General features: G+C 46.3%; 1 long non-coding RNA gene across 1 annotated transcript; it reads right to left on the bottom strand.

The window, feature by feature from the left end:
- Window positions 1–28196: 28196 nt before the first annotated feature.
- LOC137307307 (uncharacterized) lies at window positions 28197–68209 on the bottom strand. The gene is made up of 3 exons (XR_010959103.1): window positions 68170–68209; window positions 67769–67855; window positions 28197–28211 (listed from the first exon to the last, which is right to left on the bottom strand). It is a non-coding gene; the product is annotated as an uncharacterized lncRNA (long non-coding RNA).
- Window positions 68210–72089: the final 3880 nt, after the last annotated feature.

Raw genomic sequence — 72089 nt, 5'->3', positions numbered from 1 at the left:
ATCCAGAGGGGCAATTTTTTCACTCAAAGGGTGGTGAGTGTCTGGAACGAGCTGCCAGAGGCAGTAGTAGAGGCGGGTACAATTTTGTCTTTTAAAAAGCATTTGGACAGTTACATGGGGAAGATGGGTATCGAGGGATATGGGCCAAGTGCAGGCAATTGGGACTAGCTTAGTGGTATAAACTGGGCGACATGGACATGTTGGGCCGAAGGGCCTGTTTCCATGTTGTAACTTCTATGATTCTATGATTCTATGAATGCATTTGGGGAGGGCAAACAAGGCAAGGGAGTACACAATAAATGGGAGGATACTGAGAGGTGTAGAGGCACAGAGGGACCTTGGAGTGCATGTCCACAGATCCCTGAAGGTAGCAGGACAGGTAGATAAGGTGGTTACGGCAGCATATGGAATACTTTCCTTTATTAGCTGAAGCATAGAATATAAGAGCAGGGAGGTTAAGCTAGAACTGTATAAAATATTGGTTAGGCCACAGCTTGAGTACTGCCTACAGTTCTGGCCGCCACATTACAGGAAAGATGTGATTGCACTAGAGAAAGTACATAGGAGATTTATGAGGATGTTGCTAGGGCTGGAGAATTTTAGTTATGAGGAAAGGTTAGATAGGCTGGGGTTGTTTTCTTTGGAACAGAGGAGGCTGAGAGGAGATTTAATTGAGGTGTATAAAATTATGATGGGAATAGATAAAGTGGATAGGGAGGACCTATTTCCCTTAGCAGAGGGGTCAGTGACCAGAGGGCATAGATTTAAAGTAATTGGTAGAAGGATTAGAGGGGAGCTGAGGAGAAATCTTTTCACCCAGAAGGAGGTGGGGGGTCTGGAACTCACTTCCTGAAAGGGTGGTAGAGGCAGAAACCTTAAACTCATTTAAAAAGTACTTGGATGTGCACTTGAAGTGCCGTAACCTACAGGGCTACAGACCAAGTGCCGGAAAGTAGGATTAAGCTGGATGGCTCTTTTTCGGCCAGCAGGGACACGATGGGCCGAATGGCCTCCTTCTGTTTTGTAACTTTCTATGATTCTATGATTCTATAACTTGTAGAAAGTGTCTCCTATAACAATTTGAGGAATAAAACTGAAATAGTGGGTGGTCTTTATACAAGAACTATGAGTTCGTAATAAAGAATTTACCCATAATTCTTAGAAGGAAATAGATGCCATGGGATCACTAATGGCCTGAATAAGCTATGCACAGCTTTGTCTAGCCAAGGAGAAACATTCACAATGGCTAAATGTGGAAAGCACTGAGTAATAGGAAGGAATGACTTCAACATTGTGGTATAGTTTCCCCTGAAACATAGCATCTCCTTGGAAACCATTATCTTAGTATTAGTATCAGTCTCTGATGAAACATTTTCATTTGTCTTGAAAGCTTTTCACATCTATCGACCCTCCGCAAATATCGTCAACCTTTGGACTCTAATTGTTTTCTTCCTACAACTGTGCCAAAGCACTGTGACCTCTCATCTTCAGTAGATGTGCATGTTGCGACTCACAAACAAATGGAGAAATAAGACAAAGGAGTACTAAAACTAAAAGGCTGAAAAGCTGTAAAGGAAGAAAGAAGTATTATGGTTTACAAGCACAATGATCTCTTGCAGAAAACGTTTTCCTTCTCCTGGAGTCAAAGGTCTAGATATCACTCCTACATCTAGCTGAAGTAAAACAATGCGGGTACGGATTGTGTCCCCAGAACGCAGTGAGGCGCCCCAAACCTCAAGAATCCCCTTGAACTGGCCGCGAAGTTGGCGGTGCGGCCTCCTCGCCCGTCCATTGCGAGGCCCGAAACAAATTCAGGTTCTGGCCTTGTTACCTTGCTGCCAGCGAGCTGCGGGCACCAAATGGGCATCGGGCTGCAGCTCCACCGGATCCGGGCAGCGCAGGAAGGCTGACCCGGCCGCAGGGGAAACATTCCCTGCCCGGCCCCACAAAAATAATTTTGCACTGATCTTTCTGGGGCCTCTTCCTCTTCAACGCTAATTAGTGTGTGCATGGCGCACACTCTGCCCAGTTTTTCAATCCGGATCCTACAACTGACGTAGGACCCCAATTTGCATATTTAAGCAGCCTTACACCTGTTTCAGGCTCACCTGAATATTGCATCTGGTGGGCCTTGGCCATGGTGGACCTCCCCCTACTCCAACCCCCACCACCCCGTGGTTTTTAACTGCTGGCCGCCCGTTTTTTCAGGTGCAAAAAATGGGCAGCCATGACTTAAATTTCGCCCCCCCATCTGTCTGGAAGAACGACTAGCACTGGTGAAGTTAGAAGGTGCCAATCTTATAGCCAAGCAGCCCAGCAAACGTGGGGTAAGAAATGGCCGAAAAGAAAATCCTGGAGACTGCAAGCCGTCTTCAGCAACTAATAAAACTATCAAGTCCCCATGTCTAGGTGGCACGTGTTCCAAGGTGCTGAAGGAAACTAGGGAGGAGATGTGTGGGGTATTGGTTATTGTCATGAAGGAATCATTGAATACTGGTGAAGCTTTGCAGGACCGGCACCAAGTAAATATAATGGTCCCAAAATCGCACGGGTCTTCCAGTACACTCATGTTGTAACTCTGCTGGGAGCGCAGTGGAAAGCCCAGAAATTACCCACGACCCTGGTATGCCAGGTCCTAGCCTTCGATGGGAGTTTTTTGAGAGTCTTTGTCTAAGGTGGTCCCCCGTGTGACAGGGGGTGGTGACAGGGCCAGAGCTTAGGCCAGGGTTGGGAAATCTCCACGCTGGGAGCTCCTGCTTACCCAGCCTCAGTCGGACACTGTGTAAGGTTGGAGGCAGGTGTGCCCTGTGAGATGAGGTGTGCCAGTCTCTAAAAGTAGTGCAAGTGGGTTCTACCAGGGTGGTGGGGGGGGCACAAGCCAGGTTGGCAGCCTGGAACCCCCGAAATTAAACATTTACATTTTATTATTGGCCGCATGCAAATGGGATGTCCACTTACTGACCCCGCACACTCTGGCGGTGTCAGCACAATTGCTTGTGCAATTTAAGGCCAATATTTAAATTTTAAAAGGGTGACCTAGGAAACTATAGGCCCATTCGCCTAATGTCACTAACAGGTAAAATAATGGAAACCATTCGAAGAAGAAATGGCTGTACAGCAGTAAATTAATAGTCCGGATGGATTTAGAAAATCATATCTAAGAAAGCACAGCAGTTCCTTTGTGAATCTAATAAATAAAGGAGACAGCATAACTCCCTGTATTATGGTTTATTTGGACTTTGAGGAACCTACTTATCAAGTTCCACGTGAAAGATTTCTAATTAAATTAAATTAAACTAAAAGCCATGAGAATCCAAGGTAGAACAATGAAATAGAAAAGAAGTTGTTTTGTAAAAAAAATAGACAACTCGATGCTCACGAGAGCTGTAGCGTCAGAGAGGTGATGAGTGGACTGTCATTAAGATTAGTGTTTGGAACCCTGATGTTTTGCTAATCTACATAGATGACCCAAATTCTGAAACCAATTGTAAACTTGTCAGATTTACAGACAACACTAAATAAGGGAGAACAGTAGGCACAGAGAATGCAGTTAAATATTTGCAGGAGGATTTAGATCAGTTATATAACTAGGCAGATGAGAGGCACGTGGAATTTAATAGTGACAAATATATAAGTATTGCACATTGGATCAAATAGTATGCACCAGAAGTATACAGTGGATGAAACAGAAATAGCACTGGGAGACACAAAAAGGGACATGGAAGTAATTGTAGACTTGTCACTTCCAATATAGCAGACCAAATTGAATGTTGGGCTATATTGTAGAACAGTAGAGTGCAGTCTGCGGACTCATGCAACTCTTTACAGTGCACTGCCCAACAACACCTAGCACTGTATTCAATCCTGGTCATCACGCTATAAGAAAGACATAAACCATTTGGAAAGTGTCGAGAGAAAAATCAACAAGAAAGGTCTCAAGCAGTAAAGGAATGAGCTATGAGGAAAATTTGGAGACACTCAATCAATGTGTACAGTCTAGAGAGAAGTTATGTAAAATATCAAACAATATAGATAAGGTAAACTTACATCCTACATTACAACAGTGACTACACTTCAGAAGTACTTCTATGTGTATAAAGCGCCTTGGGATCTCCTGAGGTTGTGAAAGGCGCTATATAAACACAAGTCTTTCTTTCTTTATTACTTTGAAATGAGTTACACTTGTAGGAGCAGAAGACACTGGCTGGAATTTCCTTGGAGCTGCTCCCGCTCTGCGTCCATAATTTCACCCTAAGTGTGGCGGAAACCCGGACGAAATGGCATTTCCACTGCACTTGTGACAAAGTTACAGCAGCACGGCAGGAGCAGCTTCGAGGAAATTCCCAGCCATTATTTTAATCAGTGAAACGTAAACTTAAAACATATAGTCGGAAACATTTCTTTGCTCAAAAATGTTAAATGTTTGGAATAAACTGCCAGGCTTGCTAGTTGAGTCAAAGACATTAGGGGTAATCAAAATGCAGTTAGCTGCTAGACTAGAAGAGTTAGGGTACTAAAAAGATGATGTTTGATGGGTCAAAAGGGCTTTCCTCGTCCTTAGGGGCAATCTTAATCCCGTCAGGTCGGCGGGAATGGCGTAGGTGGAGACTAAGATGGCAGGGGCGCATGCCACGTTCCCAATGCATTTCTGTCCTTCACCATCTTAACTCACCTCAGAACAGGCACGGGAGGGTCGCCCGCCCCAGGCCTGCTTTGCATCTAAGTCGCAATGCCATCTTAATTAAAACATTCGGGACACCGGCATGGTGACAGACCTGACCGTAGGACGCCGGCATGGTGCCAGACCTGACCGTAGGACGCCGGCATGGTGCCAGACCTGACCGTAGGACGCCGGCATGGTGCCAGACCTGACCGTAGGACGCCGGCATGGTGCCAGACCTGACCGTAGGACGCCGGCATGGTGCCAGACCTGACCGTAGGACGCCGGCATGGTGACAGACCTGACCGTAGGACGCCGGCATGGTGCCAGACCTGACCGTAGGACGCCGGCATGGTGCCAGACCTGACCGTGGGACGCCGGCATGGTGCCAGACCTGACCGTAGGACGCCGGCATGGTGCCAGACCTGACCGTGGGACGCCGGCATGGTGCCAGACCTGACCGTAGGACGCTGGAGGCAGTCAGCGAAGTGGCCAGAAGAGGTAAGTATTTTAATTTATTACCTTTTCTGCTGATTCTTTGTGAGGCAGGAGGAGCAGGAGTGCTGGAATCCTTGGGGCTTCCCAGCCTCGAACTGGCATCGCCTGTGAAAACCCCCTACCCCGGCACTAACTTCATATCAGGGACCGTTCCTCTGGGTCCCCGGCATTTTCAGGCTCCCACCCGCTGCCCCTTTCTTCACTCCACTGTTTCCGGGCCGGAGACAGTGCTGCAGTATTTAAACGAGGCCCGGGAGTTAAAATGGCCCTGGTCTCAGGCTGAAGTCTCTGCGGGGGTTTCTCTCCCACCCCGAGCTAAAATCAACCCTCTTGATTATTATCTTAAGACATCTAAGGGGATATTAGTTGAAATTATTAAAAGCAGAAAGGAGTTACTGAACCCATGCAAAGGAACATGAGCTCAATTGACGTCATTCAAATGAGATGCTAAACTGAGACCTTGTTTGCATGTTCAGGTGAACGTTAAAGATCCTGTGGCTCTATTTGAAGAACAGAGAGTTCTCCTGGTGTTCTGGCCAACATTCCTCCTTCAACCAACACCACCAATAAACAGATTAACTGTTCATTCATCTCGTTGCTGTTTGTGCGCTCTTGTTCTGTGCAAAGAGGCTGGTGTGTTCAACTTCAAAGCAACAGGGGCTGAAGCTGAAAGTAATTCATTGCATGTCAAGCACTTTGGGACATCATGAGCGATATGATAAGGTGCTAAATAAATGCATGTAATGTTGGTATCAATATAAGGCTGAAAATGGCAGCAAAAGAAGTAACATGAGACACTATTGGCCTGATTTTAGTCTCTGTTATGTCCCAGAAATGGGCACAGATAGGGTGTAACAGAATGTTAACAGTGGGTCCAGATTAGCCCTGACTGATCTTCGCCCATTTTATATGCTGTAATGGTTACAATGGAGCATGGGGTAAATGGAGGAAGATCCCCTCCAGAATAGGCGGGACTTTCAATTAAATATGTAAATGAGAACAAGATGGCCTTGCATGCAAATTTCCAGATTTTCGTACATGCAGGACATCGAGAGCGAGGGTAATTTTAGATATTGGACATCCAGGGTCGTTGGACGACCGAGGATACTGGTGGAAATTCATTTAAAGGCACAGTAAAATTAAAAGAATGATTTTTTAGCCATTTCTGAACCAGTTTTGATCTGCTTTTTCTGCTGGGTTTTCACAAGCTTTTGTGCCAATTGTTCTCAAAAATTTTATATTTTTTTGCTCCTAGGTGTTAGGACGGAGAGGAGGAAGAGCCACAGAGGAAGGCCAGGTAGTTCAGGTGAAGCTCTCTGTGCCCACTCACCAGCACTCAACCACCCCCCAACCACCCGCACCTGCAGTTAGAGGTGAACATAGCTCACTATGCACAGGTTCGCATTCCAAAAGGAAGCAGGGACAGTACAGGCATGATAGGTGAATGTTTAACTAACTGTAATGTTGGATGCTTCCTTGGAAGTACTCCAATCGCATTGTGACAAGCTTTCAGTGGCATTGCAAGAAGGGTGACTAACAACCAGCATACCCTGATTGACCAAACCTGCCACGATGCCAACAAGCACACCGCCCTGGCAATGATTGCGGGAAACTGGCGTCACAGGTTCTGAGCCAGCAGAGCACCGGATGCAAAGCTGTGTCATCTACCGTAGGGACACCTGCTGTTAACATGCACTGCAGGGCTGGCACAGTCAGTGATAGTGCAGGTCAGTGATCTTCACCTCCTTCCAGACATGGGAAATGAGGACGAATGATACTGTGGAGTGGCACAGAGGGCAGCCATCTCATGCAATGCCATCTCCACTTCAGCTGCCATCAAACAGGTGCCAGGCGCCTGGTCTGCACCATCACCTGCCTGCAGACTCATGCCTGTATATTGGCATTCCTTTCCCTTCATTTCTTTGCCCACTCTCCTTTCAGTCTTTACCTGCCTTTTGAGCTCTTTCAAAAGCTATAGGAATTTGATGTCCCACTGTTCTACTTTAATTGTCTTCAGCCCTTTAAAATTCACTTCTAATTTTCTGCTCCGACCACTAGTTGTGCTCCCTGCACCCGTCCAAATCTGCATCTAGAGCTATGAATAATTACACGAATGGATTGATCCTGAGAATTGAACGTCATTAACACATTACCATTCTGGTGAGATTTGCACCAGTTCTGAACCATTACACCAATGCTTTTTTGTGAAGCTATAGTTTACATCAAATTGAATCATTTTTTTTTTTGGCAGTCAAGCACCATTACCCACAAGGAACTTACATTATCCAATCTTGACCAGCTGTAGTCCACACATGACATTTACCTGGTCTCAGCAGCACCACCCTGTTCTTCAAGGAGAACGGAAAGCTGAGAGTGCAGAGTGCTCCTCCCCTCATATCATTCTTCAAATCGCTAGGTTTATCTTGGAGAGTATTTTTATTTTCATATAAAGTCACCATTTTCAATCTCCACCCTCCTCTTGAGTCACGTCAATGGCATAAGGAACAACTCTACTTCGCCTTCAGTGGGAGCTGGCACTTCAGTCTGGCCTGAGCGCTAATCAACAGCCCCCGAAGTCAGAAAAAAAGGAGACAATTTTAAAATACAGGTGGGGGGAGTACTTTGGACAGGAAGTACTTCCCTCTGCCTTTCCTTCTCTACTAACCAGATATTTATCCAGCTTTATTTAAAAAGACTCAATTGACAGAGTGTTACCTGCTAGAAGGAGACACTTCAGTCTGCTTGGTCCACCCTGAATAAAAGTAATATCCCTGAAAGAATGTTACTACACGTGAAATTTGATTTGAGAGAATGTTTTATCCATATATATTTTTAAATGGTAGGTGTTAGCTGTAGAATGGCAAATTAGTGTTTTCTTCCTTTAATGACATCTAGCTACTGAATTTAATATTAGCAAAATCTAACACTGTGCAAAAGAAAAATACTTTGTTGAAAGAAGTTACTAAGTTGTAACAAAGGCTTTGCAGATATACGGCTGCCTTTCCAAGCAGCACCATTTTTTTTGATTGACCTACATAAAGGCTATTAAAAAAATCTTTCCATCGGCATGGGCCATCCTTCAAACAAATTGTCACACATGATTTAAATATCATACAGTCCTTGCTTAAGAACCACAAGGGTTCAGGAAGAATGATTAAAGCAAATTTAATCAGCTTGTCATCTAACACAATTGTATTACTCATATAATAGTTGCACAATTATCGTCTCCCTGTGAGATTTCAGGAGTTTAATGTCCTATTTCTCAGACTTACGTGAAATCATTAAAAGCCATACAGCCCATTAAAAGTGGCATTTAAGTGCTACCTCAAAGGCGTCACAAGCTTAAACAGTGAACAGCTCAGACACACTAACCAGGAAGGCCCCATTTGTGAACCCGGATCTGGGCTGGGTTATCTGGGCTGGTGGTAGAGGTTGCCAGAATTAGCCTCAGCACTCCTGGGGATGATTAGCAATATCAAGCAACTGAGCAACTGAAAATGCCTGTATGTGAACATCAGGTGAAGAAGAACATAAGAACATAAGAAATAGGAGCAGGAGTAGGCCACACGGCCCCTCGAGCCTGCTCCGCCATTCAATCAGATCATGGCTGATCTTCGACCTCAACCCCACTTTCCCGCCCGATCCCCATACCCCTTGATTTCCCTAGAGTCCAAAAATAAGAACAGATTGGGCTTCACTGCAATGCCTCATGCAGTTGAATAATCTGTCACCATTCACTGTCAAGGCTCACACATGTATTAACAGCCACTTGTGTCAGATACCATTCGGCGTCCGGGGATATGGAACCTTACCCCAGCAAGGAGTCGACTCTTTCAGGACAGGACAAGAGTGTAGAAAAGTGGCAAAGTGAAGAATGAAGTGTCATTTAAACATTCCCAAGCTGTATTCAAGTGCACATCATTTCTTAAACAATCTTAAGGGGAAAAAACAGTTGTACTACCATATTTGAACTGAAATCAAAAGTACTTTAAGTGTTGATTATGCTAGTATATTCAATGGATTCTAATTTCATCTAATGCTGGATTTTTTTTTTCATAGGAACTGAAATCAAGGCCCAAATTGCATGACATAATCAAAGCAGAAAAGAATACATGAGGATTGAGTAATTAGATGGCACCAATATTTGGGTTTTAAAAAGCCTGAAGACCATAAGAGGAAGGAAGATCTGAGGGAGACCCCCAAGGGCATGATTTTAGCTCGGAGCTGGGCACCCTGCGAGTGGGTAGATGTTCGTGTGGGGAACCCAGAGCCAAATGAGTGCATCGCAATCCGCTATCGCAGCTCAGTTGAAGGTGAGTGTTTGCACTTCCGGGTTTCCCACGCGCCAGGCAGCCAGATTGACAGGCTGGCTACTCGTCGGAAGGGAAGGGAGCCGCGAATCGGAGAGGGGGGAGGGAGGGAGGGAGAGATCGTGGGCCATGGAAGAAATCAGAGGGGTGGGGGGAGGTGAGGGACGTGGACAACATCAGGTGAGCCGTGGAGAAGATTGGGGGGAGTCCAGCATCGGAGGGTGGGGCCCATAGGGAGGTCCACCATCAGAGGGGGGAGGAGTGGCGGCCGATTGCAGGGGTCCTGACATGCCAGGTGTTGGGCCTGGATGAAGCACTCCTGCTCCTCTGGGCCCACAAGCGGTGCAATAAAGGCACTCACCTCGTGGATCCGGCCCTTCTCACCTGCTTTTACCTGACGTGAATCAGAAGCGATGGCAAACCCGAATAGATATGATTAAATTTGTTTGACATTTCGAATACACATAAAATTAAGTGCCTCAACTATCGCAATGCCATTGCCCCTTTAAATATCGGCCTGCCGTCATTAAGTGGCGATGGAACTTCCAGGTTTCTTTTGTGCGCGCATCCTGACGTTCCTGGGTTAAACCAGGAAGTTGGAGCCAGGATGCGTTAAAATTACCCCCAAGGAATTTCGAGGTGCTGGGAGAGAATGAGTGAGAATAGAAGACAGTGTAGACAATGGAGTAGTAGGGAGGAGGGAGAATTTTTCAGACGGCATATCTGGAGCTATGAGGGAACAAGAGAGGAACTGCCATAAAAGCACTGAACGTAGTATTACCGATAAAATAAAGAGAAACAAGAAGAACTGCAATGGGAAAGAGAGATTGGAGGCAAGAGGTGAGAAAAGAATCAGAAATCGGACGACAGGGTTTTTACATAGAATTACATAGAACGTACAGCACAGAAACAGGCCATTCGGCCCAACAGGTCCATGCCAGTGTTTATGCTCCACATAAGCCTCCTCCCACCCCTCTTCATCTAACCCTATTAATACATCCTATTCCTTTCTCCCTCATTTGTTTATCTAACTTCCCCTCAAATGCATCTATGCTATTCGCCTCAGTGACTCCTTGTGGTAGCGAGTTCCACATTCTAACCACTCCCAGGGTAAAGAAGTTTCTCCTATTGTTGGCCAGGGGCTGTAGAAAGTAACCTGAGACGTCAGCTGCTGATACACACAGGCAGGAACAACTTTTGAACTGAAGTAACCTGAGTTCAGTCGCTGGCCTTAGCTGACTGGAACCAGTTTGAATTAGCTAAGTTTTGTGAAAGACAAAGGAAATGTCATAAGACACAAGTCCTTATTTAGAAAAGGAGTAATGAGGTAATGCTACCTAAGTCCTTGGGACAGAGCCAATGAGGAGAAGACACAGGGTAACCGAGAAAGCCTAAATCAATGAAAGAGAGAGACAGCACAGCTTGAAGAGATAAGATTCGGAATAAGAATGAAGGATCTGGGGCGTGGAGCCAGAGCGAAGACTCCGGAGACCAACCATCGCAGAAGTGTAAGAACCTACGGCAGGGACGTAGAGATGACGTCAAAAGAGAGAGAGAACAGAATGCCTGGCCAGCGTCAGCTCTCCTTTTCGGGTATTATCCTCTATATTCTGTGACCACTCAGGGAGTGTCAGAGAAACCTAGTGGGTGTGCGTTTAGATCTTAGTTTGGGTATAAAACTGTATAACCTGGTGTAAACTGCATGCCTATATCTAACCAGATGTATAAGCTATATGTATATGATCTAACGGTGTGAATAAAGTGAATTGAGAGTTAGGAGAGAATTGATCTTCTCCTCTTTGTACTAAGCCAGTAACCGTAACCGGTGACCTCCGGTCAACACTATCAAACCTTTTCATAATCTTAAAGACCTCTATCAAGTCACCCCTCAGCCTTTTCTTTTCTAGAGAAAAGAGCCCTAGCCTGTTCAATATTTCCTGATATGTATAACCTCTCAGTTCTGGTATAATCCTTGTATCTTGTATCTTAAAACTCTTGTATCTTATCTAGGAGTGTGAAGTTTGTGCTGGAAGAACAGATATGGGAGCAGAATTCATGTTGTATACAGACATGGGGTTTATAAAGCGTTAAAAGATGTTGAGAAGAAAATAAGCATTTTGCACAAAATAGGAAACTGAGCTTCTTAGATATACCTTTAGCAACGGAGGAGATGTGGGAATCTCATTTAAGGTCAGAGACAATAGTCAGACCAAGAATGTTAATAGGTTAAGGACCAAAGAGCCATAAAAGGTAAAAGATGGAATTTGTTGATTACAATTGTGAGCGACATGAAGAAACTGTGTCTTTGAAGAACTGAAAGAAACAAGATTTTGACTGCCTCCATTGATGAGCACGGAGCATGGAGGAAATTGAGGTAAGTTTGGCAAGATAATTGGCAAAAGAATCAGAGGGGAGATGAGGAGAAATTCTTTTACGCAGCGAGTTGTTGTGATCTGGAATGCACTGCCTGAAAGGGTGGTGGAAGCAGATTCAATAGTAACTTTCAAAGGGGAATTGGATAAATACTTGAAAAGGAAAAATTTACAGGGCTTTGAGGAGGGAGCAGGGCTTTGAGGAAGCCATGATGGGCCAAATGGCCTTTTGTGCTGTATGATTCTATAATACCATATTAGCCCCAATTTTAAGCTCAGCACGAGTGGCGAGCACGGGACTAGCGGGTCAAGTTTCAAGCTCGTCCTAGTTCACCGATGAGAGGCTGGGCCATTTTAACCCCCGGGCCTCATTTAAATACACCAGGCCCAAATCCTACCTGAACCCAGCCTCAAAGACATGTGGCCAGTGGGCGGGAGTCAGGCGAGCGGGAACGGCCCCTGGCAGTCAGGTAAGTGGATCGGTGAGAGGTGGGGGGAGGGAGCCGTAGGGGATCATGGTTGGGGGAGAGGGCAGGGAAGCCCTAGGTTTTCTTGTGGGGCCTGGAGGAGCAAAGAAACCTTTAAAAATAAATATCGCTAACCTTCTCGGCCCTCTTCTGGGTCTGTTGCTCCTCGGTGCCAGATTTCCCTGGTGAGGCTGGCGTTAGGCATCGACCCCGCGACCCAAAGTTAAAAGCCCGACTTTTGAAACTCGATCAGGCCCTCACCTGCCTAGGGCAAGGGCCTCACACGCTGGCTAAAACGCACCGGTTAATATGGCACGAGGTCGGGAGCGGAGGGTTAAAATCAGGCCTATTGCTTCAGCCACTGAACTGTGCGAAGACTTGCGTGCACCGAGGCTGTTTGATGTGAAAGAAGTTGATTAAAGTAAAGTGGAATTATAAGCAAAAAGAGTGGATATTAGTAAAAAAATGCATTCATTACTTCTTTGTTCACAATTTATTTCATGGATTTCTAAATGTACAAATGAGTTCAATTAAAATCCCAATGGAACCAAATTACTTCATAGCGAAATGGCAACATTACCATTGTGCATGATAATCTGCATGAGTGCAACAATAATTTACCATAATCTCACTTTCTGACTTTGTAATTTATGCTCAATTTTATTTGGCCTGTATATATAATCCATATGTTGTCAACGCCAATAGTTGAGGGTGGTGGTGCTCATGCTTGCAACTAGACTTTTGTATGCCTGTCATAACATAACGTGTATCAATGTCTAGGGGCAAAATAACATGGTCGGACCAGCACAGTAGGGCATTAATATGGTGCTAATTTTACATCCAATATTGGTGTGAATTCTGCATCAAATTTGCATTAAAAATAAATCCAAATCTTTGCAATTCAGATAAATCTGGCTTGTTCCATCTTTGTAAACGATTCTTCGTTTAATTCCAAGTGGGTCGCAAATGAGGTATCCTATGCACACAAAATTGCACAGCTGTGCCAAGGACGAGATAACTCATCTAGAAGCTCAACTCTCTCTGATGTGGGACAATTGCATCAAAGGTTGACCTAGTCATGTCAATATTATGATATGATCCTATCAATCTTGTCATTTGTAGGTCTCGAGTGGCTGGAAAAACAGCTTTGGAACTAATTTTCAATTAAAGATCAATTTTTGTAATGTTGTTTTCCATCTGCAAAATGGAGAACAGAAACCAAGGAGGCTTCGAAAGGTGAGCAAACTGTTGAAAGGGATCTTTTTTAAAGAATAAAAAAAAGTTAAACCAGTTTAAGTTACATTAGAAATAAAGAAAAATTGAAGTGACGTTAATAATAAAAAGAGAGAGAACGTGAAAAGGTGACATCAAGCTGAGCAGAGTTGGGGTTTGAAGTGGAGACATGTTGAAAAGAGGGTCTGAGATTGAGGAGAGGAGGGATTTTGAAGGAATGCAGTGAGAGGGGAGATCTTGGAAACATACAATAGGCACAGGGCATTCATGAATAGGATTGAACATGGAGACATGCAATAGACAGAGAAGCATCCCAGAGGCATAGAGTAGGAGAGAAAGAGTATCGTGGAGACAATAAATAGCCTGGAAAGGAGAGAGGGCACAGTCTGTCCCATGGAGTGCACTTTGTCTATAAAATTTTGAAAATTTGTGAGAAATTTCTTGAGAGTAGCAGATGACTTTTCTCAACTCTAACATTAGCATTAAGAGTGTAATATTCAGTGAGAAATAAGATTCAATATCTGCCATTTTCTGTGCTCTGTGGCCTGCACTTTCGCTCCTGGAATTGTGCTCCGCTGTTGCAATCAGGCAACCAGGAATGGAAAATGGCTGGAGGTTCCATTTCACTGCATCTCTTCCCCCTTTGCATCCAGGCATACTTTCCGGGGCGGAGGGAAGCCATGGCGCATGCATCATTGAAACATACATTTTGAGGCAAGGACATCCTGCACACTATTTCCCAACGCTCTGGCATGCAGGACGTCATATGTAAATCGTATCCATGTATCCATGTAAAGACTTCCAAGTTTGCTAGGCAATGGTAAGTCTGGTGCCAGCCTTGTCTCATTGGTAGCATTCTTGCCTCTGTGTCAGAAGGTCATGGGTTCAAGTCTCACTCCAGAATCATGAATACATCAACTAGACTGACAGGGGAATTCTCCTGCTCTCACGATCAATATTTATCCATCACCCAACACCACTGAAACAGATAACCTGGTGATTTATCTCATTGTTGTTTGTGGGACCTTGCTGTTTGAAAATTAGCTGCCGCATTTGCCCACATTACAACAAGTCTACACTTCGAAAGTACTTTATTGGCTTTGAAGCACTTTTGGAGGTTATACCCTCATCCAGGCCTTTGTTACCTTTAGGTCCGACTATTCCATTGCTCTCCTCGCTGGCTCCCCACCTTGTACCCTCTGTAAACTTGAGCTCATCTAAAACTCTGCTGCCCATATCCTAACTTGCACCAAGTCTTGTTCACCCATCACCCCTGAGCTCGCTGACCTACACTGGCTCCTGGTCCGGCATTACCTCAATTTTAAAATTCTCATCCTTGTTTTCAAATCCCTCCATGGTCTCGCCCCTCCCTATCTCTGCAACCTCCTCCAGTGCTACAACCCTCTGAGATCTCTGCGCTCCTCCAATTCTGGCCTCTTGTGCATCACCGATTTCCATCACTCCACCATTGGCGGCCGTGTCTTCAGCTGCCTAGGCCCTAACCTCTGGAATTCCCTCCCTAAACCTCTCCGCCTCGCTACCTTCCTCTCGTCCTTTAAGACGCTCCTTAAAACCTACCTCTTTGACCAAGCTTTTGGTCACCTGTCCTAATATCTCCTTATGTGGCTCAGTGTCAAATTTTGTTTGATAATCGCTCCTGTGAAGTGCCTTGGGACGTTTTACTACGTTAAAGGTGCTATATAAATGCAAGTTGTTGTTGTTGCGAAAAGTACTATATAAATGTAACTGCTTCCTTTAAGTTAATGGAAGTAATGGAAAGGAGACAGTATAGTTAAAGGGAGTGTATTTTAGCAATTGCTTAACTTTTATTTTATCCTGCTGCCAATTGTTGCAAATTATTATTTGTTTGTCCCCAAACACAATGTTCCCCATTGGGAATTTCCCTATCTGACATGTGTAAGAGTAAGAGGAAGACCAAGGAAGGGATGCCAGACAGATCAGGTTGCATAAGAGGTGGTCTGTGCCCGCCCATATCTACAGACAAAGGTGAACACTTTGGTAAATAATTAGTGCATGTAAAGCCTTATCTAACCAAAGGAAGCTGGGACAACAGACCCTATGGCACCACTAAGATCTGTGAATGGCTGACTAACTTTTAAAAAATTCATTCATGGGATGTGGGCGTCGCTGGCGAGGCCGGCATTTATTGCCCATCCCTAATTGCCCTTGAGAAGGTGGTGGTGAGCCGCCTTCTTGAACCGCTGCAGTCCGTGTGGTGACGGTTCTCCCACAGTGCTGTTAGGAAGGGAGTTCCAGGATTTTGACCCAGCGACGATGAAGGAACGGTGATAAATTTCCAAGTCGGGATGGTGTGTCACTTGGAGGGGAACGTGCAGGTGGTGTTGTTCCCATGTGCCTGCTGCCCTTGTCCTTCTAGGTGGTAGAGGTCGCGGGTTTGGGAGGTGCTGTCGAAGAAGCCTTGGCGAGTTGCTGCAGTGCATCTTGTAGATGGTACACACTGCAAGCACAGTGTGCCGGTGGTGGAGGGAGTGAATGTTTAAGATGGTGTTTGGGGTGCCAATCAATAACTGTATCTTTGGATGCTTCCTCAGAGTACCACATCATCAGTATGTTATGGTTTCAGTGGCACTGAATGAGAAGAAGCTTGCTAGAGAGATCAACAGTCAATGTATTCTGATTGGCTACACCCATTAAGATGCCACCTACCATATCAGCTCAACCGCCTAGCAATGACTGTGGCGATCTGCCTTCACGGGATTTGGTCAGATTCAGAGCTGTGCCATCCACTGCAAGGATACCTGCGGTGACAATGCTGCACGCAGCAGGCACATGGAGGGTCAGCATTGATCAGCTGTGGCCTGAAACTTGGCTCCACTTCCTTGTAGACATGTTAAAATCCTGACCTATGAGTGGTGATGTGGAGTGACACAGAGAGCCAAGTTCCTTACCGGCATGTCGTACAGTAAAAACTCCACTTCAGCAGCCATCAAACAGGATGCCAGCAGAATTGTGCCAGCACTTCATTTAACTTCATTTTTGGCAATGAACCACACTGTACACTACTCGGCTACATGGCTCCCTTTCTTAGCCAGGTAGAGTACTGGTCAAAACAACAGAAAATGCTGGAAATACTCAGCAAGTCAGGCAGCATCTGTGGAGAAAGAAACAGAGTTAACGTTGCAGGTTGACGACTTTTCATCAGAACTGGAAGTAAAGATTTAATCGTTTTTAAACAGGTAAGAGTCAGGGAAAGGTCGGGGGGGGGGGGGAGTGTAGGAAAGAACAAAAGGGAAGGTGTGTGATAAGATGAAAGGCAGGAGTGATTAAATGACAAAAGGGATGATATTGGAAGGCAGAGGGGGTGGTAATGGAACAAGTAAAGAAAGAAAAGATGGGTCTAGAGGAGCTGTAAATGGCAACATCAGAACCATTACCAGCAACATCTGTCCGAAAAAATGGGAGCAGTGGATATGGTCTAAAGTTACTGAAATCAGTGTTGAGTCCGGAAGGTTGTAAACATAGAAATATAGAAAATAGGAGCAGGAGTAGGCCATTCGGCCCTTCGGGCCTGCTCTGCCATTCAATATGATCATGGCTGATCCTCTATCTCTACCATATTCCCGCTCTCTCCCCATATCCCTTGATGCCTTTTGTGTCTAGAAACTGCTTAATTGGAAGATGAGGTGCTGTTCCTCGAGCTTCCATTGAGCTTCATTGGAACAGTGTAAGAGGCCGAGGACAGAGAGGTCAAAGTGGGAGTGGGGCGGAGAATTAAAATGACAAGTGACCGGCAGGTCAGGGTCACGCTTGCGGACAGAGCGGAGGTGTTCAGCAAAGCGATCACCCAATCTGCGTTTGGTCTCCCCAATGTAGAGGAAACCGCATCGTGAGCAACGCATGCACTTTACTAAATTGAAGGAAGGACAAGTAAATCGCTGTTTCACCTGGAAGAAATGTTTGGGGACCTGGACAGTGGGAAGGGAGGAGGTGAATCGGCAGGTGTTACATCTCCTGGTGATGGTGGATGAGGACTGGTTGGGCCTCCATTCAAAGAAGAAGCGGAGGGCCCGTAGGTCGTCCTGGTGGGGGATGGAGGTGTAGAGGGACTGGACGTCCATGGTGAAAAGGAGAGGGTTAGGGCCGGGGAACTGGAAACTGGTAAAGTGGCGGAGGGTGTCAGAAGAGTAGCGGATGTAGGTCGGGAGAGATTGGACAGGTGGAGAAAAAAATAGAGTCGAGATTGGAAAAAATAAGTTCCGTGGGGCAAGAAGCGGCTGAAATGTTGGGTCTCCCAGGGCAGCCCTGTTGGTGGATCTTGGGAAGGAGGTAGAAGCAGGCTGTGCGGGTTTGGGGGACTATGAGGTTGGAGGCCGTTGTGGGGAGGGGGAGGATCTCCAGAGGAGATGAGGTCAGTGACAGTCTGGGAAACTATGGCTTGATGTTCGGCGGTGGGGTCATGGTCCAGGGATAGGTAGGAGAAGGTGTTGGAGAGTTGGCATTCAGCCTCTGCAAGGTAGAGGTTTGCTCGCCAAATGACAACAGCACCGCCCCTGTCAGCAGATTTAATGACAATGTCAAGATTAGACCTGAGAAAACGGAGTGCTGCAAGTTCAGAGGGAGGTAGGTTAGAGAGAGTGAGGGGTGCAGAGAAATTAAGACGGCCGATGTCACGCTGGCAGTTCCCAATGAAAAGATCAAGGAGGGAAAGAGGCCAGAGGGAGGGGTCCAGGTCGAATGAGAATTCTGAAGACAGGAGAAAAGGTCCGCTGTGGGGGGGTAAGACCATACCGCCATCCCCCACCAGGACGGCCTGCGGGCCTTTACTTCTTCCTTGAATGGAGGCCCAACCAGTCCCCATCCACAACCACCCTCCTCCGCCTGGCTGAACTTGTTCTTCTTATGTTGAATAACTCCTCCTTTGACTTCACTCACTTCCTCCAAATAAAAGGTGTCGCTATGGGAACCTGTATGGGTCCCAGCTATGTCTGCCTTTTTGTGGGATATGTGGAACATTCCTTGTTCCAGTCCTACTCAGGTCCTCTCCCTCACCTCTTTTTCTGTTACATTGATGACTGTGTCGGTGCAGTTTCCTGCTCTCACCCCGAACGGGAAAATTTCATCAACTTTGCTTCCAATTTCATCCCTCCGTCACCATCACATGGTCCATCTCTGACTCCTCCCTTCCCTTCCTTGACTTCTCTATCTCCATTTCTGGGGATAGGCTGTCAACCAATATCCACTATAAACCCACTGACTCCCACAGCTACCTTGATTGCACTTCCTCCCACCCCGCTTCCTGTAAGGACTCTATTCCCTTCTCCCAGTTTCTCGGTCTCCGTCGCATCTGTTCTGACGACACCACCTTCCACACCAGTGCTTCTGATATGTCTTCCTTTTTCCTCAACCAAGGATAACCCTCCACTGTAGTTGACAGGGCCATTGACCGTGTCCGTCCCATTTCCTGCACTTCTGTCCTCATCCCTTCCCCTGCCTCACAGGACCATGATAGGGTCCCCCTTATCCTCACCTTCCACCCCATCAGCCTCCACATTCAATGGATCATCCTCCATCATTTCCTCCACCTCCAGCACAATGCCACCACCAAACACATCTTCCCCTCCCCTCCCACCATTCCAAAGGGACCGTTCCCTCCGCGATACTCTGGTCCACTCTTCCATCACCCCCAACACCCGCTCTCCTCCCCATTATACCTTCTCGGGCCAGCACAGGAGATGCAACACCTGCCCTTTCAACTCCTCCCTTCCCACCGTCCAGAGCCCCAAACACTCCTTCCAGGTGAAACTGTGATTTACTTGTACTTCTTTCATTTTGGTATACTGTATTTGATGCTCATGGATGCAGTCTCCTCTACATTGGGAAGACCAAACGCAGAGTGGGTGATCGCTTTGCTAAACACCTCCGTTCAGTCCGCAAGCTGCAGTCCGTGTGGTGAAGGTTCTCCCACAGTGCTGTTAGGAAGGGAGTTCCAGAATTTTGACCCAGCGACGATGAAGGAACGGCGATATATTTCCAAGTCGGGATGGTGTGTGACTTGGAGGGGAACGTGCAGGTGGTGTTGTTCCCATGTGCCTGCTGCTCTTGTCCTTCTAGGTGGTAGAGGTTGCGGGTTTGGGAGGTGCTGTCGAAGAAGCCTTGGCGAGTTGCTGCAGTGCATCCTGTGGATGGTACACACTGCAGCCACTGTGCGCCGGTGGTGAAGGGAGTGAATGTTTAGGCAGGTGGATGGGGTGCCAATCAAGCGGGCTGCTTTGTTCTGGATGGTGTCAAGCTTCTTGAGTGTTGTTGGAGCTGCACTCATCCTGGCAAGTCAATTTTATTCCATCACACTCCTGACTTGTGCCTTGTAGATGGTGGAAAGGCTGCTCTAAACCCATCTTTTGTTTCTTTACTTGTCCCATTACCACTCCCTTGGCATCGCACCTCATCTCTTTTGTCAATTAATCACACCTGCCCTCCACCCTATCACAGACCTTCCCTTTTGTTCTTTCCTCCTCTTCCCCTTTCCCTCACTCTGTACTTGCTTAAAAACTGTTAAATCTTTAACTTCTTCCACTTCTGACGAAAGATCGTCGACCTGAAACGTTAATTCTGCTTCTCTCCCCACAGATGCTGCCTGACCTGTTGAGTATTTCCAGCATTTTCTGTTTTTATTTCAGATTTCCAGCATCTGCAGTATTTTTCTTTTTACGGTACTGGTCATTGTTGGAGATAGGGAGGCAGAGAGTCATCAGGAAGATTTGCAGAAACTTGCAGATTGGGCGTGTAAACGGCAAATGAATTTCAATATAGATAAGTGTGAGGTGGATGCATTTTGGTAGGAGGAATAAGGAGGCCACCTACTCCTTGGAAAATAGGAGTCTAAATAAGAGTAAGGCAGACTTGCTGCAATTGTACAGGGCTTTGGTGAGACCACACCTGGAGTACTGTGTACAGTTTTGGTCTCCCTCCCTAAGGAAGGATATACTTGCCTTAGAGGCAGTGCAATGAAGGTTCACTAGATTAATTCCTGGGATGAGAGGGTTGTCCTATGAGGAGAGATTGAGTGGAATGGGCCTATTGTCTTTGGAGTTTAGAAGAATGAGAGGTGATCTCATTGAAACATATAAGATTCTAAGAGGGCTAAGAGGCTGTTTCCCCTGGCTGGAGAGACTAGAACTAGAGGATATAGTCTCAAGATAAGAGGTGGGACATTTAGAACTGAGATGAGGAGGAATTATTTCACTCAGAGGGTCATGAATATTTGGAATTCTCTACCCCAGAGGGCTGTGGATGCTGAGTCATTGAATATATTAAAGACTGAGATCGATAGATTTTTGGACACTAGGGGAATCAAGGGATATGGGGATGGGGCGGGAAAGTGGAGTTGAGGTTGAAGATCAGCCAAGATCTTAATGGATGGTGGAGCAGGCTCGAGGGGACATATGGCCTGCTCTTGCTCCTAATTCTTATGTTTCTTATGTTAAATGCTGTAGATGAGCAACTCAGGTTAACAAGGCCTTAAAAAATGCACAGAAAGCTTCGGGGTTCTATCTTGAAGGTTGGAATTGAAAAACAGAGAAGTTCTGTTGAACTTATATAGAATCTTGGTTAGACCACACTTAAAGCACTGTGAACAGTTCTGGTCTCCATATTACAAAAAATGTTTAAAGGCACTGCAGAAGGTGCAAAAAAGATTTACATGGATGATATCAGAACTGAGAGGTTCTAACTATCAGGTAAGACTGAACAGGCTAGGACTCTTTTCTCTAGAAAAAAGAAGGCTGAGGAGCGACCTAATGAGGTCTTTAAAATTATGAAGGGGTTTGACAAGGTAGACGTAGAAAAGGTGTTTCCAATTATGGGGGAGACCAAAACTAGGGGCCTTAAGTATAAGATGGTCATTAATAAATTCATAAAGGAATTTAGGAGAAACTTGTTTACCAGAGAATGGGTATAATGTGCAACTCGTTACCACATGGAGCAGTTGAGGCGAATAGCATAGATCCATTTAAGGGGAAGCTAGATAAGTACATGAGGGAAAAAGGAATAGAAGGTTATGCTGATAGGATTAGATGAAATAGAGTGGGAGGAGGCTCGTGTGGAGCATTAACACCACAAGACCAGTTGGGTCGAATGGGCAGTTTCTATGCTGTAAATTCAATGTAATTATCAAGGCTAATTTGCCTGGTCTCTGACTACAACAGAAGCTTTAGTGAGGTAAAGCAATTAATTGAAGTGTGGCTGCAATGATTGTTCCAATATCATTAAAATCAATAATTCACTGAAGTGTGATTAAGAATTTTAATCGAAATGAATAAAAATAATAATTGTAGTGCGAATAATAATATTAATAATTGCAGTAAAACTAAAATCAATAATTCTCTACGATGCGATTTATAGAGCATGTCAGATGAAAGCTTACCTCACAAAACTTTGGCTGCATTCAAAATCCAATTTAAACTCCCACCTAAGAGAGAAACAGGAGATAGCAGTGGCACTATTACATATATATAATACACTAGAAAAGGGAATAGTGCCAGAGGACTGGCGGACAGCTAATGTTATTCCTATATTTAAAAAGGGAGATAGAACAAGTCCAGGGAACCATAGACCAGTTAGCCTAAGGTTGGTGGCAGGAAAGATAATGGAATCTTTACTCAAAGATGTAATAGAAAGATATCTAGAGAACGAAAATTTAATAAAGAATAGTCAGCACGGATTTCAGAAGGGAAAGTCATGCTTGACCAACCTTATTGAATTCTTTGAAGAAGTTACAGAAAGATTAGACAAGAGTAATGCAATAGATGTAATATATTTGGATTTTCAAAAGGCCTTCGATAAGGTACCGCATTGTAGACTCATGACTAAAGTCAGAGCGTGTGGAGTCTGGGGACAGGTAGCAGAATGGATGGCAAGTTGGCTACAAAACAGAAAACAGAGAGCAGGGGTTAGGGGCAGCTACTCAGACTGGCAAAAGGTGGTGTTCCACAGGGATCGGTGCTGGGACCACTGTTGTTCACAATTTACAATAACGATTTGGACTCGGGAATCGGAAGTACAATTTCAAAATTTGCAGACGACACCAAATTGGGGGGTATAGTTAACACGAAGGAAGAATGCATTAAAATGCAAGAATACATTAATAAACTTGCAGAATGGGCGGCAAATGAATTTCAATATAGTTAAGTGTGAGGTGGTGCATTTTGGTAGGAAGATTAAGGAGGCCACATATTACTTGGATCATAAGGGCTCAACTTTGAAATGGTGGCGGGTTGGCAGTGGGGGGGGGGGGGGTGGCAAACCCGAAAGAAAAAACTTACCTTTTCCAACGCGATCGCGATATAATTGACGGTGATTAAAGCTGTTTCCGGGTTTCCTGCCCCGGCAGCCTCTGATTGACAGGCTGACTGGCGACAGGAGCTGCAACGCTGAGGGGCAGGGTGGGGGGGTGGGGGGAGAGAAAGAGAGAGAGTGAGACGTCATCCGGGACTGGAGCAGAGAGTGGAGGGTGCTGAAGATCGGGGGGTGCGGGGGGAGGATGAGGGGGAGATGGGGGGGGGATGAAGAGTGGAAAATCGGAGGGGAAGAGAGAGGGAGATCGGGGTGGGGGGGGGGACATGGGGGGGAGAGGTACATCAGAGAGATGTCCCTCTTTAAAGAATTCAATAAGGTTGGTCAAACATGACCTTCCCTTTTGGAATCCGTGCTGACTATTCTTTATTATATTTTCGGTTTCTAGATGTCACCTCTTTGAGTGAGGATTCCATTTTCTTTCCTAGCACTGACATTAAGCCAATTGGTCTAAAGTTCCCTGGACTGGTTCTGTCTCCCTTTTTAAATATAGAAATCACTTAATTTACAAGCCGGTGTCCCATTGCAGTGTAACAACTTGATTGCACATGTCCTGGGCTTATATCAGGGCTTGCTGATTTAGTTCATTTTTGGGCGGCGTTAGCTTTTCGAAAGTTGTTGGTCAACTTTTGTTAATTATCTAAATTAGCATGTCTGAGAGGAACAAAAATGAAGAAAGAAAAGCAGAAACACCATTTAAAGAGAAAGAGATAGAAAAATAATGAATTTATATGGCACCTTTCACAACCTCAGGACGTCCCAAAGCACTTTACAGCCAATGAAATATTTCGGAAGTGTAGTCACTGTTGTAATGTAGAAAACACAGCAGCCGATTTGTGCACAGCAAGGTCCCCCAAACAGCCACGTGACAATGACCAGATAATCTGTTCTTGTGATATTGGTTGATAGATAAATATTGGCCAGGCACCAGGGAGAACTCCCATGCACCTTCTTCGAAGTAGTGCGGGGGGCGTCCTTTACGTCCACCTTAACGTTTCATCCGAAAGACGGCACCTCCGACAGTGCAGCACTGGGACTCTGAACTCACAACCTTTTAACTCAGAGGCAAGTGTGCTACCCACTGAGCCACGGCTGACAAGTACAAATAGAAGTGAAAGAAAAGCGGGGGGGGGTGGGGGAAGAGAAACAGAATTGAAAGAAAAAGGTGTGAGAGGCTGTGAGAATGATTTGGTGCACCCAACCTAAAAAAAGTTTGAGAGCGACTGAAATAGCCAATGATTCCTGATCTGAGCTCGTGCAGAAGTTTGTCTCTGTTGTTTTAACTTTTTTTCAGATGATTGGGAGGAGGCAGAGCGAATGGTGCACTTGATTTAAAGAACCATGAATTTAGTTGAGCGAGAAAATAGACGGGCAGGCACAAGAGATGCTGAGAGGTTTTTCTATTTTGATTTTAATTTAATTATACTTGATTGACTGGGCCGGTGGGAGAGAGCTTGAGAGGCATGAAAGGTTAGAGACAGGTAGAAGCAGAGGGTATAAGGAGAGGCAGTGACTGAACACACAGGATGAAAAGGATTAGACAACGGCGAAAAAATCAAAACAGAAAGAGAAAGAAATATTACAGAAAATGTAGAAATAGAGGAAGAGGACGAGAGAAAATATAGAAAGCAGAAACAGAATACAGAAATCAGAGCAATAGTATTTCAAAAAGAGAGAGAAAATTCAATAGTCAAAGAGAGAAAGCCTGAAAATCATTTATTGTCATTGGACGTGAACAGCATTAAATACGGTTTGCACAATGCTGCCCAAAACTGCATACACTTATGTTGCATGCTCCATTTTGATTAATAAAATTAATACTTTGGGACTGTGTTTGATTAATTATTACAAACATCCTGAAAACCTGCCAATACTTATTTTAATACCACTGCAGACCGGGGAACAGAGAGAGGAAAGAGTAAGCAAGACAGGCAGGTGCTGTTGGAAGGGGAGGAAAAGGGAAGGAGGCCCTTTTGAGGGGGAGAATAAGACAGTTTTTCTTGCAGACATAGCAGAGGGGTAAAGAGAAAGAGTCAAAGAGAAGCACCCAATTGGGGTTGAGGGGGTAGAGAGACAGACAAAGAAGGAAAGAAAGAGAAAGAGAGAGATCTGTTAAGTAGGGGGAGGAGAAAAACTCTTGTGGGGAGGGGAGGTGAATGGAGGGTATCTCTAAGTCTGCTGGGGGTGGCAGTATCAGTAGCTGTAAGAAAATAGCAGACCAACAATGAGCAACACCACTGCAATAACATTTCTTCTGTCTGTCGTGTAGGTAGAATGTGACGTAAGTTGTGACTGTTGATTCTGTCTGGGGTGGGGTTAGGAGAGACTGAGAGAACCCCTAATTGGGGAAGGGAAATAAAGAGAGAGACAATCTGTTGGGAGGGTGGGGGCGTGGGTGCACCCTGTTCAGGAAGGACGGGAGAAAGGCCCTTTTAAGGAAGGGGAGAAAATAAGATTGAGAGTCCATTGAGCTCGCTGAGGTGTGGTCAAGAGTGGGAGAGAAATCCTTTTGCAGGGGAGAGGGATGAGGGGAGGATTCTCTGGCTCTCTTGGGAGCTGGAGGGATGGTTGCTGTTGGGAATGTTGGGGCTTAGCAAGCCCACATGATCCTCTGATTCACCATGCATAATACCACAGGAGGTCCACTAGCAATACCAATACAAAATTTATATGGTCTCCAATCCTGCAATGTTTTGTTTGTCTAGTTATTGTCTTACTTAAAAATATTGAACAAACAGCAATTTGGTTCTGAATATTAAAGCACTGTTGTAGCCCACAACAGTTCACATTCTTTCTTATCTGACAATCCTGAATTTGATTTTCTCTGGTGTCTGGGATGTTCTGAAAACAGTGCACTATTCTCAGTGCTCACTGAAACACCCGCAAACCAATTTCATGTGGGAGTAATTAGATTGAGTAATTAGTGTTCTTGTAAACATGTAATGAAAATTAATAATTGCTAATTAGTACAACGATTAACAGTAAAGAAATCAACTGAGAAAAATCTTAAAATGTCCGAACGAGTATTTATTAATTGAATTAATTTCAACTAATCAGCAATGTCAATTTCATGCTTGAGAACACTATTTTCCTTTGGGAGTACAATTTACATCAATTATAACAACCATGATGGAATAAAATAGAATATATACAGTTCTTCAGAAAACAAAGTGTGCAAGGAAGTTTTATTTTATTCATACATTTTTTTAAGTTATTAACTCTACATATACCATAGTGCCCAACTTACAAATCGTAGAAAATGTTCAAAGTATCCAGAATTCACACTCTTTTGGGAATCACCTGATTATTCCTGGCTTTTCAAATATATACTTTAAATTCCCTTAAATGGCTTGGGATGGTGCATTAGGTTCGAACCTAATCCTTTCCCCTCTGGGATGTTGTCATTCTCAACTGCTGCAAGGGTCAACACTGGTACCCCCCTCTACCTCCCAGAGGCTGTAGATTGTGAGCTTCAGAAGGCAGCACTGACTGAGTCCAATAGTACAGATGATGAGGAGGAAGTGGTGAGGGCAGCGGAAGAGCATGTGGACCTACTCGAGTGCAATGCTTAGCGATTCTGACCTCACAGGGAGTGCTGATAAAGAAAGATTGCTGTCTGAGCATAATCACGGGCAGGAGTTACTTCAGTCTGTCCAAAATATCCTGCAAGACCTGGCTGCAAGTGTGTTGGAGCCCACTATCTCAATCTATGCAGTTGTGCAGGAAGGTTTTTCTGGACTGCAGTCTACCTTGGAGCAAGTGGCAACTCTTGAGGTGTTTGCAGTGGAGCTCCCAGTAGCACAGGTCCCAAGCACGGTGGGAGTGTTTCTTGTGAGTGTTCACCTTTGTGCTTTAGAGGCCTTGGGCTCCGATCTGCAGGACATTTTCTTGGCAAGTTTCAACATCATATCGGATTGAAGAGATTTACAGATTTTATTGCAGTCCACAGGTTTCTCCCATGTAGATCAAGGACATGCTAAGGGAGTGCCCAACACTTAGATCCCAAGTAGCTCCCACAGAAACCCAGCAGCCCGGTAACACACTTACTCCTTCTACTGAGGAATCATTTAGCAGAAGTGACAGGTTGGGAGTTAGAAGCACCACACAATATGGCTACACTAAAGGAAAAGACTCCTTTGGGAAAAGACTTCACTGGCACATGACACAAAGTAGGTGAATAAATTAATTGCGCTGTATGTGAACTTTGTCTAGAGAAATTCTTTCTGATTGCATAGGATAAGGTAGCAGCACAGCAAAGGATGGGCACTGATGTTGGTTGTGGAGGAAGTATTTGGAGCCACTTTCTCAGTGTCTGATGGACATTAGGGTTCCTTAAGGGGGCAGGTTAGGAACTTTAGCTGAATGTCTCCTGGATGAGCTCCTGGTGCAACAGTATACCTGGCTGCACTGGAGCTTCTGCAGTGACATCCTCTTGGTCAATGTATGTGTCCTGTTCTGACTTAATTGAGGTTAGCCTTTTCCTGCTCCACAGCTAGGCCTCTCTGAATTGCAAAGTTTTGCAGTTTGCAGCAAAGAACAATGATCTTGAGGACCCTGATGGTGCTGTACTGTGAGACAGTTCCTGATAAATTGAGGAATCTGAAGCACTGCTTCAAGATGCCAACAGTATGCTTTATAATGAACCTTGTAGTTTCATGGGTCCTATGCATCTGTGCTTGCTTCTGTCCATGGTAATCACAAAAGTGCCATTAGCCATGGGCGTTGAGGGTAGCCTAGATCTATGAGGATACATCCTTGTAGACTTCCTTCACCTTCAGAGAAGGCTGGCACGGATGATTTTCTTAAATTGAAAGCATCGCTTGGAAAGCAAGGGTTAATCTTCATGATATGGTGTTGGAGGTTACATTGAGGGAGTAGAATTCCCTTCTGTTCACTTAGACATTTGGATTGTTCTTAAGGAGGATGGCCACATAGATTCTTTCAATGACCCCTTGTACTTTCGGAAATTGAGGTGCCCTATCGTGATGCTGTTGCTGTACAGTGGCAAAGGGGATGAAAGAACAGGAAATGGGTTGTTTCTGCAGGTGATAGTCTGGAAGTAGGCACCAGCGTTTAAGTTGAGAACTTGGTAACCTAGAGTGCCAATGACAGAGCATCCTTTATACTGGAGGCTGGCCACAGATCTCTTTACAACAGCTGGCACAGCTCTGTAACTGCTTCCCTGCTGAATGTGAGCTTGAAGAGGCAGTTCTTCTCCATCACCATTAGCTCCTGTGAGCGGTCCTGTAGACATGGTTGGTGGCATAATGGCATGTGCAGCTAATCCACCTCGGGCACCATCCCTGGTTTGTTCTTCTTTCTCCTCTTCCATGAAACCCTGTATGATTGGAGCATTGAAAGCAATTCCCATAGCTTGCAATTGAATAGCAACAAAAGTAAATGAACAGTGCAGAATCAAATGATGTCTTCCCTACAGATGAGAACCGGAATGATTTTCAGTGCTCATTTTGGATGGATTTTACCTTCTTCTAAAGGAAAAGAAGTCCATCCAGCATTTTTTGCTGATTTGTGCATCACCACAAAACTAAAAACTCTGCCAGTGGGAATAAATTTCATTGTGGAATTAAGAGATCCAAATAAGTCAATTATTCACATCTATTCTTTACCTACCAGAAATAAACCCTTTGATCTATACAAACATGTTTATTCCCATGAAAATCGAGCAAATCCCCATTTATCCAGCAGGCGTGGAATTTGCAGACACGCATTGCTTAGAAAAAGTCAGATACAAATGTTCAGAGTGCTGAAGGGATTCGCAAAATTTCACATGTTCCCCCCACCCCAAAGATTTATTGGAGTTATTAAAGAAACCCTGGTGTGACTGTTTTAAAAAATCCAAGGTCTCTCAAAATGGCTGCAGTCAGACACATGGCCGAGGACCGGCAGATTTGAAATTGCATTCTCAACAGCTTGGCAGGCTTCGTGTCTCAGACAGGTTTCTTTAAACAATGCAGTTGCATCCTAGCCCTGAGGCAAGCTATCAACATGGCCGGCCAACACATCAAAATTCGAGCAGGAAGTGATCGCAGGACAAAAGGTGAACCATCAAGGTACATTCGGAACAATGGTAAAGCAGTTAGCGAACAGATCGATACAGGAAACGGCCATAATGTAAATGGGCCAGAGATGGGGTCCTTTGTCTTACGTTTCGTGCTTAAATCAAACAATGAAGCAAGCTGATAAGGTATGAAAAAACCTGTTACCAAGAGGGTATAACTGGAGCTGCCCAGTATATCTCTGGCCTGCTCTTCTCTCTTCGCCTCTTGGCCCTGTCCTGTCTGTCTGCTAGCAACTAAGAAGGAAGCCATCCAGTAAACCTCGCAACCACATGTCGACGGCAACAGCAGGCACAGGGGCCAGGCCTTTTCATCTGTTTTCACCGGTGAGCATTAATTTTCTGGCTGCCACAAGACAACCTAGCATAAGTGTAAGGTTGGGGGTTAAGGGATATTGCTAAACTTGTGATTTTAGAATTTTCCCTCGATGTGTCCGTTTCTTTCAACCCGATAAGTGTAAGACTGTATTACATCCATAGCGATTTCTTTATCTTCTGTATTATACTGTTTACCTTGTAGTTTTAGTTTTCTTATTAATAAACATTGGTTTTCCTTGTACCAATCCACTGGTCTGTTTGTCTGTCTTTGTTACCACTCGATAAGTCCTCAGCTCAGAATCAGGAAGGGGTAAGCGATTCGCAACCGCACTGCGGGCAGAGCAGCTCAGGAAAAACATAACTGGCTGACCTATTATAAGCCCGAGAAACAGTAAAAAAAGAAACCCCTTACAGTGCCCTGACAATGAACTATGTAATCCCCTAAATCCCTACTAACTCAAAGATTGCAGAAAGTACTTTAATTTTAATGGCGATTTTACCACAAAATGTAGAATGGGAAAGTTTATCCTTATAGCAAAACCCAATAAAATAAAAATGTTACGAACTTTATTGGAAATTATTTAAGGATCCATTTAAGGCAACTATGTCCAACCTTTTGGACGCACGCCCACGCATAAGCACATGAACACGCACGTCAAGACCAGTGAGTGGGCTTCATGCTTTTTTCAGTAATTCTCAGGATGTGACATTTTTGACAGGGCTGGCATTTAATGCCCATCTTTAGCTGCTGTTGAGAATGTGGTGGTGAGCCGTTTTCTTGAACCGCTTTAGTCCATGTAGTGAAAGAGCTGTACTGGTTTAATACAACCGAGTGGCTTGCCAGGCCACTTCAGAGGGCAGTTAAGTGTCAACCACATTGGTGAGGGACTGTTTTAAACCCAGTGTGTAAATTTATTTGAGAAGGGAACAGCAGAATGGCTAGTGCAAAAAATTTTAAAAAGTTAAACCTGAAATTCTCTGTTGCTTTGAGTTCAGTGCATGCCCCAACATTTGATTTGTTGCCAGTAACAGAGTCCTCCCCTCCTCCCACTGCAGATCCTCAGCATGCGATGATTCCACCTGATTACCACCTACCGTCCTCCCTCAGCTGATGAATCAGTCCTCCTCCACGTTGAGCACCACTTGGAGGAAGCACTGAGGTTAGCAAGGGCACAGAATGTTCTCTGGGTGGGGGACTTCAATGTCCATCACCAAGAGTGGCTCAGTAGCACCACTACTGACTGAGCTGGCCGAGTCCTGAAGGACATAGCTGCCAGACTGGGCCTGCGGCAGGTGGTGAGCGAACCAACACAAGGGAATAACCTACTTGACCTCGTCCTCACCAATCTACCTGTCACAGATGCATCTGTCCATGACAGTATTGGTAGGAGTGACCACCGCACAGTCCTCGTGGAGACAAAGTCCCGTCTTCGCACTGAGGACACCATCCAACGTGTTGAGTGGCACTACCACCGTGCTAAATGGGATAGATTCAGAACAGATCTAGCAGCTCAAAACTGGGCATCCATGAGGCGCTGTGGGCCATCAGCAGCAGCAGAATTGTATTCCAGCACAATCTGTAACCTCATGGCCCGGCATATTCCTCACTCTACAATTACCAATAAGGCAGGAGATGAACCCTGGTTCAATGAGGAGTGTAGAAGAGCATGTAAGGAGCAGCACCAGTGAAGGGATTCGCAAAATTTCACATGTTCCCCCCACCCCGAAGATTTATTGGAGTTATTAAAGAAACCCTGGTGTGACTGTTTTAAAAAATCCAAGGTCTCTCAAAATGGCTGCAGTCAGACACATGGCCGAGGACCGGCAGATTTGAAATTGCATTCTCAACAACTCAGCAGGCTTCGTGTTTCAGACAGGTTTCTTTAAACAATGCAGCTGCATTCCAGCCCTGAGGCAAGCTATCAACATGGCCGGCCAACACATCAAAATTTGAGCAGGAAGTGATTGCAGGACAAAAGGTGAACCATCAAGGTACATTCGGAACAATGGTAAAGCAGTTAGCGAACAGATCGATACAGGAACTGGCCATTAATGTAAATGGGCCAGAAATTAGGTCCTTTGTCTTAAAGCAGTTATGGAACTCAGAAATACAGGAATTGGCCATTAATGTAAATGGGCCAGAGATGGGGTCCTTTGTCTTACGTTTCGTGCTTAAATCAAACAATGAAGCAAGCTGATGAGGTATGAAAAAAACCTGTTACCAAGAGGGTATAACTGGGGCTGCCCAGTATATCTCTCTCTTGCTCTTCTCTCTTCGCCTCTTGGCCCTATCCTGTCTGTCTGCTAGCACCTAAGAAGGAAGGCCATCCAGTAAACCTCGCAACCACATGTCGACGGCAACAGCAGGCACAGAGGCCAGGCCTTTTCATCTGTTTTCACCGGTGAGCATTAATTTTCTGGCTGCCACAAGACAACCTAGCATAAGTGTAAGGGTGGGGGTTAAAGGGGATATTGCTAAACTTGTGATTTTAGAATTTTCCCTCGATGTGTCCGTTTCTTCCAACCCGTTAAGCGTAAAACTGTATTACATCCATAGCGATTTCTTTTTATCTTCTGTATTATACTGTTTACTTTGTAGTTTTAGTTTTCTTATTAATAAACATTGGTTTTCCTTGTACCAATCCACTGGTCTGTTTGACTGTCTTTGTTACCACTCGATAAGTCCTCAGCTCAGAATCAGGAAGGGGTAAGCGATTCGCAACCGCACTGCGGGCAGGGCAGCTCAGGAAAACATAACTGGCTGACCTATTATAAGCCCGAGAAACAGTAAAAAAAAAGAAACCCCTTACAGAAATGGCGAGCCAGCCAGGAGCTGAGGCGAAAGTGTGTAACAAGGCAGACAGTGGTGCGGAGGAGGAATCAGCAATGGAGATAAGGTTGTCTGCCTATGTGTGCGGCAAGGTAAATATCGCGAAAAAGTGGGTGGCCGATATGTTAAAGGCCGAGCGTCCCATAGATGCAGCCATCCAGTGGACAGCAAGTAAACAGTATAAGAAAGGTATTGAGAAGGCGGTCTGGCTCTTGTGTTTTAAAAAGCAGGTCTTGGTACTAGACCGTGCTGTAGCAGCGCGAGCAGCCAAGATTAAACAGTTGACCCTAGAGCTGCAGGAAAAGACAGCAGCGGAAGAGAAAGGGGTAGCGGCGCTCCAGGCAATAAGCCAAGAAAGGGCGCAGATGGCAAGGGACCACCAGGCAAAGATAGAGCGCCTGGAATACCAGATCGCTGAGCTCAAAAGTAGCACTAGGGGTAGAATGGAACACCTGGAATACCAGGTCAGAGAGGCGAGAGGCAGTGAGGCTAGGTTAATGGATAAGATCCACAGCCTCACGCAAGAATTAAAAGAGCAGGAGGAGAAAGTAGGCGAGGTAAAGGCAGCATATAAGCTGGCCTGCGCCCAGAGGTTTGAAGAGGCAGATCATGGCCCCTGCAGGCAAGAAATAGAACGTTTGGGTATGGCCTTAGCGAGGGCGAAGGGCATGGTATGCCTCCTTAGCCCGAAGGCGGGCCAGTCGGATTTTACCGGCAACCCAAGCAGGGAAGTCCCACAGGCAGCTCCCAGAACGACACTGGTTAGGGAACCAGAGGCTTCACGGCCACCACCCATAGCCCCGAGTTTTCAGGAGGTCTGGCAGCAAGGGGGGGTGGAGGATGAAGCATTAGGGGAGACCCAGCAATTCCTGGTAGATAGACCAGGACTGGGACCAGTGTACCCCCTCCGACAACGGAGGTACGGCCCACCCGCCGATGGCGAGGACCTAGGGGCCATCCAGAACCAGTTTGTAGTGCCGCATGGCACCCCACAGCTCAGGGCCATGGTTAGCCATATCCCTAAGCTTACAGTGAGGGGAGACCCCTCTCTACACTTCCGTGAGATAGAGCAGGCAGCGTGCGTTAATGACTGCGATGAAGCAGAACAAGCAAAAATGCTGCTGTTTTCTCTGGGGGGTGACCTCCTCCAAACCTTATCAGATGAGTGCAAAAGGGGGCAGAAAGATTACGAGGAGTTAAGGGATGAGATATTGGAGGCCATGGGATTAAATGATGGGAGTCCGTTCGCCCGGGTGGGAAAAACGGTACAGCTCCCTGGGGAGTCCCCACAGGCTTTCGCAGACAGGCTGTGGCCAGTCTACCGGAGCGCATGCCCGGGAATGCCAGGGCGGACACTCCTGAACAGAGATTAATTAGCCCACTGGCTCCGCTGTCTCATGACAAACTGCCTGCCCCAAATTCGAACACGAGCTGCGGCCTGGTTTGACCCCCATAGCCCCCAGACCACCGAGGAAACCGTGATCCGCCAGCTCACGATAGCATTTAAAAATATCAGGGGTATCGAGACGCCCCAACCCAAGGGGAAAGTCCACGAGGTTAAACCAGGGACCCAGCATAAAAGGGAATGGCACCAGGAAGGGAATCGTCCCGCCCAGGCTTAGTTAAACTGCTTTGGGTGCGGGAAGAACGGCCACTGGCGGAAAGATTGTAAAAACCCCTGGAAGGATACTAAGGGAAAGAATCCCACCGCCCCAGCCCAAAAGGCAGCGACGGGGGAGGCAGAGACAGGAACTGCCCCCGCTGCCATGGAGTCATTTTTTGAGGCCATGCGATCTTTTATGGCCAGCCAGGGAAGAATAGCAGCCACTACCGGTGTGGTAGCTCCCTCAGCCCCCCCTGACGATGCCCCGCTATGACTAGAAAAGAAAGTGCAGATCGACCAGCAGGAGGTGAAATTCCTGGGCCTGACCGTCTGCGCAGGGGAAAGAGCCATAGACAAGGCTAGGAGGGAAGCGGTCCAAGAGCTACCAGTTCCCAGTACTGCGGAGGTGAAAAAGCAGGCAGCTGGGATCCAACCCGAGGTTAGAAATCCCCAGCTCCCAGCAGCTCCCAGCTCACAGGCAGCACCTGCAGGTGCAGTCAGGGGAGGAGTCACCCAGACCCCTGTCCAAACCACTCCCCCTCTCTTCTGGGACTCAGGTGGGGAGGAGGAGGAGCCCGAGGCAGGTAGCCCCGCCCCCTACCCAGGTTTTGAACCTGGAGAGGAAGACTCTCAGCCTCCGGCAGCCATGATGTGGAGATGCCGGTGATGGACTGGGGTTGACAATTGTAAACAATTTTACAACACCAAGTTATAGAGTCATAGAGTCATACAGCACGGATAGAGGCCCTTCGGCCCATCGTGTCTGCGCCGGCCATCAGCCCTGTCTACTCTAATCCCATATTCCAGCATTTGGTCCGTAGCCTTGTATGCTATGGCATTTCAAGTGCTCATCCAAATGCTTCTTGAATGTTGTGAGGGTTCCTGCCTCCACAACCCTTTCAGGCAGTGAGTTCCAGACTCCAACCACCCTCTGGGTGAAAAAGTTCTTTCTCAAATCCCCTCTAAACCTCCCGCCTTTTACCTTGAATCTATGTCCCCTTGTTATAGTACCCTCAACGAAGGGAAAAAGCTCCTTAGTATCCATCCTATCTGTGCCCCTCATAATTTTGTACACCTCAATCATGTCCCCCCTCAGCCTCCTCTGCTCCAAGGAAAACAAACCCAATCTTCCCAGTCTCTCTTCATAGCTGAAGCGCTCCAGCCCTGGTAACATCCTGGTGAATCTCCTCTGCACCCTCTCCAAAGCGATCACATCCTTCCTGTAGTGTGGCGACCAGAACTGCACACAGTACTCCAGCTGTGGCCTAACCAGTGTTTTATACAGCTCCATCATAACCTCCTTGCTCTTATATTCTATGCCTCGGCTAATAAAGGCAAGTATCCCATATGCCTTCTTTACCACCTTATCTACCTGTTCCGCCGCCTTCAGGGATCTGTGAACTTGCACACCAAGATCCCTCTGACCCTCTGTCTTGCCTAGGGTCCTCCCATTCATTGTGTATTCCCTTGCCTTGTTAGTCCCTCCAAAGTGCATCACCTCGCACTTTTCCGGGTTAAATTCCATTTGCCACTGTTCCGCCCATCTGACCAACCCATCTATATCGTCCTGCAGACTGAGGCTATCCTCCTCACTATTTGCCACCCTACCAATTTTTGTATCATCAGCGAACTTACTGATCATACCTTTTACATTCATATCCAAGTCATTAATGTAGACCACAAACAGCAAGGGACCCAGCACCGATCCCTGTGGTACCCCACTGGCCACAGGCTTCCAGTCACAAAAACAACCTTCGACCATCACCCTCTGCCTTCTGCCACTAAGCCAGTTTTGTATCCAAAGTGCCAAGGCACCCTGGATTCCATGGGCTCGTACCTCCTTGACCAGTCTCCTGTGGGGGACTTTATCGAAGGCCTTACTGAAATCCATGTATACCACATCCACTGCGTTACCCTCATCCACACGCCTAGTCACCCCCTCAAAAAATTCAATCAAATTAGTCAAACATGATCTTCCCTTGACAAAGCCATGTTGACTATTCCTGATTAATCCTTGCTTCTCCAAGTGGAGACTAATTTTGTCCTTCAGAATTTTTTCCAATAATTTTCCTACCACTGATGTTAGGCTCACTGGCCTGTAGTTCCCCGGTTTTTCCCTACTCCCCTTCTTGAATAATGGTATTACATTAGCGGTTCTCCAGTCCTCTGGCACACCCCCTGTGGCCAGAGAGGTTCTGAATATATGTGTCAGAGCCCCCGCAATCTCCTCCTTTGCCTCACACAGTAGCCTGGGATACATTTCGTCCGGGCCTGGGGATTTATCCATTTTTAGGCCTGCTAAAACCGCCAATACCTCCTCCCGCTCGATGTTAATATGTTCGAGTATATCACAGTCCCCCTGCCGTATTTCTATGTCTACATTGTCCTTCTCCATAGTGAAAACAGATGCAAAAAATAGTCCAGCAATTTTATTTTAAATTCACAATCTTTCGGAGGCTTCCTCCTTCCTCAGGTGAATGATGTAGGTGATGATACATCATTCACCTGAGGAAGGAGGAAGCCTCCGAAAGCTTGTGAATTTAAAATAAAATTGCTGGACTATAACTTGGTGTTGTAAAATTGTTCACAACAGGCAGCAGGCAGCAAGGGGTTGCCTGTCCCCAGCTCAGACTTGGGAAGGGAGGAGCCACAGGGGAAAAGTCCCCAGCCAGCGAGGGCTGCGACCCACAGCAAGGGTCCGCTCGCCAGGGTAGCCCCACCAACAGCACTTCCTAGGAGGTCCCCTCGGACACCCCAGCCTAGGAAGGCATGGTCGCCGGCTCCCCAGTTTAAAAGGGCTACCTCCCGCGTTAAAGTTAAGTCGAAAGACAAAGGTCCTCAGCCAGCAGTCGCGGGCTGTGAGGGACCGGAAGTAAAGGTCAGTACAGCCACGCCGCAGGGAGCAGCCTGCAGCAGTCCTGACAGAATTTGAGCTGGCCGCTCGGAGACGGGCGGCGGATGTATATAACTTTAGCAGTTAAGTTTGTAGTTTTAAGTTAAGATGTATAGGTTTATTATAAGGTGTGGAACCGTAATGTAATTTTAAGATGGAACCGTTCCAGTGTTGTCTACGTGAGCCGAGGTCGAGGGACCCGCTCACACTTCACCCGAGCCAGGCAGCCTGTATGGGGCCCGGCCAGATGTTAAATTTTATCAGTTTGATTTTTCAGATGGTTACGGAACCAGACTAAACACCCACGAGCTTTTGGACGGGATTGGGAGACAAAGAAGGGGTGTTTTTAACGATGTCTTAACTGGTTTTAACACGGGGTCTCCTGTCATCAACAGCTGAGATGACATCGAGCTGCAGACCCAGATTAATGGTTTAAAACCGCAATTTAAGCCGGTGTACAGGGTGGAGAACATTGGTGTCATTCAGGGGGGTGCACACTTTCGTTTCACAGCGGTCCCGCCCTACGTCATAAAGTGGGAGCATGGTATGACTGGTACTGACCTCTCGGGGTGCCAGAGCCGGGGATCACACATAATCCTGTGTCCCCAGCACTTGAACGCCTATTCAAAACCGCAGTGCGGGTTCAGAGCTGCTGACGCGAAGCCTATAAACTGCACCATGGAAGCCATGGCACAAGGCCATGTTCCCCCACAGGTGGCGTATATAGGAGGTGGGACATATTGTGTCACCACAGCAGCATCTCACTACCAGCATGGTCAGCACAGCTGGTGCACGGTGAGTGACAGCAGTTTCTGCTTTAAACCCGAGGCAGAAGTTCAAGTGGCACAGACACGAATTGTCCCCATCCCTGAACCATCCACTGTTCACCTCACTGTGAAAGAGAATGTCACCAACCTCCAAAAGTATGTAGCCCACTTTGGCTACCAGATCCCCCCTCTCCCAGAACACCTCGTTAAATTATTAAAAGCAGTAGGGGTTTCCCAAAAACACTTTTACACGCTGGAACAGAAGACTGTCCAGATAGGGGCCGATATTCTGAGTATTACGACCCCACCCTGGTGGGACATCTTTGAGAATATAGAGGTCCCCTCCTGGATTCGTCTGGCATCACACGTGCTAGTAATCTGTCAGCTCGGGATCGTCCTCTACCTGGTTTGCGTCCAGTGTAGGAATAGGGGTCTCGAGGTAGTAGTTAGAACACAAAGGGTATGGAAGGACCAGTATGCTCGGGTAGACGAAACACCCGCGTGAGTTCGGGGACGCATCCCTTGCGAGTGATGGCAGCCTGCTTCATTATTTTAATAAAGATGGTCCTTTCCGTTTGTTGTTTTCAATAAAGTAAGTTTACGTTTTGATGTTATTTTGAATAAAGATTGTTCATTGTTGTGTTGTATAGTATGCAAAATACTGTTTCATCCCAAGTGGTGCAGGGGTATTTGGACCCCTCCGTGCTGGGATTGTTGTAATTCAACCTTGTTTTCTATCCGAATGCCTGCCATACACTGGGGTTCTCTCCAAGTAAGGGAATGCATGTGTCGAGGGATTAGGGATAGGTAAATAAAGGGGAAGGTTGTTTGCGACGGTCAGAAATCTTTGCTCACCTTGCATGGACACTTCAAGCAAGTTTAAGTATCCACAGGGGGGAGTGAAGGGATTCGCAAAATTTCACATGTTCCCCCCACCCCGAAGATTTATTGGAGTTATTAAAGAAACCCTGGTGTGACTGTTTTAAAAAATCCAAGGTCTCTCAAAATGGCTGCAGTCAGACACATGGCCGAGGACCGGCAGATTTGAAATTGCATTCTCAACAACTCGGCAGGCTTCGTGTTTCAGACAGGTTTCTTTAAACAATGCAGCTGCATTCTAGCCCTGAGGCAAGCTATCAACATGGCCGGCCAACACATCAAAATTTGAGCAGGAAGTGATCGCAGGACAAAAGGTGAACCATCAAGGTACATTCGGAACAATGGTAAAACAGTTAGCGAACAGATCGATACAGGAACCGGCCATTAATGTAAATGGGCCAGAAATTAGGTCCTTTGTCTTAAAGCAGTTATGGAACTCAGAAATACAGGAATTGGCCATTAATGTAAATGGGCCAGAAATGAGGTCCTTTGTCTTACGTTTCGTGCTTAAATCAAACAATGAAGCAAGCTGATGAGGTATGAAAAAAACCTGTTACCAAGAGGGTATAACTGGGGCTGCCCAGTATCTCCCTCTCTCTGCTCTCTTCGCCTGGTGGCCGGGGTCCTGCTGCTCACTAGCTCAGACTTGAGAAGGAAGGCCATCCAGAAAAACCTCGCAAACGCAGCAGGAGGCCAGGCCTTTTCATCTGTTTAACCGGTGAGCATTAATTTTCTGGCCGCTAAACTTGTGATTTTAGAATTTTCCCTCGATGTGTCCATTTCTTTCAACCCGATAAGTGTAAGACTGTATTACATCCATAGCGATTTCTTTATCTTCTGTATTATACTGTTTACCTTGTAGTTTTAGTTTTCTTATTAATAAACATTGGTTTTCCTTGTAGCAATCCACTGGTCTGTTTGTCTGTCTTTGTTACCACTCGATAAGTCCTCAGCTCAGAATCAGGAAGGGGTAAGCGATTCGCAACCGCACTGCGGGCAGGGCAGCTCAGGAAAACATAACTGGCTGACCTATTATAAGCCCGAGAAACAGTAAAAAAAGAAACCCCTTACACCAGGCATGCCCAAAAATGAGGCGCCAACCCGGTGAAGCTACAACTTAGGACTACATGCATGCTAAACAGTGGAAGCAACATGCTATAGACAGAATTAAACGATTCCACAACCAACGGATCAGATCAAAGCTCTGCAGTCCTGCCACATCCAGTCTTGAATGGCGGTGGACAATTGTACAACTAACGGGAGGAGACGGCTCTGCAAACATCCCCATCTTCAATGATGCCAGAGTTCAACATATGAGTGCAAAAGACAAGGCTGAAGCGTTTACAACCATCTTCAGCTAGAAGTGCCGAGCGGATGATCCATCTCGGCCTCCTCCCGATATCCCCACCATCACAGAAACCAGTCTTCAGTCAATTCGATTCACTCCACATGATATCAAGAAACGGTTGAGTGCACTGGATACAAAAAAGGCTATGGGCCCCGACAACATCCCGGCCGTAGTGCTGAAGACTTGTGCTCCAGAAGTAGCCGTGCCTCTAGCCAAACTGTTCCAGTACAGCTACAACACTGGCATCTACTCGACAATGTGGAAAATTGCCCAGGTATGTCCTGTCCACAAAAAGCAGGACAAATCCAAACCGGCCAATTACCGCCCCATCAGTCTACTCTCAATCATCAGCAAAGTGATGGAAGGTGTCGTCAACAGTGCTATCAAGCAGCACTTACTCACCAATAACCTGCTCACCGATGCTCAGTTTGGGTTCTGCCAGGCTCCAGACCTCATTACAGCCTTGGTCCAAACATGGACAAAAGAGCTGAATTCCAGAGGTGAGGTGAGAGTGACTGCCCTTGACATCAAGGCAGCATTTGACCGAGTGTGGTACCAAGGAGCCCTAGTAAAATTATAGTCAATGGGAATCAGGGGCAAACACTCCAGTGGCTGGAATCACACCTAGCACAAAGGAAGATGGTAGTGGTTGTTGGAGGCCAATCATCTCAGCCCCAGGACATTGCTGCAGGAGTTCCTCAGGGCAGTGTCCTAGGCCCAACCATCTTCAGCTGCTTCATCAATGACCTTCCCTCTATCATAATGTCAGAAATGGGGATGTTTGCTGATGATTGCACAGTGTTCAGTTCCATTCGCAACCCCTCAGATAATGAAGCAGTCCGTGCCCGCATGCAGCAAGACCTGGACAACATCCAGGCTTGGGCTGATAAGTGGCAAGTAAATTTCGTGCCAGACAAGTGCCAGGCAATGATCATCTCCAACAAGAGAGAATCTAACCACCTCCCCTTGACATTCAACGGCATTAACATTGCCGAATCCCCCATCATCAACATCCTGGGGGTCACCATTGACCAGAAACTTAACTGGACCAGCCACATAATACTGTGGCTACAAGAGCAGGTCAGAGGCTGGGTATTCTGCGGTGAGTGACTCACCTCCTGACTACCCAAAGCCTTTCCACCATCTACAAGGCACAAGTCAGGAGTGTGATGGAATACTCTCCACTTGCCTGGATGAGTGCAGCTCCAACAACACTCAAGAAGCTTGACACCATCAAGGACAAAGCAGCCCACTTGATTGGCACCCCATCCAACAGCCTAAACATTCACTCCCTTCACCACCGGCTGCAATATGTACCATCCACAGGATGCACTGCAGCAACTCGCCAAGGCTGCTTCAACAGCACCTCCCAAACCCTCAACCTCTACCACCTAGAAGGACAAGGACAGCAGACACATGGGAACAACATCACCTGCACGTTCCCCTCCAAGTCACACACCATCCCGACTTGGAAATATATCGCCGTTCCTTCATTGTCACTGGGTCAAAATCCTGGAACTCCCTAACACCACAATGGGAGAACCTTCACCACACGGACTGCAGCGGTTCATGAAGGCAGTTCACCACAACCTTCTCAAGGGCAATTAGGGATGGGCAATAAATGCTGGCTTTGCCAGCGACGCCCACATCCCATGAACGAATAAAAAAAAATGCTATGAAATCAGAGATTATCAGGCACAATTTGCCACTGTCAAAACTATAGTTACTGCAGAGAATAAAAACCTTCAGAACATTCCACAGATGACATTGTGACAATATTGGATTCATGGATGCTGGATGATGAAGCTCACCTGGACAAGAGTAAAACAACACAGGCAGCAGAAGAGAATGCACCATAGAATGGTTACAGTACAGAAGGAGGCCATTTAGCCCATCGAGCCCATGCCAGCTCTATGTAAAAGCTATCCAATTAGTCCCATTCCCTCACTCTTTTCCCCGTAGCCCTGCAAATTTTTTCCCTTCAAAATTGGAGGACTTGGAAGACTGGTAAAGGACACTTCTCGACTGGTCAAAATCCACCGATCAATGAACAGCCTTTTCCAGCCCAATGGGCTGGAAGCTTTAATCAGCTTGTTGGTTCTGAAGTCAGAAACGGACAGAAGTTTCATGGGCCCAATCAAAGAAATCTACAAGTCTTGTTTTGGACATTACTGATTGAAGGGGTAATTTTACATCCAGATATTAACACATTATTTAGTGATGAGGATGAAGCAGCATGGGATGAATCACAGTTCACCAGTACTGATGGTTTACCAAAGGCACCAGCAGGTACAGAATTGGTCCAGCATGCTGAATGCCCCTTAATAGGCTCACATTCTAACAGAGGATGTCACAACACATGGACTTTATTGAGCAGGTACTTGGCTCCAAATCTATGGCAGTGCAAGAGATGGACAAACCATTGTCTGCACTGTAATCTGATATTGTGCAAGTGGCAACACCAGTGACAACTGTATTAGTGTGATGCAGTAATGCAGGCCATAGATGAAGCTCTAGAGAAATGCTCCCACTGCTGCTATAGATACTTCTGAGTCCAAAATCCACAGAGCTGCTGAGACCAACCTCAACACACTTTGAGAATGCTTACAGACAAATATCACAAAGGGATTTAGAAACCTCAAAAAGGCCCAAGGTTACATGCCAAGATGGAGCAGTGTTGTAATGAAGAGATGACCTCCAACAGCGGCATGCATGGAGAAGCACAGGAGCAGTCAAGTGACAGTCATGTCAGTGGTTCCTCTGGATCACACTTAGCCCTGCACAAGTGATTGTAGACATCATCTCAAAGCAATGAGCCCAGGGCTCTACCGGCCCTGATTTATGTGCATGATCAATTGGCACGTCTTCTGAATCATAGGCAGTGGTTATCTCAGTGGTCATTAACCACTGCCACTCCCTGATCTAAGGAAACATTTGGAAGTAGGGCAGTTTTATTATCAATATGCAAAAGTGTGCCAATCGCTGGGGCAAGTGCTTTGAAGACTTACACCAAATGCATTCAAACACAATTTGCATTTAAATATCATTCACAAATTAATATGCTTTCATTTTTAACACATATTGAAGTCTGTTGTTCTTTGATTGCGCAGAAAAGGAAGATTTAGATGGCCAATGCCAGAACAAATCAATTGGCTGCTGCCTGCGGTGCCCCCTATAGGTACCTGGAAAGTCCCTGTGGCATAAAGGTTAAGATGTGGAGATGCCGGTGATGGACTGGGGTTAACAATTGTAAACAATTTTACAACACCAAGTTATAGTCCAACGATTTTATTTTTAATCCCTTTTTAATACCTTTATTTTTAAGTGGGATTAAAAATAAAATCGTTGGACTATAACTTGGTGTTGTAAAATTGTTTACAATAAAGGTTAAGGGCAGTGGTGTCTTTCACTGCCACTAGTAGTGTATGACAGAAGGTTAACTGTCACGAGAGGTCTTCATGGCCCAAATGGTAAAATGAAAAATGAATGTAACACAGTGTATTATATCTGTAACCTGTAACGACTGTAATGCAATGAGGCACCCTAGGGTGCCATGAACTGTATGTACAATGTATGGTGCGTAACTGTAATGATTGTACTGGGACTGTTGAATTGTACTGTATGTACCAATACAAATTGTATGACCTGTATTGTATTGTTTGAAGCATGACTTGAATTGCATTGTATGTACCTTTACAAATTTTATGATTAAAGTTTATTTTGAAGTATAACAAAAAGCTTAGCCTCCTTACTGAGTCTGTGCCTTTTGATATACTGTTCCTCCAGTGTACCCAAATAGGTGCTTATGTTGCAGTAAACGTAATACCTGGGGTAGTACCTGCCATGAGTCATGTGCCATCTACACACTCTATACCTGCTGGCAGATTTCTCCTTCAGCTCTTAGTTCACTATGAGATAGCCAACAGTGGTTAATGCACCATGCTGTGTTGATAAAAACTCTGCTACGTGATGGATAGATTTTTGGACTCTAAGGGAATCAAGGGATATGGGGATCGGGCGAGAAAGAGGAGTTCAGGTTGGAGATAAGCCATGACCTTACTGAATGGCGGAGGAGGCTCGAGGGGCTGTAAGGCCTGCTCCTGCTCCTATTCCTTATGTTATATGTTCTTACACTATTCACTTCTATCGCTGCTGTGGTAAAACTATGAAATCTGGCCTTTTTATAGAATACAATAATAGGCCTAGAATTTCGATTGCACCCATTTTTTGGGCTCTCAGAACCTGAAGCTATGAGGTGCCTCTGATATTGGACCTCAGGCCTCATTTCCACGGAGCTGGTGAGCTGTCGGAAAATTATAATTCAAGATTAGACCGGTGCTAGCATCACAGTGGCCCTCAGGTAAGAGAGAAAAGGCGGGCACTTGTGCCTCGGACCGGACGGGAGCGATTGGCGGCCGGGGGAAGCGATCGGTAGCCAGGTCGGGGGTGGGGGGGACGCAATCGGTTATGGGGGGGTGGGGGTTGCGGGGGAGCAGCCCGCGATTTTTTATTGTGGGGTCGGGAGGAGCACTCCTGATCCACATTCAGCTGAGTATACGGGCCTTCCTGCCGGTTAGCGCCACTTTGTTCTGCGGAAGTTCAGCGCGTGACACGTGAAGTGCTGGGGCGTTCGAAAACCGAGAACGGCTCCTACAAGACGCGATGGACACTAATTTAAATAAATGGGGCAGATATTGCTTGCAAAATAACGGTGAGCTCAACAGCGCTCTCAGTTTTGATCTCCTTACCTAAGAAAAGATATACTTGCCATAGAGGGAGTGCAGCGAAGGTTCACCAGACTGATTCCTGGGATGGCAGGACTGTCGTATGAGGAGAGATTGGGTCGACTAGGCCTATATTCACTAGAGTTTAGAAGAGTGAGAGGGGATCTCATCGAAACATATAAAATTCTGACAGGGCTAGACAGACTGGATGCAGGGAGGATGTTTCCGCTGGATGGGTGGGTCTAGAACGAGGGGTCACAGTCTCAGGATATGGGGTAGGACATTTAGGACTGAGATGAGGAGAAATTTTGTCACTCAGAGGGTGGTGAACCTATGGAATTCTCCACCACTGAAGGCTGTGGAGGCCAAGTCACTGAATATATTTAAGAAGGAGCTAGATAGATTTCGAGACACAAAAGGCATCAAGGGGTATGGGGAGAGAGCAGGAATATGGTATTGAGATAGAGGATCAGCCACGATCATATTGAATGGCAGAGCAGGCTCGAAGGGCCGAATGGCCTACTACTGCTCCTATTTTCTATATTTCTATGTTTCTATTCACCTACCAAAGACGAGGAGAATCACATGGCAGTATGTGATCAATTCCAGTATGTTTGAGTACAAGGGTCAAAGGTACCTCCGGGTCTCACTATTGTTTAATTAGATATTTCTTAATTTCGTAGGGGACATTAAATCTGTTAACAGGATTGATCAATAATGCTGAATCTGAGTAGACTATCTAGCACAGAACCTAAAAAGGTAACAGTTATAAACCTAAATCAGGATAGAAGAAAGTTTGGCAAATTTATTTTTCAGACAGCTATTTGGAAGACTTTTCAGAAAATTTTGTGGGTGAAGAACTTGGAAGTGAAGATGGAGGCAAAGTAGGAAGATGATAAAAGATGATTTAACAAAACGGGAATCAGCACATCATCAAAACCAACTGAACTGGTTAGCACTCAGCTAATCCACTACGACACAAAACAGTTCATATCTTTTTATGCTTTAAAATCAAAGTTAGAGACCTAACCTGTAAGCATAAGAGAGGGACACAAAAGAGAGGGACGATACAGACAGTGTAGTTAAGGAGGAGGAGTGTGAAATATTGGATGAGATAGGCATAGTGAGAGAGGAAGTATTAAGGGGATTAGCATCTTTGAAAGTAGATAAATCACCAGGCCCGGATGAAATGTATCCCAGGCTGTTAAAAGAAGCAAGGGAGGAAATAGCCGAGGTTCTGACCATCATTTTCCAATCCTTCCTGGATACAGGTGTGGTGCCGGAGGATTGGAGGACTGCTAACATTGTGCCATTGTTTAAAAAGGGAGAGAGGGATAGACCGAGTAATTACAGGCCAGTCAGTCTAACCTTGGTGGTGGACAAATTATTGGAATCAATTCTGAGGGACAGGATAAACCATCACTTAGAAAGACACGGAGTAATCAAGGACAGTCAGCGTGGATTTGTTACGGGAAGGTCATGTCTGACTAACTTGATTGAATTTTTTGAGGAGGTAACAAGGAGGGTCGATGAGGATAGCACATTTGATGTAGTCTACATGGATTTTAACAAGGCTTTTGACAAGGTCCCACATGGCAGAATGGTCAAAAAAGTACAAGCCCTTGGAATCCAAGGAAAAGTGGCAAGTTGGATCCAAAATTAGCTCAGTGGCAAGAAGCAAAGGGTAATGGTCGATGAGTGTTTTTGTGACTGGAAGGCCGTTTCCAGTGGGGTTCCGCAGGGCTCAGTACTAGGTCCCTTGCTTTTTGTGGTATGTATTAATGATTTGGACTTAAATGTAGGGGGCATGATTAAGAAGCTTGCAGATGATACAAAAATTGGCCATGTGGTTGATAGTGAGGAGGAAAGCTGTAGACTGCAGGAAGATATCAATGGACTGGTCAGGTGGGCAGAATAGTGGCAATTGGAATTCAATCCGGAGAAGTGTGAGGTAATGCATTTGGGGAGGGCAAACAAGGCAAGGGAGTACACAATAAATGGGAGGATACTGAGAGGTGTAGAGGAAGTGAGGGACCTTGGAGTGCATGTCTACAGATCCCTGAAGGTAGTAGGACAGGTTAAGAAGGCACACGGGATACTTTCCTTTATTAGCCGAGGCATAGAATATAAGAGCAGGGAGGTTATGTTAGAACTGTATAAAACACTAGTTAGACCACAGCTAGAGTACTGCGCACAGTTCTGGTCACCACACTACTGGAGAGATGTGATTGCACCAGAGAGGGTACAGAGGAGATTTACGTGGATGTTGTCAGGACCGGAGAATTTTAGCTATGAGGAAAGATTGGATAGGCTGGGGTAGTTTTCTTTGGAACAGAGGAGGCTGAGGGGAGATTTAATTGAGGTGTATAAAATTATGAGGGGCCTAGATAGAGTGAATAGGAAGGACCTATTTCCCTTAGCAGAGAGGTCAATAACCAGGGGGCATAGATTTAAAGTGATTGCTAGAATGATTAGAGGGGAGCTGAGGAAAATTTTTCTCACCCAGAGGGTGGTGGGGTCTGGAACTCACTGCCTGAAAGGGTGGTAGAGGCAGAAACTCTCAACACATTTAAAAAGTATCTGGATATGTACCTGATGTGCCGTAACCTACAAGGCTATGGACCAAGTGCTGGAAAGTGGGATTAGCCTGGTGGCTCATTTTCGTCCGGCGTGGACACAATGGGCCGAATGGCCTCCTTGTGTGCTGTAAATTTTCTATGTTTCTGTGATTTTATGATACAAGTGCTACTTTGAACTTTGCCAAGTATGTGCTATAACCTTGAAAACTAAATTTTAATATTAGCACTGGGTCAAACCTGTCTAATGCTGTGACATTACAGGATTCAGACTATGTCAACTATACTAAGTACACTTTTATTGTGATCGTTGATACTGAATGTTATAATGTTGATAACTGCAGCATTATACATGTAGTTAAATACAGTAGCTTTTAACAGTAAATTGAGTTTTGTGTCACTTACTAAGTGTGGTAAGAGTTAATAATAAATCTTTGTAGTACAGTTATACTAACAACATTATTGATTGTGCCAGTTTCTTCAAGTAAGACAGTGTTTATAGGAAAGCTTGCTGGGTCAAAATGGCATCAGACACAACTGGTAAAATGGGTTTTCAATTCACAAGATCGCAAGATACTTACAGATATTACCGACATAATACATCCTCTTTGTTGCATCTAATTGTTTCTTAAATGACTCCAGGATTTTTGCTTCCACCATTCTGCCTGAAGCCCAGTCCAAATGGTGGTCACTCACGTGAAGAACAATCTCCGGATATCAGTCCGAAAGTTACCTTTTATTATTTCACTGTGACCAGTGCAAGGGACGAGTGCATGCGCATTTTAGGCCACCAATCGCACAAGTGCATTTTAGGTCACCAGTGTTCTCTGAACTCGGGAGTGTCAGCGCTGTGTGTTCTCTGAACTCGGGAGTGTCAGTGCTGTGTGTTCTCTGAACTCGGGAGTGTCAGCGCTGTGTGTTCTCTGAACTCGGGAGTGTCAGTGCTGTGTGTTCTCTGAACTCGGGAGTGTCAGTGCTGTGTGTTCTCTGAACTCGGGAGTGTCGGCGCTGTGTGTTCTCTGAACTCGGGAGTGTCAGCGCTGTGTGTTCTCTGCACTCGGGAGTGTCAGTGCTGTGCGTTCTCTGAACTCGGGAGTGTCAGCGCTGTGTGTTCTCTGAACTCGGGAGTGTCGGCGCTGTGTGTTCTCTGAACTCGGGAGTGTCAGCGCTGTGTGTTCTCTGAACTCGGGAGTGTCAGTGCTGTGCGTTCTCTGAACTCGGGAGTGTCAGCGCTGTGTGTTCTCTGAACTCGGGAGTGTCAGCGCTGTGTGTTCTCTGAACTCGGGAGTGTCAGTGCTGTGTGTTCTCTGAACTCGGGAGTGTCAGTGCTGTGTGTTCTCTGAACTCGGGAGTGTCAGCGCTGTGTGTTCTCTGAACTCGGGAGTGTCAGTGCTGTGTGTTCTCTGAACTCGGGAGTGTCAGTGCTGTGTGTTCTCTGAACTCGGGAGTGTCGGCGCTGTGTGTTCTCTGAACTCGGGAGTGTCAGCGCTGTGTGTTCTCTGCACTCGGGAGTGTCAGTGCTGTGCGTTCTCTGAACTCGGGAGTGTCAGCGCTGTGTGTTCTCTGAACTCGGGAGTGTCGGCGCTGTGTGTTCTCTGAACTCGGGAGTGTCAGCGCTGTGCGTTCTCTGAACTCGGGAGTGTCGGCGCTGTGCGTTCCCTGAACTCGGGAGTGTCAGCGCTGTGTGTTCTCTGAACTCGGGAGTGTCAGTGCTGTGTGTTCTCTGAACCCGGGACTGTCAGCGCTGTGCGTTCCCTGAACTCGGGAGTGTCAGCGCTGTGTGTTCTCTGAACTTGGGAGTGTCAGTGCTGTGCGTCCTCTGAACTCAAGCGTGTCGGCCCTGTGCGTCCTCTGAACTCGGGAGTGTCGGCCCTGTGCGTCCTCTGAACTCAAGCGTGTCGGCGCTGTGTGTTCTCTGAACTCGGGAGTGTCGGCCCTGTGCGTCCTCTGAACTCGGGAGTGTCGGCGCTGTGCGTTCTCTGAACTCGGGAGTGTCAGCGCTGTGCCTTCTCTGAACTCGGGAGTGTCAGCGCTGTGTGTTCTCTGAACTCGGGAGTGTCAGCACTGTGCGTTCTCTGAACTCGGGAGTGTCAGCGCTGTGTGTTCTCTGAACTCGGGAGTGTCAGCACTGTGCGTTCTCTGAACTCGGGAGTGTCAGTGCTGTGTGTTCTCTGAACTCGGGAGTGTCAGCACTGTGCGTTCTCTGAACTCGGGAGTGTCAGCGCTGTGTGTTCTCTGAACTCGGGAGTGTCAGCACTGTGCGTTCTCTGAACTCGGGAGTGTCAGTGCTGTGCGTTCTCTGAACTCGGGAGTGTCAGCACTGTGCGTTCTCTGAACTCGGGAGTGTCAGCGCTGTGTGTTCTCTGAACTCGGGAGTGTCAGCACTGTGAGTTCTCTGAACTCGGGAGTGTCAGTGCTGTGCGTTCTCTGAACTCGGGAGTGTCAGCGCTGTGCGTTCTCTGAACTCGGGAGTGTCAGTGCTGTGTGTACTCTGAACTCGGGAGTGTCAGCGCTGTGCGTTCTCTGAACTCGGGAGTGTCAGAGCTGTGTGTTCTCTGAACTCGGGAGTGTCAGTGCTGTGCGTTCTCTGAACTCGGGAGTGTCAGAGCTGTGTGTTCTCTGAACTCGGGAGTGTCAGCGCTGTGTGTTCTCTGAACTCGGGAGTGTCAGTGCTGTGTGTTCTCTGAACTCGGGAGTGTCAGAGCTGTGTGTTCTCTGAACTCGGGAGTGTCAGCGCTGTGTGTTCTCTGAACTCGGGAGTGTCAGCACTGTGTGTTCTCTGAACTCGGGAGTGTCAGCGCTGTGTGTTCTCTGAACTCGGGAGTGTCAGCGCTGTGCGTTCTCTGAATTCGGGAGTGTCAGCGCTGTGTGTTCTCTGAACTCGGGAGTGTCAGCACTGTGCGTTCTCTGAACTCGGGAGTGTCAGCACTGTGTGTTCTCTCAACTCGGGAGTGTCAGCGCTGTGTGTTCTCTGAACTCGGGAGTGTCAGCGCTGTGCGTTCTCTGAATTCGGGAGTGTCGGCGCTGTGTGTTCTCTGAACTCGGGAGTGTCAGAGCTGTGTGTTCTCTGAACTCGGGAGTGTCAGAGCTGTGTGTTCTCTGAACTCGGGAGTGTCAGCGCTGTGCGTTCTCTGAACTCGGGAGTGTCAGCGCTGTGTGTTCTCTGAACTCGGGAGTGTCAGTGCTGTGTGTTCTCTGAAATCAGTAGTGTCAGCGCTGTGTGTTCTCTGAAATCAGTAGTGTCAGCGCTGTGCTTTGTCCAAACTCTGTAGCCTGCTGTCAATGATTGGATCAAATTACACAGTCCAGACAAAGGGTTGGATGGGTACTCTCCTCCCACATCCTGTCGGTGGCAATACCAGAAACCATAGTGGTGGCAGTAGACAGAACCTTATTAATTTAAAGTATGTCCTCCTGTCCAACTCTCACAGTTTGATTTAAAATGTTTTTGGGATTAACCTTTCCCATGTGAATTATTTTTCATGTCTGTGACATCACCTCTCAGACACTCATAGGAATATAGGAACAGGAGTAGGCCATTCGGCCCCTCGTGCCTGCTCCGCCATTTGATAAGATCATGGCTGATCTGTGATCTAACTCCATATACCTGCCTTTGGCCCATATCCCTTAATATCTTTGGTTGCCAAAAAACTATCTATCTCAGATTTAAATTTAGCAATTGAGCTACTCACTTTCCAGACTGAAAAGCTCAAGTCTCTCCAATCTTTTCTCATATCTCAGACCCCTGACACTGCAGGGGGGATTTTAACCCCCTCGAGCGGATGGATTGGGGGTGGGTGGGAAGATAAAACAACAGCAATTTGCAGCGCGACTGCAACCCGGCTCTAACGCTCGCACTTTCGGGTTTAACTGAGGGGGGTGGGGTCAGTCAGTAAAAATTTTAAGGAGGCTGTGTGCCTCTATTTTACAGAAATTTTTATTTTTAACCCATGGAGGCTGGGTTTACCGGGCCACAGGGTTACCGGCAGCTGAAAGGTGAGAAGGGCCAGATCCATGAGGTAAGTGCATTTTAATCACTGCTTGTGGGTCAGGTGGAGCAAGAGTGTTTCCCCCTGGCCCCCCCAAGCTAACCTCTTAACAGACCCCGCGATGTCAGACTCCCCCCCCCCACCCCCCCCCCCCCCCCCCGCTGCGACCTCCGCCCGACTGCCCCCACCCCGGTAATCTCCGACTGACTGCCCCCACCGCCCCCGGGCAACCTCCAACCAATCGCGCCCCCCCCACCCCGGCAATCTCCCCCACCCCCGACGATCTCCAACCCCCCCTCCCCCCCCCCCGCATTCTCCGACCCCCTGCAATCTCCGACGCCCAATCTCCCCTGGCGATGTCTGCCTCCCCCTACGATTGGCCCCCCCCTCAAACTCCGACTTACCTTCCATCTGTTCCCCGGCTGGTTTCCCGCCCGACAGGCAATCTGCCTGTCAATCAAGCTGGCTATTGGACGGGTAACCTTGTGAAAAATTATAAAACAGGTCCCACCGTTCAATTCAGTCGGACCCGCGGGAAACTCTTTCTTCCGGGTTTCCAGTCCGCAATCTATTCCCGGCTCCGAGTTAATATCAGGGTCTAGGAATCAGCCTCCGACACTTGACCATCTCCCTTGTTTCTCCATGACCAGAACTAGACCCAGTTCTCAAGGTGTAGTCTGTCCAGAGCACTGTACAGTTCAATCACAATGTCCTATGACTTGTATGCTTCTGTTTTGGCTATATAGTTCAACATTCTATTGCTTTTGTTGATTGCTGCTCTGCATTGTCTGGACATTGAGTTTACCAACATTCCCCGGTCCCTTTCAATTTCATCATTAAGTATTTCAGCACCATTCATGAAACCTTCCAGTTTCCTGTCACTTTCTTTTGTGCCTCATCCCTTTATTGTCACCTGGCTGGACAGGCCTCCCCCCTCCCCTTCCTGCCTCAATTACTTTTTAAAGATGAGGATTCTTAAAGGGCATTACCCTTATTCGGGGATCAGGTCTCTCATCAGTCTACGGCTGGTATACGGGCCCTGAGTCATCCTGCTACAGGCAGAACAATTGCAAACAATTTTACAACACCAAGTTATAGTCCAACGATTTTATTTTTAATCCCACAAGCTTTCGGGGGCTTTCCCCTTCCTCAGGCAGTGTGGAAAGAGGCAGAACAGGCATCTACAGTGGCCTAACAAATAGCAGAACTTGGTAAAGATAGTTAGACATTTTAAGTCCATCGTGATACTTTTGGAATGTTTGGAATTGCATGGATGAACTAATCTTTTAATGTACTCCCATTATAAAAGTTAAACACAGAGCTTAGCCGGAAGGAAACAGAAAACAACAGCAATTATCATCAAAAGAAGTAGAATTTAACCAAGAAGGAAATAGAATATGAAGAACATGAAATTAAGGCTAGAACAAGAAACAGTACAATACCAGAGAGCAGAAAACCAAATTGACACAATGACTGCTCAAATGGAAAGGAGTATGATTGATGCGATATTCAACTGTAGCCCAATCCGCCTGTTCTGATGGACATAAAAGATCCCACTATTTGAAGAGAGGAGATGGGAAGAGAAGAGAAGAAAAGAGAAGCGAGGAGAGGAGAGAAGAGAGAATTCTCTCAGTGCCCTGGCCAACATTCATCCCTCAACCCTCAACACCAAAAAAAAAGATCATCTGGTCATTCATTTCTTTTGCTGTTTGTAGAATCCTGCTACATCTAAGTTTGCTGATGTGTTTGTCCACATAACAATGGAGACTGCATTTTAAAGATGATTCATTAGTTGTGAAGTGCTTTGAAACATCCAGAGGATGCAATAAGGTACTACATAAATGCAAATTCATTGTATCGTAGTATAGTACAGCACAGGAGTGGGCCATTCAGCCCATCGTCTCTGTGCTGGCTCTTTGAAAGATCTCTCCAATTAGTCCCATTCCCCTGCTCTTTCCTCATAGCCTATAATTTTTTTTTCCCTTCATGTATTTATCCAATTCCCTTTTGAAAGTTACTATTGAATCTGCTTCCACCACAGTTTCAGGCAGTGCATCCCAGATCATAACAACTCGGTGCGTAAAAAATTGTTTCCTCATCGCCTCTGGTTCTTTTGCTAATCACCTTAAATCTGTGTCCTCTGGTTATGGATCCTTCTGCCAATGGAAACAGTTTCTCCTTATTTACTCTATTAAAACTGTTCGTGATTTTGAACACCTCTGTCAAATCTCCTCTTAATCACAAATCATTAAAGTAGCGATGCAGGCCAAAAAAAAGACAAATCAAGCACTGGGGTTCATTTCTAGAGGGATAGAATTGAAAAGCAGAGAGGTTATGTTAAACTTGTATAGAACCTTGGTTAGACCACACTTGGAGTGTTGCTCACAGTTCTGGTCTCCATATTATAGAAAGGATGTAGAGGCATTGGAGAGGGAGCAAAAAAAATTCACAAGGATGATACCAGAACTGAGAGGATATAGTTATCGGGAAAGGGAGAACAGGCTGGGGCTCTTTTCTCTCGAAAAGAGAAGGCTAAGGGGTAGAAGGATAGAGGTCTTTAAGATAATGATAGGGTTTGATAGGCTGGACGTAGAGAAAATGTTTCCACTGTGGGGGAATCCAAAACTAGAGATCATGAATATAAAATAGTCGCTAATAAATCCAATAGGGAATTTAGGAGAAACTTCTTTCCCCGAAGAGTGGTAAGAATGTGGAACTTGCTACCACAAGGAGGAGTTGAGGCAGATAGCATAGATGCATTTAAAGGGAAGCTGGATAAACACATGAGGAAAAACGGAATAGAATGTTATGCTGATAGGGTTAGATGAAGTAGGGAGGGAGGAGGCTCGCATGGAGCATAAATGCCGGAATAGACCAGTTGGGCTGAATGGCCTGTTCCTGTACTGTAATTTCGATGCAACTCGATGTAACCTTCTCTGCTCGAAGGAGAACAACCCCAGCTTAGCATCATAGAATCATAGAATAGTTATAGCACGGAAGAAGGCCCTTCGGCCCGTCGAGTCCGTGCCGGCTCTCTGCAAGAGCAATCCAGCTAGTCACACTCCCCCGCCCTATCACCGTGGCCCTGCAATTTTTTTCCCTTCAAGTACTTATCCAGTTCCCTTTTGAAAGCCATGATTGAATCTGCCTCCACCACCCCCTCGGGCAGTGCATTCCAGATCCTAACCACTCGCTACGTAAAAATGTTTTTCCTCATGTCGCCTTTGGTTCTTTTGCCAATCACCTTAAATCTGTGTCCTCTGGTTCTTGACCCTTCTGTCAAGGGGAACAGTTTCTCTCTATCTACTCTGTCCAGACCCTTCATGATTTTGAATAGCTCTATCAAATCTTCTATCAACCTTCTCTGCGCTAAGGAGAACATGATGTGGAGATGCCGGTGATGGACTGGGTGGACAAATGTAAGGAGTGGTGAAGTGGGGGAAGGAGGTGCTGCTTTGCCTTGCTTTTCCTGCAGAGCGGTAGTGGACCTGAGAGCGATGAGCAGCGGGAGAGAGCGAGACCAGAGCGGGGATAAAAACAGCGCGGAGAGAGCGAGAGTTCAGTCGGTGAGCGGCGGTAAAGAGCGAGACCAGAGCGGGGATAAAAACAGCGCGGAGAGAGCGAGAGTTCAGTCGGTGAGCGGCGGTAAAGAGCGAGACCAGAGCGGGGATAAAAACAGCGCGGAGAGAGCGAGAGTCCAGTCGGTGAGCGGCGGTAAAGAGCGAGACCAGAGCGGGGATAAAAACAGCGCGGAGAGAGCGAGAGTTCAGTCGGTGAGCGGCGGGAGAGAGCGAGACCAGAGCGGGGATAAAAACAGCGCGGAGAGAGCGAGAGTTCAGTCGGTGAGCGGCGGGAGAGAGCGAGACCAGAGCGGAGATATAAACAGCGCGGAGAGAGCGAGAGTCCATTCGGTGAGCGGCGGGAGAGAGCGAGACCAGAGCGGAGATATAAACAGCGCGGAGAGAGCGAGAGTTCAGTCGGTGAGCGGCGGGAGAGAGCGAGACCAGAGCGGAGATATAAACAGCGCGGAGAGAGCGAGAGTTCAGTTGGTGAGCGGCGGGAGAGAGCGAGACCAGAGCGGGGATATAAACAGCGCGGAGAGAGCGAGAGTTCAGTTGGTGAGCGGCGGGAGAGAGCGAGACCAGAGCGGGGATATAAACAGCGCGGAGAGAGCGAGAGTTCAGTCGGTGAGCGGCGGGAGAGAGCGAGACCAGAGCGGGGATATAAACAGCGCGGAGAGAGCGAGACCAGAGCTTACTCTGAGAGCGAGACTCTGAGACCAGCTGCAGTTCGGGGTGACGTCACCAGTCAGAAAGTGACGCGGCACAGGGGAGGCAGCTGATTGGTGAGTAGGTTCAGGTGAGTATTTCTACCATTTTACTGTAAGTAAAGTAATAAGAAAGGGAAGATCTGCAGGTTTTATAGCAGATAGTGTTTTTTTTTTAGTGAACCTAGGTCCCTAGTATAGTTAACATTTTCTAATTTCAACGTAATTTAAAAGGGGTAACTAAGCTAAGGCAAGTCATGGCAGCAGACCTCGCACCCGTGATATGCTCCTCCTGCAAGATGTGGGAAGTCATGGACACTACCAGTGTCCCTGCCGACCATGTGTGCGGGAAGTGTGTCCACCTGCAGCTACTGACCGATCGTATCTCGGAGCTGGAGCTGCGGGTGGACTCACTGTGGAGCATCCGCGATGCAGAGAAACTCGTGGATAGCACGTTTAGCGAGTTGGTCACACCGCAGGTAAAGGGTATACAGGCAGGAAGTGAATGGGTGACCACCAGGAAGAGTAAGAGATGCAGGCAGGTAGTGCAGGGGTCCCCTGTGGCCATCCCCCTCTCAAACAGATATGCCACTTTGGATGCTGTTGGGGGGGATGACTTATCAGGGGAAGGCAGCAGCAGCCAACTTCCTGGCACCACGGGTAGCTCTGCTGCACAGGCTGGGAGGAAAAAGAGTGGCAGAGCTATAGTGATAGGGGACTCAATTGTAAGGGGAATAGACAGGCGTTTCTGCGGCCGCAACCGAGACTCCAGGATGGTGTGTTGCCTCCCTGGTGCAAGGATCAAGGATGTCTCGGAGCGGCTACAGAACATTTTGGAGGGGGAGGGCGAACAGCCAGCTGTCGTGGTGCACATAGGCACCAACGATATAGGTAAAAAAGGGGATGAGGTCCTAAAAGCAGAATATAGGGAGTTAGGAGGTAAATTAAAAAATAGGACCTCAAAGGTAGTAATCTCAGGATTGCTGCCAGTGCCACGTGCTAGTCAGAGTAGAAATAGGAGGATATTTCAAATGAATACGTGGCTAGAGGAATGGTGCAAGGGGGAGGGATTCAAATTCCTGGGACACTGGAAACGGTTCTGGGGGAGGTGGGACCAGTACAAACCGGACGGTCTGCACCTGGGCAGGGCCGGGACCGCTGTCCTAGGAGGAGTGTTTGCTAGTGCTGTTGGGGAGGGTTTAAACTAAAGTGGCAGGGGGTTGGGAACCTGAGCAGGGAGAGAGAGGAAAGCGTAACAGGAAGGGACAGAAGGTATGGAGTAATAGGTAAAGTGTTAAAAAAGGAAAAAGCAGGAACTAAGCGTCACAAAACAGATTTGAAAGTTCTTTATCTGAATGCACGTAGCATTCGTAATAAAATGGACGAGTTAACGGCACAAATAACTACGTATGGGTATGATCTTGTGGCCATTACAGAAACATGGCTGCAGGGTGACAACGACTGGGAATTAAATATGCCAGGGTATTTAACAATCAGGAAGGACAGGCAGGAAGGAAGGGGAGGTGGGGTGGCTATGTTAATAAAGGAAGGAATCACTGTAATACAGAGAAATGATATTGGGACAAAGCATCAAGATAATGAAACAGTTTGGGTGGAGATAAGGAATAATAAGGGGAAAAAAACATTAGTGGGCGTAGTATATAGGCCTCCTAATAGTTGCAACTCTGCTGGAAGAAGTATTAATCAGGAAATAGTCGGGGCATGTAATAAGGGAACAGCCATAATTATGGGGGATTTTAATTATCATATTAACTGGACAAATCAAATTGGGCAGAGCAGCCTTGAGGACGAGTTCATTGAGTGCATCAGGGATGGATTTCTTGAGCAGTATGTAACTGATCCTACAAGGGGGCAGGCAACCTTGGACCTGGTCCTGTGTAATGAGTCAGGATTAATTAATAATGTCCTAGTTAAGGATCCCCTTGGAACGAGCGACCACAACATGGTTGAATTCCATATCCAATTAGAGGGTGAGAAGGTTGATTCTCAAACAAGCGTACTGAGCTTGAATAAAGGAGACTATGATGGTATGAGAGCGGAATTGATTAAAGTGGACTGGGAAAATAGATTAAAGGGTAAGACGGTACATGAGCAGTGGTGTTCATTTAGGGAGTTATTTTACAACTTTCAAAATAAATATATTCCACTGAGGAAAAAAGGGTGTAAAAGAAATGACAGCCATCCGTGGCTAAGTAAAGAAATCAAGGATAGTATCCGACTAAAAACAAGGACATATAAGGTAGCCAAACTTAGTGGGAGGATAGAAGATTGGGAATTCTTCAAAAGACAGCAAAAAGTAACTAAAGGATTGATTAAGAAAGGGAAGTTAGATTATGAAAAGAAATTAGCAAAAAATATAAAAACAGATATAGCAAGAGTTTCTGCAGTTATATAAAAAGAAAAAGGGTGGCTAAGGCAAACATAGGTCCCTTAGAGGATGAGACCGGGAAATTAATGGTGGGAAACATGGAGATGGCAAAAATGCTGAACAAATATTTTGTTTCAGTCTTTACAGTAGAGGACACTAAGAATATCCCAACACTGGACAAACAGGGGACTCTACGGGGGGAGGAGCTAAATACGATTAAAATCACTCAGGAGATGGTACTCAGTAAAATAATGGGACTCAAGGCGGATAAATCCCCTGGACCTGATGGCTTCCATCCTAGGGTCTTGAGGGAAGTGGCAGTAGGGATTGTGGATGCTTTGGTGATAGTTTTCCAAAATTCCCTGGACTCAGGAGAGGTCCCGGCAGATTGGAAAACTGCTAATGTAACACCGTTATTTAAAAAGGGTAGTAGGCAGAAGGCTGGAAATTATAGGCCAGTTAGCTTAACATCTGTGGTGGGTAAAATTTTGGAGTCTATTATTAAGGAGACAGTAACGGAACATTTAGATAAGCATAATTTAATAGGACAAAGTCAGCATGGCTTTATGAAGGGGAAGTCATGTCTGACAAATTTGCTTGAGTTCTTCGAGGATATAACGTATAGGGTGGATAAAGGGGAACCAGTGGACATAGTGTATTTAGACTTCCAGAAGGCATTCGACAAGGTGCCACATAAAAGATTATTACTTAAGATAAAAAATCACGGGATTGGGGGTAATATTCTGGCATGGGTGGAGGATTGGTTATCGAACAGGAAGCAGAGAGTTGGGATAAATGGTTCATTTTCGGACTGGCAACCAGTAACCAGTGGTGTTCCACAGGGGTCGGTGCTGGGTCCCCAACTCTTTACAATCTATATTAACGATTTGGAGGAGGGGACCGAGTGCAACATATCAAAATTTGCAGATGATACAAAGATGGGAGGGAAAGTAGAGAGTGAGGAGGACATAAAAAACCTGCAAGGGGATATAGACAGGCTGGGTGAGTGGGCGGAGATTTGGCAGATGCAATATAATATTGGAAAATGTGAGGTTATGCACTTTGGCAGGAAAAATCAGAGAGCAAGTTATTTTCTTAATGGCGAGAGACTGGAAAGTACTGCAGTACAAAGGGATCTGGGGGTCCTAGTGCAAGAAAATCAAAAAGTTGGTATGCAGGTGCAGCAGGTGATCAAGAAAGCCAACGGAATGTTGGCTTTTATTGCTAGGGGGATAGAATATAAAAACAAGGAGGTATTGCTGCAGTTATATAAGGTATTGGTGAGACCGCACCTGGAATACTGCATACAGTTTTGGTCTCCATACTTAAGAAAAGACATACTTGCTCTCGAGGCAGTACAAAGAAGGTTCACTCGGTTAATCCCGGGGATGAGGGGGCGGACATATGAGGAGAGGTTGAGTAGATTGGGACTCTACTCATTGGAGTTCAGAAGAATGAGAGGCGATCTTATTGAAACATATAAGATTGTGAAGGGTCTTGATCGGGTGGATGCAGTAAGGATGTTCCCAAAGATGGGTGAAACTAGAACTAGGGGGCATAATCTTAGAATAAGGGGCTGCTCTTTCAAAACTGAGATGAGGAGAAACTTCTTCACTCAGAGGGTGGTAGGTCTGTGGAATTTGCTGCCCCAGGAAGCTGTGGAAGCTACATCATTAGATAAATTTAAAACAGAAATAGACAGTTTCCTAGAAGTAAAGGGAATTAGGGGTTATGGGGAGCGGGCAGGAAATTGGACATGAAGCTGAGTTCGGATCGGTCAATGCCCTGTGGGTGGCGGAGAGGGCCCAGGGGCTGTGTGGCCGGGTCCTGCTCCGACTTCTTGTGTTCTTTAGATTTGTGGTTGGGATCAGATCAGCCATGATCTTATTGAATGGCGGAGCAGGCTCGAGGGGCCGATTGGCCTACTCCTGCTCCAATTTCTTATGTTCTTATGTTCTTATGTTCTTATGAGTCTTACAAAACCAGGTTATAGTCCAACAGCTTTATTTGAAATCACAAGCTTTCGGAGCTTTGCTCCTTCATCAGGTGAGTGTAGAGTTCCATAAAAGCACAGCATATATAGTCAGAGAACAATGCCCGGTGATTACAGATAATCTTTCCAACTGCCCGTTATCACACCTCAGCAGAGATATAATCAAAGCAATCAAAGTGTTCAGACAGAGAAACATTACATCCAAGACTACTGAATACACAAACGGTCAGAACACAAAGACAGAGAGAGCGAGACACCCGAAAGGCAGAGAGAGAGAGAGAATGACCAGATGCACTCTGGATACGTCGAGGGCATCCTGAAACCCATCGTACAGGGAACCCCCAGCTTCTGTCGTGACACTACAGACTTCCTACAAAAACTCAGCACCCACGGACCAGTTGAACCAGGAACACTTCTCACCACGATGGACGTCTCGGCACTCTACACCAGTATCCCCCACGATGACCGCATCGCTGCAACAGCCTCAGTACTCAACACCAACAACAGCCAATCTCCAGACGCCATCCTACAACTCATCTGCTTCATCCTGGATCACAATGTCTTCACCTTCGATAACCAGTTCTTTACCCAAACACACGGAACAGCCATGGGGACCAAATTCGCACCCCAATACGCCAACATTTTCATGCACAAGTTAGAGCAGGACTTCTTCACTGCACAGGACCTCCAACCAACGCTAAACACCAGATACATCGATGACATTTTCTTCCTATGGACCCACGGCGAAGAATCACTGAAGAGACTACACGATAACATCAACAAGTTCCAAGCCACCATCAAACTCACCGTGGACTACTCCTCAGAATCGGTTTCATTCTTGGACACACAAATCTCCATCAAAGACGGGCACCTCAGCACCTCACTCTACCGCAAGCCCACAGACAACCTCACGATGCTCCACTTTTCCAGCTTCCACCCTAACCACGTCAAAGAGGCCATCCCCTATGGACAGGCCCTGCGAATACACAGGATCTGCTCAGACAAGGAGGAATGCGATGGACACCTACAGACGCTGAAAGACGCCCTCGTAAGAACGGGATATGACGCTCGACTCGTCGATCGACAGTTCCGACGGGCCACAGCGAAAAATCGCGTAGACCTCCTCAGAAGACTAACACGGGACACAACCAACAGAGTACCCTTCATCGTTCAGTACTTCCCCGGAGCGGAGAAACTACGCCATGTTCTCCGCAGCCTTCAACATGTCATCGATGATGACGAACACCTCACTAAGGCCATCCCCACCCCACCACTACTCGCCTTCAAACAGCCACCTAACCTCAAACAGACCATCGTTCGCAGCAAATTACCCAGCTTTCAGGAGAACAGCGTCCACGACACCACACAACCCTGCCACGGCAACCTCTGCAAGACATGCCAGATCATCGACACAGATACCACCATCACACAAGAGGACACCACCCACCAGGTACATGGTTCATACTCCTGTGACTCGGCCAACGTTGTCTACCTCATACGTTGCAGGAAAGGATGCCCCGGAGCATGGTACATTGGCGAGACCATGCAGACACTGCGACAACGGATGAACGGACACCGTGCAACAATCGCCAGACAGGAGGGTTCCCTCCCAGTTGGGGAACACTTCAGCAGTCAAGGACATTCAGCCTTCGATCTTCGGGTAAGCGTTCTCCAAGGCGGCCTTCGAGACACACGACAACGCAAAATCGTCAAGCAGAAATTGATAACTAAGTTCCCCACCCATGAGGACGGCCTCAACCGGGATCTTGGGTTCATGTCACGCTACATGTAACCCCACCAGTGAAAAAAAGTTATCTGTTTTTAATGCATCTGGTCATTCTCTCTCTCTCTCCGCCTTTCGGGTGTCTCTCTCTCGCTCTCTCTCTATCTTTGTGTTCTGACCATTTGTGTATTCAGTAGTCTTGGATGTAATGTTTCTCTGTCTGAACACTTTGATTGCTTTGATTATATCTCTGCCAAGCTGTGATAACGGGCAGTTGGAAAGATTATCTGTAATCACCAGGCATTGTTCTCTGACTATATATACTTTGCCTTTATGGAACTCTACACTCACCTGATGAAGGAGGAAAGCTCCGAAAGCTTGTGATTTCAAATAAAGCTGTTGGTCTATAACCTGGTGTTGTAAGACTCCTTACTAAGGAGAACAACCCCAGCTTTTCCAGTCTGTGCACATAACTGAAGTCCCTCATCCCTGGAAACATTCTTGTAAATCTCTTCTGCACCCTCTGTAAGGCCTTCACATCCTTCCTAAAGTGAGGTGCCCAGAACTGGACAGATTACTCCAGCTGTGGCCGAACCAGTGTTTTACAGAGGTTCAATATAACCTCCTTGCTTTTGTACTCTGTGCCTCTATCTATAAAGCCCAGGATCCCATAGGGTACGGTAGCATAGTGGTTATGTTACTGGACTAGAGTCATAAGTTCGAATCCTGCCACGGCAGCTGGCGAATTTAAATTCAATTAATTAAATTCAATTAATTAAAATACTAGTATCAGTCATGGTAGCCATGAAACTACCGGATTGTCGTAAAAACCCATCTGGTTCACTAATGCCCTTTCGGAAAGGAAACCTGCCGTCCTTACCTGGTCTGGCCTAAATGTAACTCCAGACCCACAGCAATGTGGTTGATTCTGAATTGCCCTCTGAAATGGCCGAGCAAGCCACTCAGTTGTAAAATCCGGACGGACCACTAGGCACTGGACACGACAACGGCAAATGGACAACGGCAAACCAAGCCCAGTCGACCCTGCAAAGTCCTCCTCACTAACATCTGGGGACTTGTGCCAAAATTGGGAGAGCTGTCCCACAGACTAGTCAAGCAACAGCCTGACATAGCCATACTCACAGAATCATATCTGTCAGCCAACGTCCCAGACTCTTCCATCACCATCCCTGGGTATGAGGTGGCGGTACAGTGACATACAGTCAGGAGGGAGTGGCCCTGGGAGTCCTCAACATTGACTCTGGACCCCATGAAATCTCATGGCATCAGGTCAAACATGGGGAAGGAAACCTCCTGCTGATTACCACCTACCGCCCTCCCTCAGCTGATGAATCAGTCCTCCTCCATGTTGAACACCACTTGGAGGAAGCACTGAGGGTAGCAAGGGCACAGAATGTACTCTGGGTGGGGGACTTCAATGTCCATCACCAAGAGTGGCTCGGTAGCACCACTACTGGCCGAGCTGGCCGAGTCCTGAAGGACATAGCGACCAGACTGGGCCTGCGGCAGGTGGTGAGCGAACCAACACGAGGGAAAAACTTACTTGACCTCGACCTCACCAATCTACCTGTCACAGAGGCATCTGTCCATGACAGTACTGGTAGGAGTGACCACCGCACAGTCCTCGTGGAGATGAAGTCCCGTCTTCGCACTGAGGACACCATCCAACGTGTTGTGTGGCACTACCACCGTGCTAAATGGGATAGATTCAGAACAGATCTAGCAGCTCAAAACTGGGCATCCATGAGGCGCTGTGGGCCATCAGCAGCAGAATTATATTCCAGCACAATCTGTAACCTCATGGCCCGGCATATTCCTCACTCTACCATTACCAACAAGCCAGGGGATCAACCCTGGTTCAATGAGGAGTGTAGAAGAGCATGCCAGGAGCAGCACCAGGTGTACCTAAAAATGAGGTGCCAACCTGGTGAAGCTACAACTCAGGACTACATGCATGCTAAACAGCGAAAGCAACATGCTATAGACAGAGCTATGCGATTCCACAACCAACGGATCAGATCAAAGCTCTGCAGTCCTGCCACATCCAGTCGTGAATGGTGGTGAACAATTAAACAACTAACGGGAGGAGGAGGCTTTGCAAACATCCCCATCCTCAATGATGGCGGAGTCCAGCACGTGAGTGCAAAAGACAAGGCTGAAGCGTTTGCAACCATCTTCAGCCAGAAGTGCCGAGTGGATGATCCATCTCAGCCTCCTCCCGATATCCCCACCATCACAGAAGCCAGTCTTCAACCAATTCGATTCACTCCACGTGATATCAAGAAACGGCTGAGTGCACTGGATAGAATCATAGAATCATAGAAGTTACAACATGGAAACAGGCCCTTCGGCCCAACATGTCCATGTCGCCCAGTTTATACCACTAAGCTAGTCCCAATTGCCTGCACTTGGCCCATATCCCTCCATACCCATCTTACCCATGTAACTGTCCAAATGCTTTTTAAAAGACAAAATTGTACCCGCCTCTACTATTGCCTCTGGCAGCTCATTCCAGACACTCACCACCCTTTGAGTGAAAAAATTGCCCCTCTGGACCCTTTTGTATCTCTCCCCTCTCACCTTAAATCTATGTCCCCTCGTTATAGACTCCCCTACCTTTGGGAAAAGATACAGCAAAGGCGATGGGCTCCGACAACATCCCAGCTGTAGTGCTGAAGACTTGTGCTCCAGAACTAGCTGCCCCTCTAGCCAAGCTGTTCCAGTACAGCGACAACACTGGCATCTACTCGACAATGTGGAAAATTGCCCAGGTATGTCCTGTCCACAAAAAGCAGGACAAATCCAATCCGGCCAACTACCGCCCTATCAGCCTACTCTCAATCATCAGCAAAGTGATGGAAGGTGTCATCGACAGTGCTATCAAGCAGCACTTACTCACCAATAACCTGCTCACCGATGCTCAGTTTGGGTTCCACCAGGACCACTCGGCTCCAGACCTCATTACAGCCTTGGTCCAAACATGGACCAAAGAGCTGAATTCCAGAGGTGAGGTGAGAGTGACTGCCCTTGACATCAAGGTGGCATTTGACCGAGTGTGGCACCAAGGAGCCCTAGTAAAATTGAAGTCAATGGGAATCAGGGGGAAAACTCTCCACTGGCTGGAGTCATACCGAGCACAAAGGAAGATGGTAGTGGTTGTTGGAGGCCAATCATCTCAGCCCCTGGGCATTGCTGCAGGAGTTCCTCAGGGCAGTGTCCTAGGCCCAACCATCTTCAGCTGCTTCATCAATGACCTTCCCTCCATCATATGGTCAGAAATGAGGATGTTCGCTGATGATTGCACAGTGTTCAGTTCCATTCGCAACCCCTCAAATAATGAAGCAGTCCGAGCCCGCATGCAGCAAGACCTGGACAACATCCAGGCTTGGGCTCATAAGTGGCAAGTAACATTCGCGCCAGATAAGTGCCAGGCAATGACCATCTCCAACAAGAGAGAGTTTAACCACCTCCCCTTGACATTCAACGGCATTACCATCGCCGAATCCCCCACCATCAACGTCCTGGGGGTCACCATTGACCAGAAACTTAACTGGACCAGCCATATAAATACTGTGGCTACGAGAGCAGGTCAGAGGCTGGGTATTCTGTGGCGAGTGATTCACCTCCTGACTCCCCAAAGCCTTTCCACCATCTACAAGGCACAAGTCAGGAATGTGATGGAATACTCTCCACTTGCTTGGATGAGTGCAGCTCCAACAACACTCAAGAAGCTCGACACCATCCAAGATAAAGCAGCCCGCTTGATTGGCACCCCATCCACCACCCTAAACATTCACTCCCTTCACCACCGGCGCACAGTGGCTGCAGTGTGTACCATCCAGAGGATGCATTGCAGCAACTCGCCAAGGCTTCTTCGACAGCACCTCCCAAACCCGCGACCTCTACCACCTAGAAGGACAAGAGCAGCAGGCACATGGGAACAACACCACCTGCACATTCCCCTCCAAATCACACACCATCCCGACTTGGAAATATATCGCCGTTCCTTCATTGTCGCTGGGTGAAAATCCTGGAACTCCCTTCCTAACAGCACAGTGGGAGAACCGTCACCACACGGACTGCAGCGGTTCAAGAAGGAGGCTCACCACCACCTTCTCAAGGGCAATTAGGGATGAGCAATAAATGCCGGCCTCGCCAGTGACGCCCACATCCCATGAACCAATAAAAAAAAAATATGCTTTCTTAACCGCTTTCTCAACCTGTCCTACCACCTTCCATGATTTGTGTACATATACGCCCAGATCTCTCTGTTCCTGCACCCCTTTTAGAATTGTACCCTTTAGTTTATATTGCCTCTCCTCGTTCTTCCTACCAAGATGTATCACTTCGCACTTTTCTGCATTGAATTTCATCTTCCATTCTGCCCATTCCACCAGCCTGTCTATGTCTTCTTGAAGTCTATCACTATCCTCCTCACTGTTTACTACCGTTCCAAGTTTTGTGTCATCTGCAAATTTTGAAATTGTGTCCCGTACATCCAAGTCCAAGTCATAAATATATATCAAAGAAAGCAATAGTCCTAGTACCGACCCTTGGGGAACACCACTGTATACCTCCCTCCAGTCTGAAAAACAACCGTTCACCACTACTCTCTGCTCCCTGTTAGCTTCTCCAGTCTCTTCACAAAACTGAAGTCCCTCATCATTGGTACCATTCTAGTAAATCCCTTCTGCACTCTCTCTGAGGCCTTGACGTCCTTTCTAAAATATGATGCCAGAATTGAAAACAATACTTCAGCTGAGGCCTAACCAGCATTTTGTAAAGGTTTAGCATAACTTCCTTGCTTTTGTACTCTCTGCTTCTATTTATAAAGCCCAGAGTCCCATATGCTTTTTTAACAGCGTTCTCAACCTGTCCTCCAACTTCAAAGATTTGTGTACATACGCCCCCAGGTCTCTCTGTTCCTGTACTCACTTGAAAATTGCACCATTAGTTTATATTGCCTCTCCTCATTCTTCCTACCAAAATGAATCACTTCACACTTCTCTGTGTTAAATTTCATCTGCCATCTGTCTGCCCATTTCACCAGTCTGTCTATGTCCTCCTGAAGTCTGTTACTATCCTTGACCTTGTTTACTACATTCCTGAGTTTCATGAAATTTGCAAATGTAGAAATTATACCTCATATACCCAAGTCCAGGTCATTTATATATATATCAAAAGCCAACCCCTGAGAAACACCACTGTAAACTTCCCTCCAGTCTGAAAATCAACCATTCACCACTACTCTCTGCTTTCTGTCCCTTAGCCAATTTTGTATCCACACTGCCACAGTCCCTTTAATCCCATGGGCTTTAAATTTGCTAACAAGTCAATTATGTGGTACTTTTATCAAATGCCTTTTGAAAGTTCTTTTCTTTCTATGATTGATCTTAAAAATAAATAAATAAATGAATAAATAGAACAACAGTCAATCCAGTGCCAGGCAGACACTGATCTTCGAATGTACGAGCTCAGACAGATTGAAGAAAACAACAAGGAAAATTAATGCAAGCAGCCCAAGAAATTAGACACTGTAACGTCCAACATGAACAAGCTCAATTCAGTGAACAAGATCAAAGTTATCAATTGAGTCATTGGGAAACATTCAGGCAGAGTGAAGTCAAAACAGAGAAGAAAACAACCCATTAAAATGTGAACTCCAATAAAGGAAATTTGAGTTTGAAAACAAAAAGAATGTGTATGAAGAATTAGCTCAATGTAAAGAGGAGCTTATAGTTGTGAGAAATTCAGAAGATTATGTCGGTCATTCTGTAGACAAGAAGAAACAGAACCTGTCTTATTTGCATGCTCAAGTGATCAGAAGAAAATAGTTAAACCTGACAACATGGTAGTGACATCGACATAACAGCTTTCTTCCAAGGGAGAAAAGACCTCGGTTACTATTACCAGAATGGAGGTGGTGATGTTAATTTGTTTTATTCAAAGTCCAAAGACTGGAAAGACAAGTCATACATTTCTCTTCTATTGTCCTAAAAAGCAGTCCATCTTACCCGACCAAACTCATTGGCCCCGATAATAATGGGCAGGCGGGGAGGGAGCTGGGAAGAGGTTTAGCTGCCGGGAAACCTGGAAATGCGGGTTTCCCAGAGGACCTGCTGAATTTAACGGCAGGACCTGATTTCAATGTTTTTAATCGGTTTTCCCTGCCGCAGCCAGCTAGACTGAGAGGCTGGCTGGCTGACTGCGGCCAAGGAGCGGAGGGAGGGAGGTAGGTAAGTTGGACATGGCGGTGGGTGAATCAGACATCGTGGGGGGGGGGTCGGACATTTGGGGGGAAGTCAGACATCGGGGGGGAGTCAGACATGGGGGGGGGAGTCAGACATCGTGGGGGAGTTGGACATTAGGGGGGTCCGATCACGGGGGAGTGGTCTGGTCGCGGGGGGGTCGGCCAATCGAGGGAGTCCGATCGCGGGGTAGTTTACAGGTAAGCTTGGTGATCTTCCCGGCCCACAAGCAGTGCTGGAAAGGCACTTACCTGTTACCTGTTCCATCCAGCCATCCTCACCTCCCTTCAGCTGTGGGTTTCCTGATGCCTGGGAAACCTGGCCAGCCAACGTTCAACCTGAAACGGAGTAAAAATTTGAGGCACGCAGCCTCATTAAAATATTTAAATGAGGGACCTGCCTCCGGAGAGCAGGTTAGTCACCCGACCTCCCGCCCCCCCACCCCTGCAACCTGCCTCCCTTCAAATCGAAAATGGAGGTGGGTTGAGGTCAGACTTCCCATTTTTAAAATTTTTATCCCTCCCCCCCCCCGCCTGTCCTGGCGGGATTAAAATTACCCCCATTGAGTCTGATAGAATTCTGCTCCAATACCTCATTACCAACAACTCATGCAAAACATAACAAGATGGATGCCAAAGAAAGGCAGAATTACCTTTCTCTCGACCCGTTGAATAAAGAGACAGTCTTGTTGTAGATGGAGGAAGTCTGTAACATTTTTAAAGTGAAATTAGATCTGAATGATAATAGCCATCAATTTTCCCTTGAGAAAACTAAATTGGAAGCTAATTTGGATTTCTCTACTTTCCCAGAAAGACTGAATGAAATCTTACTTGACAATGTGCCCCATATAAATAAATTTGAGCCACAGAATTTTAATTCTCCACCTCAGAGCATTTAATGATTACTTCATATCTAGACCAGTTAGATGACATAACTGCAGATAAAAGGCTTAGCTTTAATCTCTCACTGCAATATGAACATAGATAGAAACAATTTGTGGCAAATGACGAGCATATGCATATGCATAGTTAAGTGAGTCGCTGAAAAAGGAATAAGGCTGAGGCAATTATGATGGCAATCAATATAAAATATAAGAATAAAGATTAAAGCATTTTTTCCATAGAAGCTCCATTGCATAAACTTTGCAGGAAAGGATGTAGTCAGACCTGAGGAGGAGAAAGCTTACTCGAATATTACACAATAATCTACTCCCCGCTATTCAGGAAAAAACTCCTCTAATGTGTTCATCAGTTTTCCTACAGACAGGCAGGAAAACTGATAAGAACACGGTTAAAATACTGACATTTCCTAATGCTTCACTTATGTATGCAAACAATACAATTCAAGACACTTCAGATGCGCTTGGAATTAACCAGTTCAAGAAGGCACTGGGGCAGAAATTGCTTGCGAAGTAACGGTGAGCTTAAAGTGCTCACCCTTATTAGTGGCGAAATGGAGGAGCAAGTTCCAGCGTTCGCACATGTGCAGTGGAACGCGGAAATCCGCAACTTGCTCCTACTGGTTCGCTGACGATGTGACAGCTTCGAATTAAAGGTAATATCGCACGCTGCAATTGAGAAAGTACAAACTTGCTTATCTGTTTAGCTGGAAAAAACAGGTACAAAACAGGTACGCTTAAAAATACCAGGACTAAACTAAGTTTTAACAGTAAGTCTTAATAATTGCCAGACAACTATAAGTTAATTTTTAAAAATGTGCAGTCTCATTCTTCCTTATTTTAGTAGCTTTTGGTCATTAAAAAAAAAATGTTTTTGATTAAAATATTTCATTTTTTTTTTACTTTTCCCTTCTATCTCTTTTATTTTCAATTATTTCTTAACCTCTCTTTTTTCGCAGTTTATAACTGTTTTTACAAGGGTTTGAATGTTGTACCTTTCACTTCGGGGTTTAACGCTCCTTGCCGGCAGAGACAGTTAACGCAGCTGGTCAAAAATGCTGCGACCTGCTTGGTCGAGGGGAGAGATCGATCCTCTCACCTCTCCCATGGGTCCTAGCTTCGCTTGAACTGACGCTGGGAGGAAGTGACCGACGAGACGACCGCGGTAAGTTAGTGGGTTAGTATAAATCTATCGAGCAGCGAGCACTGTTAGTTCGTCTCTCCAAGCGATTTCGACCCCACAGTTTCCAAATAAAAAATTTACACTGAAAATGTAGTTATCAAAATTTACTTGAGGTAAAACTAACATCTACTAGCTGCGTAGTTCACCAAATATTGAAAAAAAATTCTGCAACAAACAGAACAATAGTAGACTAGTGTTCTTCATATATTGAAGGAAATTTTACAGTAAACAGAATACTTTTTTTATGAAGTGTATTCACAAACAAGGCCTGGTTTACCACTGTTTTGCAACCTGATCAAGGCCAGTGGATGGATAATTGTCAGACTTCCAGTTCAGATATTTAAATTTGACATAATGTTGAAAAGTGTGGAGGGTAAAGGCCATCTAGAGATAAAAGGTCAAAGGTAATGGTTCTGATTTTCATGGCTTCTCTCAGCCCAAACACTGGACAGACACAATGCACCAGAATGGCAATTGATACGAGCTCAATTGCTAAATTTAACAATATTACAATATATTAATTGAATTGATGGCAACCAAAGGTATTAAGGGATATGGGCCAAAGGCAGGTATATGGAGTTAGATCACAGGTCAGCCATGATCTTATCAAATGGCGGAGCAGGCACGAGGGGCTGAATGGCCTACTCCTGTTCCTGTGTTCCTATGTTCCTAGAAGCATTCAAGAGGCATTTTGAATTTGGTGGGCTGGGCCATTAACCCCCCAGCGTGGGCCTGTCTCCAGGCAGCGGCTTTGTGCTAGCAAATGGAAGCGGAAAAATGAGTGCAGCTGCAGGCCTGACATCCCCAAGGTCTTAAGATCTGGGCATCGCGGTAAAAGAAAAGAAAGACTTGCCTTCATATAGCACCTTGCACGACGTCAAGACATCCTAAAGCGTTCTAATGAAGTACTTTTGAAGTATAATCACTGTTGTTTGTAGGCAATCAGGCAGCCAATTTGAGCATAGCAAGGTCCCACAAACAGCAATGAGATAACGACTAGATAAACTGTTTTAGTGGTGTTGATTGAGGGCTAAATAGTCTTCGAAAATAGTGCCATCGGATGTTTTACGTCCACCTGAGAGGGCGGATGGGGCCTTGGTTTAACTTCTTGTTCAAAAGACTGCAAAAAAAGTTTAAACGACTAATCTGAGGGGAACCAAACCCAAGATCCACTGACAGCTCGTGAGGGTGCCTGCGAGTCACAATCAGAGGAAATTGAGGCAGGAGGCCGGGACAGTCCGTCCCACCTCATTAACATCGGAGTGCTGGGCCTGCACTTAGAATCATAGAATCATAGAATCATAGAAGTTACAACATGGAAACAGGCCCTTCGGCCCAACATGTCCATGTCGCCCAGTTTATACCACTAAGCTAGTCCCAATTGCCTGCACTTGGCCCATATCCCTCGATACCCATCTTCCCCATGTAACTGTCCAAATGCTTTTTAAAAGACAAAATTGTACCCGCCTCTACTACTGCCTCTGGCAGCTCGTTCCAGACACTCACCACCCTTTGAGTGAAAAAATTGCCCCTCTGGATCCTTTTGTATCTCTCCCCTCTCACCTTAAATCTGTGCCCCCTCGTTATAGACTCCCCTACCTTTGGGAAAAGATTTTGACTATCGACCTTATCTATGCCCCTCATTATTTTATAGACTTCTATAAGATCACCCCTTAACCTCCTACTCTCCAGGGAATAAAGTCCCAGTCTGTCTAACCTCTCCCTGTAAGTCAAACCATCAAGTCCCGGTAGCATCCTAGTAAATCTTTTCTGCACTCTTTCTAGTTTAATAATATCCTTTCTATAATAGGGTGACCAGAACTGTACACAGTACTCCAAGTGTGGCCTCACCAATGCCCTGTACAACTTCAACAAGACATCCCAACTCCTGCATTCAATGTTCTGACCAATGAAACCAAGCATGCTGAATGCCTTCTTCACCACCCTATCCACCTGTGACTCCACTTTCAAGGAGCTATGAATCTGTACTCCTAGATCTCTTTGTTCTATAACTCTCCCCAACGCCCTACCATTAACGGAGTAGGTCCTGGCCCGATTCGATCTACCAAAATGCATCACCTCACATTTATCTAAATTAAACTCCATCTGCCATTCATCGGCCCACTGGCCCAATTTATCAAGATCCCGTTGCAATCCTAGATAACCTTCTTCACTGTCCACAATGCCACCAATCTTGGTGTCATCTGCAAACTTACTAACCATGCCTCCTAAATTCTCATCCAAATCATTAATATAAATAACAAATAACAGCGGACCCAGCACCGATCCCTGAGGCACACCGCTGGACACAGGCATCCAGTTTGAAAAACAACCCTCGACAACCACCCTCTGTCTTCTGTCGTCAAGCCAATTTTGTATCCAATTGGCTACCTCACCTTGGATCCCATGAGATTTAACCTTATGTAACAACCTACCATGCGGTACCTTGTCAAATGCTTTGCTGAAGTCCATGTAGACCACGTCTACTGCA

Source organism: Heptranchias perlo, chromosome 3 (assembly GCF_035084215.1).
Source record: "Heptranchias perlo isolate sHepPer1 chromosome 3, sHepPer1.hap1, whole genome shotgun sequence".
In the NCBI taxonomy this organism is placed as follows: Eukaryota; Metazoa; Chordata; class Chondrichthyes; order Hexanchiformes; family Hexanchidae; genus Heptranchias; species Heptranchias perlo.
This window is presented reverse-complemented; position numbering and strand designations above follow the sequence as displayed.